Source organism: Cricetulus griseus, assembly GCF_003668045.3.
Source record: "Cricetulus griseus strain 17A/GY chromosome 1 unlocalized genomic scaffold, alternate assembly CriGri-PICRH-1.0 chr1_1, whole genome shotgun sequence".
Lineage (NCBI taxonomy): Eukaryota > Metazoa > Chordata > Mammalia > Rodentia > Cricetidae > Cricetulus > Cricetulus griseus.
This window is the reverse complement of record NW_023276807.1, coordinates 141,636,633-141,708,721: the sequence shown is the minus strand read 5'-3', so window position 1 is coordinate 141,708,721 and position 72,089 is coordinate 141,636,633. Positions and strand designations below refer to the sequence as shown.

At 45.1% G+C, this 72,089-nt stretch overlaps 1 protein-coding gene across 1 annotated transcript; it reads right to left on the bottom strand.

Annotated features, from left to right (window-relative positions):
- Positions 1-25,220: 25,220 nt before the first annotated feature.
- On the bottom strand, positions 25,221-63,703 carry Pdgfra (platelet derived growth factor receptor alpha). Its single transcript, NM_001260516.1, is given in 23 exon segments — positions 25,221-25,368; positions 27,690-27,931; positions 30,183-30,288; positions 30,394-30,493; positions 31,755-31,866; positions 33,759-33,881; positions 34,217-34,332; positions 36,718-36,884; positions 38,003-38,156; positions 38,378-38,488; positions 39,178-39,282; positions 41,322-41,454; positions 41,986-42,080; positions 42,804-42,997; positions 44,495-44,621; positions 46,106-46,221; positions 47,911-48,100; positions 48,193-48,364; positions 49,928-50,058; positions 50,952-51,212; positions 55,321-55,638; positions 56,930-56,990; positions 63,552-63,703. Coding segments are annotated over 22 exon segments (3,270 nt in total). The 5' UTR covers positions 56,979-56,990; positions 63,552-63,703.
- Between the last annotated feature and the right edge of the window lie 8,386 nt (positions 63,704-72,089).

Below are 72,089 nucleotides of genomic sequence, written 5' to 3'. Positions count from 1 at the left end.
CTGGTTACATTCACCTTGAGGAACCAGGACTCAGGTGGCACTCACCTTTAATTCCAGCTCTTGGGGGGTAGAGACAGGTGGGTCTCAGAGTTCAAAGCCAGCTTCATCTACATAGCTCCAAGGGCAGCCAGAGCTACACAATGAGACCCTATACAACTCTAGGATATCCTCAGTTGTGTTACCATCCACCATGTTCCCCTGGGTGTTTCTAGGCTAAAGAAACCGTTGTGGTGTGGTGTGGTGTGGTGTGGTGTGGTGTGGTGTGGTGTGGTGTGGGGCGGGGCAGTCCTTGCCTTCCTAGTAGGCCTAGGAAATGGTAGGATTGAAGGAAACAAGAGGTTGGGCCACAGGGCTCCATAGGCAGAGAGGCACAAAAGAGAGCAGGAAGGAAAAAATCCAGGAGGAAACACCATTTCATGAACTCGCCTCTGCTTCCAGCAGTGAAGTTGCAAGAGAACCACAAAGTGACAACTGCTGCTGTGTGTAAGGCCCTATGGCCCAGCTCCAAGCCACCTTCCTGAGATGCCACAGAAAACCAGCCTTTGCTCAATTCCTTTTCCTCTCAGCCCTCCCCTTCCCAGAGTCTAGTGTGGGGCTGGGAAGGGCCCTGTGGTTAACATCCTAGATTTCCTCCCACCGGTGCACAAGGCCTGTCGGCTTTTCCCAGCTTCCCCTAGGTCTCTTCATTCATCTGTCCTTTGGTTCAGTTGTTCCCAGCATTGGTTGTGCAATACAAGAATCTGGAAGTGTTTGTTTTGTTTTAAATCCAAAGCCCAAGCCTCATCTTGCTAAGTAAAGTCAGAATCATGGATGTGAAACTCAGGCATCCATATCTTATTTCTTGAGTGACTCCTACCTAGATTTGGAGCCACCTGTTCCTCTGGAAATGGGGTTGCTCCAGAAGCAGATTTCTCTTCACCCTTTACTTTTAGGCAAAAATGTTCTATCCCTAGTACCTGCATTCCTGCTTTGGGGTGTCTTGATCACTGCATCGCTTGTTTTTTGTCAGAGAATTCTGCAGACCCAGCATGCTCCAGGCTCTTTCTACTTCCTGGGTCTGTGAATTCTCATCCACAGGTAACTGTGGCTGACAACTGCACAGCACTGACTTCTAGGAGGCCAACCATTCACAATCGCAGTCTCAACCAAGCTTGCCAACTCCTGAATTCTTTTTACCACCTTCAGAGTCACCATCTTGGCACCATTAACCCCTGATACCTTCCCCCCAGATATGAGAAAAGACAGTGACAGAAAGCACAATAGGAGTTCCCTGGAGGGAAAAAGACTGGTGCATAAGGGAGAGGGGGGCTGAAGCGTATAGAGCTTCCTCTAAGGGTCATGAGCATGTTCTAAAGTTGATGATAAAAATGAATGCACTTAAAACCATGGAGTTTTGTGCTATAAGTGAGAGGATCGAATGGCACTTAAATGGTTTCTCAGTATAGGTCTTTTTCAGTCAAGTGTAAGGTGAAGACTTGGTCATTGGGATTGTCTTCCACCTGCCATGCTGTGCTTGTCATAATGACTCTAAGTACTCTAAGGCATTATGAGGTTCCACAGATGCCACCTTCTGAAGCTGACACCCCATGCCTCAGCTCACAGCAGAGATCGGAGTTGTGAGTACAGAAATCCTAATCCCTGCCTCTCTCACCTCCCTATAGTGACTATAACCCCAGTGTGGCTGTCAGTTTACAATCAAAATAAACACACATCTCAAGAAATGCCACTAATTCAGACTTCCAACAAAGGCATCTGGCTTGCTTCATCAACTTAACCTGCACTGGAGATACCTGGGAAGAGGGAACCTCTGCTGAGGGATTGCCTCCACAGAGGGCATGTCTTCGTGGCGTTTTATTGATCAATGATGGAGGCCCATCCCACTGTAAGTGGTTCCACTCATGGGCATTTGGACCTGGCCAGTTAAGAAAATAGACTGAGCAAGCCATGGAGAACAAGCCAGGAAGCAGCATTCCTCCGTGGACGCAGCTTCAGTTCCTGCCTCCAGGTTCCTGCCTTGAGCTCCTGCCCTGGCTTCCCTTGGTGAGGGACTGATACCAGGAAATGTACCTGGAAATAAGCCCTTTCTTCCCCCTGGTTGCTTTTAGTCATGATGTTTCTACAGCAACAGGGAAAGCAACCAGGACGGCACCAACGTGAGTGCTAAGAGTTAGAACCACAGACATGGAAGACAGAATGGAGGTTCACCTTCATCTGGGTTAGGGGTCTCCCTACAGCTCCTACCAGGCATGGAGATTTCTTCTGTTCTCCAGTCTCCTGTGGATCTTCTCCCAGGGTGTCTCACCCATTCCTATTCTCTTCTCTCCTAACAATCTCTTCCTCCTACTTCAGAGAGTTTGAAGTTGTTGTTTCAGGGTGATGAAAAACCGGATCTGTTATTTCCTGCTTTCTCCAAATGCATAATAATAATAATAATAATAATAATAATAATAATAATAATAAAAGTGCTTGTCCCTCCAAGCTTTGAGAATACATATGACTTTGTTTTTTCCCTCAAGTCATTACCCCATCAGGTCAATGAATGGCTTTTCCCAGTATGTCTGCTGAAGCAAGCGATTGAATCTCTGACCAATTAGACCCTGGTTTCTCTTTAATCCTAAAACTAAAATCCCCATCTCCCTGAGGGAATGTTTGGGGGGTCACTTCAGAAGTGATGTAAAAAAAGCAGATGGGAAGAAGCATAGTGCCATTTACAGGTGTCAAAACGGGCTGCCTGATACTCTCTCATTCAAGAGATTGATGATTCTGGTTTAAACACATCCAACTCTGCATCTCAGTGCTCCTCCTGTGAGAAGAAATCACAAGATTTGGCTCTTCTACAAACCACCATCTTCTTTCTCCGTCCTATCCCCTCCATGTGGTTGGGTGATCATCCTCTCATAGCACCTCCAATCCATTCCCAGTTGGGGCAGGGGTGGGGGATGGTCACATGTCCCCTAGGTTCTGAAGCAGAGCCTAAAATAAGCCTCTAAATTCTTTACAATCAATTGATTTTTTATTGAAAATTGGGACTGGTGCAATAGCTCAGGGGGTACAGTTGCATGCTGCCAACGCCACTGCCCTGAATTTGATTCCCAGGACCCGTACCGTGGAAGGAAAGAAATAACTCCTCTCTCTCTCTCTCTCTCTCTCTCTCTCTCTCACACACACACACACACACACACACACACACACTATCATACACTCAAACACACACAAAAATACATAAAATAAAAGTAATTAATTTCTTGAAAATCCATGCATATATCCCATTCTCTTCCAAAACTGATCAATTTTTTAAATATAACTTTTAGATTACCAATAAAAATGACTTAGCTGATTCTTTCAGTCTTCAAATAAAATTGGCCCTCTGGAGTAAAGCACTCTTTAAATCCTGTAGCTTCTCAGATGCCTCAACTTACCGCAAGTATGTTCCCCTAGCAATGGGGACTTGTTTTTCAAATAGCAGAAGATTATTTGACAATGCTGAATCTGTATTTCCAGCCACTATAGCACTCAGACTATCAAGGAGCTGAGATAATACTCATTAAAGAAATTAATTTGGGAGGATAAAAAGAGCAAATCACTGAGAGAAAGGTCAAAGACCTATTCAGAAAACAAGAAAATTATTTTTCTTCTAGCTCAGATCTCCAGATATTCACACACGTTATTTGCATCTTTGTAGCAGGCAATAGGGATGATATTGGGGGTTGTGGTGTACCCTCTAGTGATCTTTGATCTGGTATCATGCTAGGATATCTAAAGCAGAAGCCATTTCTGGGGGCCAGGCAAGAGGGGGGGGTGTTAGTGATCACAGAATCCCTTACAACTATAGCTAAGGTAGTCTTTCCTACAGAGCAGGAAGGCTACATGTCTAACTATAGAAGGGAAGGAACAGCCTCGGCTTCCATAAAGATTATAAGAAGAAAAGAGGAGAAAGGTGATTTAAAAAAAAAAAAAAAAAGGAGGAACTTTAGGAAGTTTCCATGCCTCATCTTGGGACCCTTACACCAAAGAGGGACATGGTGTTTGTTTCCTACACCAAAAAACAAATCACCCCAAATTTAGTGGTTTAAAATACACACCTCAGTTATCTCACGGTTTCTAGAGGCTGAAGTCCAGCATGTTCCGGCTGGGTCCTCAGCCCAGGATCTCTCAGCGCAGAATCCAAGTGTCAACTGGATGCATTTCTGCTGGAGGGTCAGAGAGGCCGAGGTTCACTGTCAAGCTCTAGCTGTTACTTAAACTCCTTTTTTTGCAGTAGGTTGTAGGACTGAATTCTTACCTTGCACACTATCACCCACATACTTATAGACAAAATAACCTCAACGGGCCGCCTCACATGTACAGGGCTTCCGACTTCTCTGTACCTGACCTTGGACGTGGTCTTGTGTACCTGGGTTTGGCCCACAGAAGTCATTGCCCTCTCGTAAAGGCAATGACTTGAGAGTTTAAGCACACCTCTATAGCCCTTCACCACAGCAGCTGGCGTTTGGTTAACTACGTGAGAAAGTGTAACAACCTCACTTCTGGGACTTCTGTTCTTGTTTTGCTTGCACAGGACGGGCATAAGGCCCCCATGCCATGATAAAAGTTGAGGGTGAGGGCAGGAGAGATGGCTCAGAGGTTAAGAGCACCGACTGCTCTTCCAGAGGTCCTGAGTTCAATTCCCAGCAACCACATGGTGGCTCACAACCATCCGTTATGAGATCTGGTGCTCTCTTCTGATGTGCAGATATACATGGAAGCAGAATGTTGTATACATAATAAATAAATAAGTAAATAAATAAATATAAATAAATAAATAAATAAATAAATAAATAAATAAATAAATAAAAAGTTGAGGGCGCCTATTGGCTAGTCTGGCTTTAATTGGCATTCTGGGGGAATGTCACCCAGCCTTGGGGAAAGCTCAGGTTTGCCACAACTGATTCTAGGTGAACAAGAGGTAACAAGCATTGTTCTGCTAGTGAATGAGGAGCCCAGGCCTGTCCATACAGCGTAGTACTCAGCCATGGAGACGACCTGTAGGGCGTGGGGCAGACTGTGAGAGCAAAGGCCCTGGAACAAAGCCACCAACCCCCGGTGCAGGGGCGGGGGTTGACAGCTCCTGCCTCCTCACGAGAGCTGTGAAGCATCCAGAATTTTCTTCCAGAATCCAAAGACTTGGGCTCTTCTTCCCTTGTGAAACTTACATCTTCCCCATGACCCCAGAACCCTGCAAGCGAAGAACTGAGGAGGTGACTATAGCGTCAGAAAACCCAGGCAATGTCTCCTGGAGACCCATGCTGAACCCAAATTTGCTTTTCCAAGGGGTGGGCACATTCCAGGGCTTTGGGGTTTTAAGTTCAAAATATCCTGATGAGCTGATTTCTTTCAAGATTAGGTGTTACTATGTCCTTCAGGGTGACTGTAAGTTCTCTACCTTCCTTCTCATCTCTGGTCATCTTTGCCCATGTGCACCATCATGCCAAACTCTAAGTTGAACTAAGATTTAAATGTAATTTTGCCATGATATGGGACACACACACACACACACACACACACACACACACACACACACACACACGAACACGCACACGCACACAAGCCCCCCAGCTGGGAAGATCTTCTCAGCATGGAACAATACCCACCTGCACTGTCTTCACTCACCTGGTTTGCACCATGAGGACATCCACAATCCTGAGTCACACCTCACTGAGCACTTCAGCCATATTTCCTAGCTTCATCCTTGAAGAAGCAGCCTTATGATCTAGACAAGAAGGAGTAAGTCTTCTCTCTCTCTCTCTCTCTCTCTCTCTCTCTCTCTCTCTCTCTCTCTCTCTCACACACACACACACACACACACACACACACACACACACACACACACGACTCTAAAAACCTCATCTAAAAGCATGCCACTCAGGGTATATCACGGGGCCAGCACTGGAAGCAGATCTTCTGATTCGAAGTAGTTAATATTTGATGAATCTTCAGAATCTAAGAATCTCCACCAATTTATCTTTCTCGGCGCTTTATTTAACATCATTATTAGATTCAACTCTGTTCATCAACAGTGAGGACCATTCACAGAGTACCCCCTGGCTAGAAGGCTGTGTTCAAGACCCCAAGCCAACCTGATCCCCTGGTTCCTGGCAAAGCAAAGCCTCCTGCAGTGGGCGCTCACCTGCCTTCCACTGGGTGACAATAGGAACGCCAGAACAAAGAGCAGGTTGACCAAGGACTAACTTGGTGTGATGCTTCCCTCTTGTGGTCAATGTGCAACTACGGAGCAAAGGACAAATGCTCCATAGGTCCCCAGTGTCTGGGATCCCTCACCTGTTCAGGTGGGGGGGGGGCTTGACGCTAGGTGGACTCAATCAGCTACCACCACCCCTGGCCCCCACCCAAGCTCACAGATCTCACAGGAGGAATCTTGCTTTTTCATTCATCTTCTGCTCTCCTGCAGGTAAGACAGGAAGAGAACAGGTTTGCTCATGAGACGTCTATGTGTTCAAAGAGGAAGCCCACAGAATGCAGTCTGTGACAGCAATTTAGTACTGCTCATGGACTAACGCTGTAGGACAAAGCAGTGTTTGTCAAGAGATGCTGAGGGTGTCAACTGGCCATAAGCCATGGCTGATGACCCAGATGACCATAGAGGAGAACAGCTGGTGGTGATGTGCCAACCCCAGCATCACCAAAGCCACTCTCAGACCCCTCATAATTCTTACTCTGTATGTGGTGTAAGAGAGAGAGAGAGAGAGAGAGAGAGAGAGAGAGAGAGAGAGAGAGTGTGTGTGTAAGCAGTTTTAGGGAACTATTTTTTTATTTATCTTGTTTCACAAAGCTTTAGCCTAGAAGGCTAGGAGTAGCTCAAAAGTAGGAATCAGGCTTAGTATGCACAAGGCTCTGGGTCCAACCTCCAGCACCAAACCCAAGTATAATTGCTCATGAGAGCCCTTTCCTGCTCTCTTGCTACATCCAAGCCCTTCATGTTCAATGCCCTGGGAACTATGACAGGCCACAAGCTCACACGGCCATCACCTACCCATTGTGGCCTAATTCAGGAGCCTAAAGAAGGATAAAGATAAGTATGTTTAACTTAGAACAGGAATGGATTGCATCAAGATCAAGCCAACAGGAGAGCCAGAGTATAGGAACAGGAAAACTGGTGGCAAAAGCAGGGAGGGTAAAGTGGAGGAACCTGGGACAGACAAGTTCCTGAATTGCTTTTCTTAACTCCAAGGAGGCAGCACAAATAGTAACTTTTTAAAAAATCACCTAAAAAATGTCTGAGCTGACTTGTCTCATACCCCATTTATATAATGTTTGCCCAGCAAAAGGCTGGGAGTGAAAATGACAATAAGGGCCAGAATTGGAGGTGTTCCTATCTGTCCCCTCTCTCTCTTCCATTGACCTTCCTAATGCTGGTCTACCTGCTTTCTAAAGCCCTATCTCAAGAAGCCCTGATTGTAACTCCAAAGGAGTGCCTAGGAAGTTGCTTCCATATGGACTTCTCTACCCTCCTCCTCCCTGCTTTGCCCATATAATAGTGGGAGATGAATAAAGAAGCAAGATTCTTCCTGTGAATTAAGGCAGAGTTATTTAACCCTGCTGATTTCAGCACCTGAGCCATGAATGAGGCCAAGGATGTCAACACATGTTTTGAGTTAAGGAGTAAATGATTGACAGACTGTGTCACTGAATGCACAGATGCGGAATGTCATCCCAGGCACTGGAGACACAGAGGGGCAAGGCAAAGGACTGGCCTCAAGAAACCCACAATCCAGCAAGCAATCAGGAGACAGATGAAAGACAAAGACAGTGAGCTGTGGGGATGTCCTATAATAAGTGTGGTTTAAGACTCCATGTATTTATCTTAAAGGGGGAAAATCAAGCAGTGTGATTCCTTAAACAAAGAGGTGGTGATCAGAAGGAAGAACATTCCAGGCAGAGAAGGCCATGTGCCATGGCCTAGGACAGCAAAGAACATACTACAGTAGCTGGGAGTGAAGAAAAGCAAGTGGCAAGGCCAGAATAAAGGGAGAGAGACACACAGTAGTGTGAGCAGGGCCATTTAACCCTGATTGAGTTGAACTTTCCCTACAGACAGTAAGAAGCCACCGCTGTCCTTAAGCTGTGAAGTGACAGAACTGACTGTGCCCTTTTTTAAAAATAACCATTTCTCTAGCTGATGTGTGGAAGATGTAGTAGAGAGGGAAGTGTGAAGCCAAGACCCTGCAGAGGCCATGGTAGCTCTCTGGGTGAGTAGGAAACTGATCTTAGTTTTGGCCATTGAGATGGAGGTAGAATCCAGGAGTGACTTGAAAACAGAACTTGGAGGGTGTAAGGAGCCAGGAGAAGATATCCGAGTAATGCCCAGGCCCAGACTTGAGAGATGGCTATGCACACTAGAATAGATCTCTGGGCTCATTGGTGAACTTCGGGGATCTGAAGGTGCTGCTAGGTCCCCTATTTGGCTCTGTGAGTCTCCAGTTCTGAAGAGGGCATCTTTAGAAACCATGAGCATGTAGAAGGTAAAGGAAGCCTAGCAACACCCAAAGAAGAGAGGTCTGGGGAATTCTACCTAACCACCAGTGAACAAACAATACAGTGCAGAACTCCGAAGCCTAAGCCGCTTGTGTTTTCTCATCTATTATCTGCATTCCTGTGGGTGTCAGGCAATGGAATTATCACACATAGTAGAGGCTGCTGGTTGTCTGACCCATATCCATCTCTCTTGTATCTACCTATGTTGGAAGGTGTCTCAACGTGCTCAGCTAGAAAACTGCACTTCCCAGCAGCCTTTGCAAATGAGGAAAAAGGAAGTTGTTTTTGAGAGACTTCTAAAAGAGAGCTTCTAAGGGAGCCAGAAGGCATATGCCCTATTGCTCTCCTCCCTGTCTTTATTACTTTCCTAGAACATGGGCCTGATGACAGGGACTCTGAGGGCCATCTTAAGGCACTGTTGATCTCCTCCCTGTGTTTATTACTTCCCTGGAACTTGGGCTGATACTCCAAAGGCCATCGTAAGGCACAACCTTGAGCATAGAAGCTGCTATCTAAGGCTGGAAAACAGATAGGAAGATGGTTTCTGCATCTCTGGTGCCTGGAAAACAACCATAGATCTCATTACAGCAGTGAGAGCTAATACATCTAATAGATTATTCATGTGACAATTAAACAAGACGGTGAATGCAACGATGAAAGAATTCTAGAATGAGACTGTGCTGGGATACACACAAAAAAAGAACACAACAGGTCAATCTAATGTGCAAAAGTACAAATTGGGGGAAATGTCCACATTCCTTTCAGTGTCTTGAGCTGGGGCTGCAACTACCAAAGTAGACACCCAGATGTCCCACCCCCTGGGTCTATTAGCAGCTGAGTATCTCTGAATCCCAAGGGAATGTTAATTCCACATATTGAAAAGAAATACAAAAATAGTGCCCATTGTGATTACAATCTCGCAACGATAATTGAGTGATCGCAGAACTTGGAAACACCATTCTCTCAGCTGCATGGAGTACACGTCCCTATTTAGTACAAAGTTCCTTCACAAAATTTTAGGGGAAGAATTCATACATAAATACGTGTGTTGCATATTTATCCATCTATGTGTATGTATGAATGTGTGTGTGTGTGTGTATGTATTATGTTATTGCAGTTCCTTTAGCCTACTAAGTCTTCTAGAATCTAGCTCCAGGTGTCCTGACCAAAGCATGTAGGATGACCTTCCCACCAGATCTCCTTCCCAAAGCTGCCCTGGAGGTTCTGGTCAACCTGGAAGAAGCAGCAGTTTCTAAAGTCTTTTTACTTATAGCCACATCCATTGGCAAAGGCATGGCATAAAGTTGTGCTCACTGCCAGGCAGTGGTTGGGCATGCCTTTAATCCCAGCTCGTGGGAGGCAGAGGTAGGTGGATCTATGTGAGTTCGAGGCCGGGCTGGTCTACAGAGTGAGTTCCAGGACAGCCAGGGCTGCTACTCAGAGAAACCCTGTGTCAAAGCACAAACAAACAAAGATGTGCTCACTGAGTCTGTGAGGTCCATGAGCCTGCCTGGGTCCTTTCCACCTACCTACAGCACTGCATTGATGACCTTCAAGGAGCTGAAGACCAGGAAAGTATTATCAGAACTTCTGCCAAACAACACAAAGGACTTTAAGGGACAATTGCAATAATGCATTAGAACCAAGCCAGATCTATTAAGTAAATATTAGCATAACAGGAGGAAAAACATCTACTTCCTACCAAGACAAAAGAAACAAGGATATGGCCGAAAGATAACGGTTTCAACCTTCTTGGAGTTTCTGTTGCTCTCTAGCAACCCCTTGTGGAACGTTCAACACTTTGCATCCTAGGACCTGCGAGGCTCCACACCCAGCTGTAGGTTTCACGTCTAAGCAAGCACCTAATACTCTAAATGCATTGTCCCTGTTCCAAGCACAAGAATATCATAGAATTTGCCAGCACTTCATGGTGATGAAGAAAAATTATCAATAAGCCCTTTCTCTGCACACCAGTAAAATTCAACTTTTGAGAACCAAGTGAATTAATACATCTATATTCTGTCATGAAGGACCTTTGATGTTCTGCTGAGAGGCATGTAGGAGGTAAAGGGACATAGGACATTAAAAAAAGAAGCATAACCAAGTCTACCACACACACACACACACACACAAATAAATCTTTCTAGAAACAGAGTCAAATTTGGTTGGGTGCGATTCAATATGATGGATTTGGTCTAAGAAGTCGAGACAGGCCACTGAAGTGTACTGGCTAGTTTATGTCAACTTGACACAAGCCAGAGTCATCAAGGAGGGGGGGAGCCTCACCTGAGAAAATGCCTCCATAGTATCAGGCTACAGGCAAGTCTGTAGGGCATTTTCTTAATTAGTGATTGATGAGGTCCCAGCCCATTGTGGGTGGTACCATCCCTGGGCAGGTGGTTCTGGATTTGAAAAGAAATCAAGCTGAGGAAGCCATGAAGAGCAAGTCAGTAAGCAGCACCCCTCCATGGCTTCTGCATCAGCTCCTGCCTCCAGGTCCCTGCCCTGCTTGAGTTCCTTTCCTGACTTCCTTTGATGATGAACTTTGATGTGAAACATTAGCTGAATAAACCCTTTCCTCTCCACCTTGCGTGGGTCATGGTGTTTCATCGAAGCAATAGTAATCCCAACTAAGACACCAAGGCAAGAATGTGAATCACAGAGAAAGAGAAGCACAACTTAGCGAGTCCCACTGGTGGTGCTGATGACTTCACAGTTTGGGTCAGCTCTCCATCTAAGGCACCTGAGCTGTTGGCAGTGTGGATAACTATGGCTGCTGTGGGCTTAAGAGGTCTGGAATAAGGCCTAGGTAGGAGATGAGAAGAGGAGGAGTTTGTGATGCTTTCACAGAAAGAGCTTTCATCTGGGCTCCTGTTCTGAACACATCTTTCCCAATTGTATGTTTGTCTGTTTGTTTTTAACACTATAGTGATCCATATACAACATCTACTTACCCCAGGGCTAAGCTAGCCACCCAAGTTGTTTTCATCTCCCCTGCCATCCTTCCCAAGGTACATGAGAAACAAGGTACACTACCAACCCTGAGACCAATCCCAACTACACAGCCACAGCTAGCTCATTTCCCTGATATTTGCAAAACGTGCATTGAATGTGAAAGGAAAACATCCCCCATAGGCTCATCACTTAGACACTTGGTCTAAGCTGGTAGCATTGCTTGAGAGGACTGTCCAATTTTGGTAAGTGGCACCTCCCTGGAGGAAGTGGGTCACTATGGGAGAGGCTTGAGGCTTTACAGTCTAACCTCACTTCCTGTCTAGTCTCTGTCTCCTGACTGTGCAGTGTGACCAGCCACCTCAGCTCCTGCCACTATGCCCACCTCAGCTCTTGCCATTATGCCTTCCTGTATTTGATTCCCAGAACCACAAATAACATAGCAATAAAATAGAATTACTTTGAGTGATGTCATAAAGCTGATGTAAAATGCAATACAGGGGGCCTGGAGAGATGGCTCAATGGTTAAGAATACATACTGCTCTTAACTTCAAGGGCAACTCACAGGTTCCTGGAACCCCAGCCCTTCTGGCCCTCACAGGTACCTGCAATCACACGAACATACCCACACACATACATACAATTAAAAATAAAAAAATAATATTTTTGACCCATGATCTCACTATGTAGCTCTAGCTGACTGGTGCTCACTATGTAACCCAGGCTAGCTCACTATGTAGAGCAGAGATTCATCTACATTGACATCCCAAACACTGGGATTAACAGCATAAATAACCATCACACCCAGCATAAATCTTTTTTCTTTCTTTCTTTCTTTTTTTTTAGTGTTATAACAGTAGTGGTGGGTTGATATGATCAAAAAATATTGTATAACTGTACGAGGTTTTCAATGAACAAATAAAATAGTATTTTGAACATGATGAAAGTCTGCACATAATAAGCATATTCCCTGTTGTCATTAGTCATCTGATCAGTTGCTGACTTTTCCAGAAAAAACTGGCTTCTTAGAAGCATAGTACAGTCAAGGAGCCATGTTCATGGAATGTGGTCCCAGATGGACAGCATCATACTGTAACCCATCATCTGTTCTGTTTTGTAGCTATAGAGCTACAAGGAGCTAGTCTGGCTTGGTTCTACCTACTGCAAAACTCTACACTCAAAAAAGAGAAGAAAATCTAAACTCTACATTCAAAAAAGAAAAGCCAGTCAAAAAGGACTCCCCTGGCACATAAAACCCAAACAAAACAAAAATATGAAGCACATTCAATTTATAGTGATACTAGTTAGAATGTTTCAAGACTAACCAGGACTTGACTGTTCAGCCACTGTTTACATTCAGTTGCTGGTTTATAAAAACTCCCCACCAACTCTCAACTACTATTGTTCTCAGCACAGCGATTAGGAAACAAAACAGAATAAATGTTTTGGAAAGGAAGGTAATACAGGACTAGAAAAAAATAAGAGAAGCAAAAGCAAAATGGTCTTTTCTGGCTACAACGTGGTATTGTTACTGGAAAAATGTGGAGTTTCCACAGAAAGCCCCCAGATGGTTGAAAGATGCTGAGAGGAAACGCCTGTCAGTCAAAGTACATGATCATGACAGTGACTGAACAGGACATGAGGCAATTCTAGATTTCCCAGAGCATTTTCTGTTAACTCTACTTGGTCCCAAAAGGTGACAGATCACAGCAGAATGCCAGCTAGGGTGAAGCTGCTAAGGCTCATGGGTCCAAAACTGAAGGACCACAACTGCCGATTCTGATGGTGCCCCGGGGCCCCTCCCGCAGCACAGCTGCAAGGATGAAGAGCCTCCACTCTAAAGTCACTGGTTCAGGGCATCTTGAGCAAGTGGCCGGCCCTCAGCTGTAGCATAACCTAAACACAGAGCGCTGTGTGCAGTACTCCACGCTGAAGCACGCCTCTTTGCACAGACTGGCTCCTTTGCCAAGTTGCTCCCATCAAAACCCACAAGAAGCTCCGACTCTGAAGAGGAATTGAAGCTGAACAGTGTCTGCTTATTTGGAATCAGCAGCATAGCAAGTTTGCCATCTCGGTGAATCAAGAGGATTCCAGAAACTTCACCCCAAGTTCTACAAACTCAGAGGCCTAATGCAAACAGCCCACCACTCAGGACCACCTGTGCCCTTCATTGCAGAAGTGCTGGGGATTGCAAACTGCCGCCATGTTCTTTTCCTTCTTCTCCATCACCTCAATCACCCCAGACTTGGATAAGAGACCAATAAAAACCCTTAGGTAAGTGGTTCTCAACCTTTGGGTGGAACAAATTCATCAATAAACCCTTATCTCCAAAAATATTTACAGAGCAATATTTTGCCCAATATTACAGAGTAGGCACGCGCGCGCGCGCACACACACACACACACACACACTCACACACACACACACACACACACACACACACACACACACACACACACACACACACACACACGAACAATAGTAGCAAAATTACAGAAGTAGCAATGAAATGATTTTATGGTTGGGGGTGGAGGGTCCGCCACAACACAAGGAGCGGTATTAAAAGGTCACAGCATTAGGAAGGTTGAGAACCATTGCTGTAGGTGGTTGTTATCAATTTCAGAATCGGGTGGGTGAGCTTTTCAACTTTCTGTGTGTTTGAAGCTTTTCATAATAGAGCGTGGGGACGGGGGAAGAACTTCATTGTTAAATATGGTGGTAGACTGAGAAAAGAAATATGGGAGAGGGTTGTTGGGATGTTTGGGGGGAATTGGAGGAGGAGAATCAAAGGGGATAAGAGTTGATACAATCATTAATACATTGCATTCATGCACAAGCTTCTCAAAGAGTAATGCATGTACTATGGAACTTGAGCCCAGAAATCATGCATATGCTTTACCAAACAAAATTCAATTTCTGCTGCTTGGAAATTTGAAGTTTCTGCTTTGCAACATTTTATTAGGTGGGAAAGTCATGAAAACAATATCAAGAAAATATAAGTGAGGCTGGAGATTTGGCTCAACGGTTAAGAGTAATTTTATTAGAGGACCAGAGTTGGGACCACAGTGCCCACATCAGGAGACTCACAAATATGCCTGTAACTTCAGTCCCACAGGCTCCAAGGCACCCTTCATGGGTCCCTATGGGCGCGCGCTCGAGCACACACACACACACACACACACACACACACACACACACACACACACACACACACACACGTGAACAAAATAAAATACTTAAACAGTGAGCCGATCAACTCACACCTCTCTCTCTCTCATCTCTCTCTCTCTCTCTCTCTCTCTCTCTCTGTGTGTGTGTGTGTGTGTGTGTGTGTGTGTGTGTGTGTGTACATATTTGAGTGCTTTGTTATTCGGGCTGAAAAATTATGTTGAGATAAGGCTCTCAAGGATGCAGACTAGGATGCTTTACTACCTAATGTAAGATCTCTCTGATAGATCACTCTGTACCTATAGACATACCTATAACCAGATCACTGTCTACTTTCAGATTGCACCCCATTCTGCCTGTGTTCTGATCAATACCCTAGAATTTCACAGAGGATCATGCATCTTTGGGCTCCATGTTGAGCCATCACCATTCTCTTTGAAATGGGGTCAGCAATAGGATGACTTCAAATGTCAAACAGCTTTTCAACCTCAGTGCCACTTTTGGTTCCCAGCAGTGACAGGTATGGCCTCTGTTTTCCAAGAGATGCTCTCTACCTGTGTGTTCCCACTATGAAGTATTCACACATATACTTCACAGGGAGGACAAGCAATGGATCCCAACTTAGATGTTCTGTTGGTTTCTTGTCTAGCTTCAACACCCAATTCTAAAACTTTTCTTCCATGTTCCCCTAGCTTAGAGAAAGGCTATTGTCTTTATATGGTGATAATACTTTGAATTGTTTATTGTATTGTATTTAATCGAGATTTGTAAGATGTTGCTAAAATAGGACTGGAGAGATGGCCCAGAGGTTAAGAACACTGACTGCTCTTCCAGAGGTCCTGAGTTCAATTCCCAGCAACCACATGGTGGCTCACAACCATCCGTTATGAGATCTGGTGCCCTCTTCTGGTGTGCTGATATACATGGAAGCAGAATGTTGTATACATAATAAATAAATAAAATCTTTAAAAAAAAAAAAGAGTACTGCCTGCTCTTCCAACTGTCCTGAGTTCAATTCCCAGCAACCTCATGGTGGCTCAGAACCATCTGTAATGAGATCTGGTGCCCTCTTCTGACATGCAGGCAGAACACTGTATACATAATAAATAAATCTAAAAAAAAAATGTTGCTAAAATAATGATTTAGAGAGAAATTTGTACAATTAAATCCCTATATTGGAAGAAATTATAATCTCAAATAAATAAAGCTCTACCTTAAGAAGCTGGAAGAGAAAAAGAACAAACTTAACTGGAAATGGGCAGAAGAAGTTATTAATAAAGAATAGAAATCTATTAAATAGAAAAGGGACAAATGACTGAGAGTAGAAAAACAATAAAATCAAAAGCTGAAATTATCAATAAAATTAATCAACCTCAAGTCACAGCTATCAACTGAAAACTGAGACAGCAAGTCAGGGATGAAGGCTTGCACCTGTAATTGCAGTACATGAGGGGCTAAAGCAGGAGGATTGCCATGAGTTCAAGGCTAGCCTGGTCTATAAATCAAGATCCTGTCTCAAAAAAAAAAAAAAAGCACAGCCCACAATGATCAATACCATAAATGGGCACTCGATATCATAATGAGGATAATGCTGCAGACTGTGCAATAGTAAAGAATAAAAGAATGTTATCGGGAATTCAATGCTCATTAATCTAATAATTTACAAGACAAGGACAATTTTTTGAGAAAACATAATTTACCTAATCTTCCTCGAGAATCTCCTGAATACCCCAATATGTATTTTATGCCTTAGCAGTATAAAATCCTTCCAAGCCTAAGTAGGTTCCGAGGAGAATTAGATCAGATATTTAAGCCGAGTGTGGTGGCACATGCCAGGAGTGCCAGCACACGGTAAGTGGGCTGAGGAAGGAGGACTGCTGTGAGTTCGAGGCCAACATGGGCTGCATAAAGAGACAATACAAGAATGGTAACTGTGGTGAGATGGCTCAGTGGGCAAATATTCCTGCTGCTAAGCCAGATGACCTAAATTCAATCCCCCAGGACCCACAAAGTGGAAGGAGAGAACAGATTTCTAAATATGACCCTGTGACCTCCACACGCATATTGTGGTGTACTCATGTACATACATACACACACACACACACACACAGAGAGAGAGAGAGAGAGAGAGAGAATAAATAAATAAATAAATAAATAAATAAATAAATAAAATGTTATTTTAGAAAAGACACAAGACCAGGCATAGTGACACACACCTTTAATCCCAGAGGCAGGTGGATTTCTGTGAGTTCGAGGCCAGCCTGATCTACATAGTGAGTTCCAGAAGATCCATAGATTCACAGTGAGACCCTGTCTTGGGAAAAAAAAGACAAAAAATAAACAAACAAATGAATAGGGGGAGGTGCTGGAAAGATGGCTCAGCAGTTAAGGGCACTTGCTGTTCTTGCAGAGGACCTGCTTTTAGTCCCCAGTAGCACACAATGACCCACAACCACCTATAACTCAAATTCCAGGGGATCTGACACTCTCTTCTGGCCTTCACAGGTTCTTGCACATATGTGCTACACAAAAACTCACCCAGGCTTACACACACACACACATACACAAATAAATAAATTTAATTAATTAATTAAATCTTTAAAAGGCAAAGAAAACCATATTATCTCAGTATGTGCAAACAAAAGCTCTTCATGCATTTTAATATCCATTTCCAGATGAAAATTCTCACCTAATTAGAAGAGAAAGAAACTTCCTTAACCCATTAAAGGCTATCTGTGAAACTCTTTTGTTAGCATTACATCAAATAGGGAGAGCTTGATTACCTTCCTATAACATCCAGAACCAGGCAAGGACATGTGTGACTTTCACCATTTCCATTTATCTTGTGCTAGAGTTCTCTGCCAGTGCAATAATATAAACAGAAGGGGAAAAAAAGCACCCATATAGCCAGGCATTGGTGTCACACGCCTTTAATCCCAGCACTCAGGAAGCAGAGGCAGGCAGATCCCTATGAGTTTGAGGCCAGCCTGGTCTACAAAGCAAGTGCCAGGAGAGCTGAGGCTGTTACATAAAGAAACCCTGTCTCGAAAAAACAAACAAAAAAGATGTTGCAGCACTACTTACAAGATCCAGGAAATGGATCAAACCAAATATCCACCAACAGATGGATGGATAAAGAAAATGTGGCACACAAAAACAATGAGAGCATGACATTAGAGAGGAAGTGGATGCTACTGGAAATCATTATGTTATATGAAATAAACCAGATCCAGAAAGACAAATACCAGGTTTTCATCTACATGCAGAACCAACATTTCAAGTGATATGCATTTGGGGGTGCAAGGTGTCAGAATATAAGGTCAGTTAACTGAAAGTGAAAAACTTCAAATACCATTAGCCAGATGTGATGGTATAGGCCTGTAATCACAGCACTTTGGAAACTGAGGCAGGAAAACTGAGTTCAAGTTCAGCCTGAGCCACTTAGTGAGTTCCAGATCAACCTAGGCAACATAGTGAAACCCTGACTCACAAACAAAAGGAAAAGTTCATGAAAATATGAAATATTTGTAAATTAACTATATACAGAGATACATTAAAACTTGCAGCATATTGTCTGCCCTCTGCAACTGTGGGCTCTCCATACCCACAGATCTAACCAACCATGGATGGAGAACATTTAGAGAAAAACAAAGTCCAGAAACATGCCAAAAATAAAATAGATTTGTTGAGCAACACTCTGAATCCAGGTAAAGAAGCAATGTATAGGCATACCCCATGGTAGCCTTCCGTCCCTTCACAGACCACTCCCCCACCTCCTTACCCCCGTCTCTTTAGCACAGGTTGAGCATGGCTCCTCTTGCTCTGGTTAAGTTGTAGTTATACTAAACATGCATAGACTTCTATGTTGTCACTATTATTCTTTAATCATAAAGTCTGACAACTATTTGCATAGGGCTTGCATTGCAACGGGTGCCGTACATACACTAGCTGTGACCTTAGGTGTCCATGAGGTCCTGCATGTAGATATTGTACCACCTTACATGAGGCACTGAACAGTGCAGACTTTCACTTTTGCATGGGGGCCTGGTGCTAAGCTCCATGACTACTGAGGGATGCCGGCACTAAGAAATCCAAGCCCAGCATGGTGGCACACACCTTTAATCCCAGCACTGAGGCAGGTGGATCTCTGTGAGTTCCAGGCCAGCCTGCTCTACAAATCAAATTCCCAGACAGATGGGGCTATCACACAGAGAAACCCTGTCTCAAAAGAAAGGTAGGAAGAAAGGGAGGGAGGGAAGAAGGCAGGGAGAGAGGGAGGGAGGGAAAAGGATAGATAGATAGATAAGATAGATAGATAGATAGACAGACAGACAGACAGACAGACAGATCAACCCAGGGCTTGGGCTAAAGAAATGACTCATCAGTTAAGAGTGTGTTCTGAGCCGGGCGTTTGTGGCGCACGCCTTTAATCCCAGCGCTTGGGAGGCAGAGGCAGGTGGATCTCTGTGAGTTCGAAGCCAGCCTGGTCTCCCAAGCGAGTGCCAGGATAGGCTCCAAAGCTACACAGAGAAACCCTATCTCGAAAAAGCAAAAGAGTGTGTTCTGCTTTTGCAGAGGACCAAGTTCAATTTCCACCACACACACTGAATGATTCAAAATGACATCTAACCTGAGCTCCAGGCACAATGAAGAGCTTACAATAGCTTCTAACCTCAGCTTCAGTGAATCCAAGGCCTCTGACCTCTGCAGGTCCCTACAGTCATGTGCACATACCTACAAACACACACACACACACACACACACACACACACACACACACACACACACACACACACCTAAAAGTAAAAGTGACTTTTTAAAATCCCAGTCTTTACAACCAGCTTGGGAGCAAATCCATCAGCCTCTGTCCCAGGGGAACACACTGACCTTGTACCTCAAACAAGATCTGTCCTGTGCTGTGGGGAAGCACTATGAGCTCGATGAAGCAGTCTTATACTTTGTAATAACTGCTGAATCCCAGGGCCTGAACTAATGACCAGCTCAGTACGATTGAAAACTATAGGAATGGGTTTGGAAAGAGACATGCAGGCTGCCATGGAAGTGTCTGGAATCACAGCAAAGACAGGATCAGAAGGAGCTACCCCAATCCAAGCTCCCAGCCCTCAGCATGTCGTCTGCCTGAATCCCCTCCAAGCAGAAAACCCTCAGCTTCATCAAGACCATTCAGGGAGTGGCACTTTGTGTTCTACTCTTAAGCTTTTCATTACTCCGAGGAAGGCCTGTGGCCTCCAATCATAATTTTCTGCCCCGCTCTTCTGTGTGAGATATTGGTCCCCTCGGCTCCTAAGTTGACTAGAATGAAGTCTTTCCAGCTGCCTCATTTAAGCTTACACATTTTAGAGATCAACTCCACAAAGAGAAGTCTGTCTTATAATAAATATTCTTGGAGGGAATTAATTTTAAAAATGGCTTCCTGTGGCTGGCCCATTGTGTCATGCTCTCATGCGTTTTTCTCTACTTGAAAAAGCAAACTCAGCCTTTTGAGGGAGGAAGAAAGGAGGCGTAATCATCCCAGGCTCATGAAGGATGCATCCAGTCTGAAAATGGCTTTGTGTACACCTGATTCTACCAGGAGTCCCATGGGAGAGCCAGCTAAACACAACGAAGATTGACAGCATAACCAGCACAGACCCCCAACAGCTTTCCTTTGTTTCAGAGAGCTCCATCATAGTCAGGCGCCCAACTTGGGTAGACCAACCATTCTACAAGCCAAGCTCCACGCAGAAAAACCTGGTTCTGATTCTGTTTGGAGCAGTAGGCGTGAAATGTGATGAAATTCAAAATAGACAGGATACACACGCTCTAGAGGGAAGTCATTAATACCCATGAACAATGATAAAGCAAATGCCATCTGCCAGGCTAATGTGGCAAACCTTTTAAAAATTCCAATTAGACTATAAACCAGGATGGGGGGAACAGATACATTCCCCTGCCACGTGAGACCATGTGTCCATGATATCTCCATCACTTTGTATGTAAACTACAGTGTAGATGATGGAAACATTACTGGCGTACGAATCTATTTGGGAAATGACGTTCATTATTCTTCAGGACACAGGTGCTATTTGTGTAACCAGGTGGGGCAAGATGACATAAACTGCTAATTAAGAACACATACGTATTTTCACACACATTTTAACGCTGGATGAAACAATTGTCTCTATTATAAACACTGCTGCCATGATGCTGTTGGGTTTAGCCTTTATGCATATTTGGAGTTAAAGATAATGAAACATTTCTGTTGCTATTATCCCAAGGGAAATTGCCTAGCTTATGATGGATTCTGATATGGCCGGCCATTTTCCGGAGTTGCTTTTCATGAAGTACACCACTGTTAAAATCACAATGCCCATTATTAGGGCTGGTGTGTTTCAGCCTGAAAAGAAAGGCTTTGATTACAAACACATAGAATAGTTCTGCGCTTGCAGCACTTATCCATTGCTTGTCTTTGAAAATACCAAAGAAGCCAGGCAAGCTACTTCTGTATGCTGATATTCTCAGTGTCTCTTGCTTTCTCCTTGGCTCATCATGCAAATGATAGTGTGGTTTACGTATTTGGAATTTCTGCCCCTAGTGCTATCATATTACTCAGTTATGTGGCTTTCTCAGACGACATTAGTCTTGCAGTATCTTGGTTTCTACGTTTATGAGATGTCTTCCCTGTCATTGTAGCATTTTTTAAGTTATTGTAAGACTCAAAAACATAAAAAAAAATCATTTTGGAGGGTTTTTTAAAATCCCTAATAAAAAAAAAAATCACTAGACCAGATAAAGTAGACAGAATTGTCTGTGTTACGTTAAAGGATGGAATTGTGTAGCTGTTGTTCAGACAGAAGTGTTTTTATTCCCAGGCATCTCTCTCCTTCCTGGGCAGAGCCAAGGTGGAGCTAACACCCAATGAACAGCCATGCTCTGAAGGATCAGGCTTGGATATATAGACTGTCTGAATTTGGACAATAGGGGGTTATTTTGAAACAGGGACCTGTTTTCCAATTATTAACATTATAATTTCCATTAATTAATTGCATTGATTTATATGATGAGATACCAGATAACTGACAAACTGCGAAGAACATAAATCTACATATAACTTTCACAGAGACGGCTGAAGCATAGCATAGGTGATGAGGCGTGGATCAGGGTCATCTTTTTAGCAAACATTGTACATTCTGAGAGGCTACAGTAAAGATGGGGAGTCTGCTCATGTGTGGTGCCAACTAGTATATGGGAGATCTTGACCTTCCATTCAATTGCCCTGTAAACATAAAACTGCTTTACTAACTAGTCTACTCAGAAAAAAGAAAAAAGAAGAAAAAACGGAAAAGAAGCCACTCATCATGCTACATGGCTAGGATACTAACACTTTGGGGGCTGAAGCAGAAGGATCACAAAGGTAAATGCCAACCTGAGCTTTATTACAAAATCCTGCTGAGTTATAGGAAGGGAGTTGAGTGGGATTCTAGTCAAACTAAAAAGCAAAACAAAAGAAGTAGTAGACCCTCATAACTTTAAATCATATATAATAAATCATTTATTGAAATATAAAGATCTCCATTTACAGTTTTTTAAACAAAACATGAACAGGGGTATTTGGAAGCCATCTTGCATCGGCAGACCCTCCCTACGGAGTTAGTTGCTCTCACGCATTCACCACACCACCATTTTGGGAACATGTAAGTATTTTTTCTCTTTATTACTTCTAAAATATAAATTTTGGACATTCAAAAGTGCAACAGTTAATGTGCCTGTGGGGAATATCACAGTTAAAAAAATATAAACAAAGGCAGTGATACAGCTTGTCATATATGTTTTGGCAGTATTCTCCAAGTCTACATAGCAACACATATATACATATTGATGTATAACATCATTTTATCTTACATCCCTCTTCACAAATATAGGACCATTTTGTACAGGTTGGCAGACCACATTATAAGGGCATCACTGATCATTTAAAAAGCCACAAATTGTGTTCCTCGGGCCAGCTTTGATTGTCATCATAAAAAAAGAAAGCAGGAATGATTGGCAAATTTTCTTCTGGAGACTCTGCAGGAGGCCAAAAAGGAAATAAATCGGGGATACACTCAAAACACTGTTTAAAAATAAAAAATGTATTCTTGCTGAGTGTGGCAGTGCATGCTTGTAATTCCAGCATTTAGGAGGCAGAGACAAATGGATCTCTGAGAGTAAAAAAGCTAACCTGGTCTACATAGTGAGCTCCAGGACAGCCAGGGCTACATAGAGAGTCCCCAGTCTTAAAAAAAAAAAAAAAAATGTATTCCCATTTAGTCTCAGAGGAGAGTACTGCTAAGGACACAAACTGTTCATCCAACCTCATGGTGTCATGCAAGGCCCAAAGCAACATCAAAGTAAAAAACAACAAAAAAACAAGGCTGTGTGAATGGGTGACAAACAGAATGTTTGAGCTGTAATTCTAGAAACACGAATGTGTTTCAAGTCTAATTGGCCCTAAAGAATCTAGTCAGGTTTTTGTTTTTTAATTGGCCAATCTGGCTCAGTCTTCACACTTACTGTGAAAAGGGAAAGTTGGGGTTTGCATTGAGATTATACCGGTAGGGAGTCAAGTACCCAGCTATTGCTTCTGTGGCTTCCAAAGCATCACCTGCTGGAAGCATATACAGTGATTGCAGTAATCACAGCCCATGTTTCATTCATACCGAGTCAGCAATTAGGCATATTGCAGAGAATGCCAATGAACTCAGGATAACCAGTTTGACAGTTTGGATGGCTGTAATATCTTCCCACCTAAACCCCCCCAAATCAGGAAAACTTTTTCATCTTCTCCACCAAGCAGAGAGCTGACACACAGAGTTACCTCATCTGTGGACATGCTTGGAGGTGGACAAGCTCAGGTCCCCCACCCAGTGGGAAGTGGTACCCACATTGTTTAGAACTGGAAGATGTGCCCAAACCAAGATTTTGCTTTCTCAGCCTCAGCTAAGCCTGCAAACTTAAATTAAGAATAGGAATTGCTAGACACATGGCATCAGATGTTATTGACATGAAGCCAAGGACTTAAATACAAGCCTTCCTGCCTTCCTGGACTTCTAGCCCAGTTCCAAATTTCAAAATTACCCCACCCACGGCAATGCTCTGTAACTCAGGCCAGTGTTTTCTGAACACTAGTTAACCAGAAGCACCAAAGTGTTTACTAAAATACCGATAGATTCCTGCTCTCCCCAGACCTAGTGATTCCAAATCTCTGGGGCAAAAACCCAAGCCTAGTGACTGTAGTTGCAGTTAACAGTGGGAACTAAAGAGCCAAACTAATGCCCACACAACCTTTATTCAATGGCACCATTGTGGTTTCAGGATCTCCAGCTTTTTCTCTTTAAGAGAGGAAATCGAGGAGCTAATGTTGAAGCATCCTTAAAGGTCACAGATTTTAAAAGTAGGGTTGGGTGGGATCCATCAAAGTCATCACTGGCCATGAAAGAAACTTCTGCCCATCTGAGTCCTTTTGTGGACTGTTCATTTCTACAAGGTCACAGCATGAGGAGTCACATTGGGCCCAGGCTTAAGCCTTTATACTGAGAACATTCAGGACATGGGGGTTCTGCTTTGTTTGCTTCTAATCCCATTACTTCAGAGGTGATTAACTGCTTTTAGTGCCATGGATTAGGGAGAACACTACTTAATACACAGCATCAAAAACTTCTGGACGATACTACTTATACTCTGCTCTCTAGTGTTTGCTAACTTTAATCCACTAAAGCTACTATATTTTACTGAGAAACATGTTACTTAATATAAATGTCAAAAACTGCCAAACTTGTCACCTACTTAGTAAGGGTTTTTGCTCTAATTGTGCTTTCTCTGTCGGGAAGTCGTGTTATGGGTTACATATTTAGCATTATTGTTAACAGTAGTAGTGTTATAAGAATACATTACAATATACAGAGATGATCTTGGGCTCCTAAAAGACCCAAATCTATTACTCAAGATTGGTTAGTTATCATCTTTTACCTCTTTAGCACTCATAAGACAGTAAGATAGAATGGTCCCAGTACCTTTCAAGGTTCAAAGTGGTTTTGCATGTACTTCATGAGAAAACTCAACAGCAGCTGGTACTGGATTCCAAGAGGGAAGTACATGGATGGATTGAGTGGTCTCTTCAGAAGTCCAGAGAGGAGAGTTAACAGGGATCTAAACACATCCTTGCTTAGAGTTATTTACATAATTACAATGCTGGAGCTGTGTTGTAGCACAAATTGTGAGTGTGGGAATCTCACCAATGCCCTAGAAACACAAAGCTCATCTTCTGTGGCCTGTTATTCTCTTGTCCATTCATTTCCAAACTTCACACACCGCTGAGATGCTACTGACGCACTGCAAGGGGGCAACTTGGACAAAGTTCAATCCAAGTATCCCATCCTTTCATAGAGGCTCCCTGAGACGCATGGCAGGGAACTTCTCTTTCCACATCACCCAAGTCCTCTTTTCAACCTTTGCATTGCAATGAAGTGGTTTTCTTAAAGGGATCCCAAGGAGGCTCCAGGAGTGTAAATAATCCCCAAACCTGCCAGTTACAGGAAGCTGTCCTCCACCAGGTCTGAGGAGTCTATGCCAATGTCATCCATCATGTCGATGTCCTCAATGGTCTCATCCTCTCTCTTGATGAAGGTGGAACTGCTGGAACCAGTCTCGATGGCACTCTCTTCTGAGGTCTGCGAGCTGATGGGATTGGAAAGCAAAGGCTAAGGTCATGAACAGACTGACTACGCGCTACACGGACTGAATTTCCAAGGTGGCTGCCCAAGGCAAAGGGACTCTTTGTACTGGTCCTTTCCTATTGAAACACATGCAGCCAAACATGGCAAGTTTGTCATTGAGCCAGCCAGCCACTCATCACCCATTGCTGCACAGGACCAAAACAAAACCAAGACACAGCCATCTTTATAACTCAACTTGCAAGGCTGGAGAGATGACTCAGAGGTTAAGAGCACTGACTGCTCTTCCAGAGGTCCTGAGTTCAATTCCCAGCAACCACATGGTGGCTCACAACCATCCGTTATGAGATCTGATGCCCTCTTCTGGTGTGCAGATATATATATATATATATCTGCAGACATATACATATATATAGAAGCAGAATGTTGTATACACAATAAATAAATAAATTCTAAAAAAAAATAAATAACTCAGCTTGCCTTCTTCCCTGACACAGGTGTTTTGTGGAAGTGGCTAACAAGATATAACAGTGTCTACTTTCCCTACACATCCTATCAGGGAAGAGAGTAAACAACAGCCAATCAAAAGGCACTGGGAAAGAAAACAAAGGGAGGATGGAGCCCCACATCTCCCTCACTCCCCTGCCATGCTCCTTCTCTTCTCACCCACCCAGCCCTCTGAGTCTGAAGACAAGAAAAAAGGTTTCCTTTTTGCACCTATAAAATGACATAGCAGAAGCCTCCCAACATGGCTGCCTAAACAAGACCTGAATAAAAACACCACCTATAGACATGTTAATGTGTAAGGAGAAAAACTCAACAGCCTCAACTCTAGACAAAGAATTACAGACAGCTAAAGAATATTGAGATCAGAGAAATGGTCTTCCCCAGAGAGGAGCACACCAGTTGGTTATCCAAATGGTCAGCCCTGAAAACATACACATGCATTATACAGACTGAGCAGGATGTATTTATATACTTAGGTGAATATAACTACACACAATTATAATCTCAAAAAATAAAATACATATAATAAGTTTTAAGAGATTTCTCTGAAACATAAATAAAATTAAACAGTGCTAAAACTGACATACGGCAATGGTTAACAATGTGCCTGCTGAGATGATTGAATATGATAGCAATCTAATAACCGTGAACATAAAAAAAGCCCAATAAATATTAACAGGTATTATTCAAACTGGTATCTGAATTTTAATAAAGCCTGAGTATTAAATGAAACCTGAGAACAGTTGTTAGTTTCCTTTTCTCTTTTCTTTCAGTACTGGGGGGTTGACTCTATGGCCTCAAACATACTCAATATGAATTCTACATCACCAACTCTAACCTTCTTTAACAATTAACTTTCTTACATGTGGTCTTATTCTTATGACATGAATGGCCGGTCTTATTCTTAGCAAGTGTATGCCAGAATACTAGGAGTGAAGTATCTTTTTGTTTCCTACTTAGCTTTGAGTGAAAAATAAGAGAGGGGGGTGGGGAGGGAGGGAGGGGAGAGAGGGAGAGGAAAAGAGAGAGAGAGAAAGAGAGAGAGTGTATGTGTGTGTAATGGTACATGTGACACCAAGCTGCATAAAGTAAACGAGAAAAAATGTGTCACCCTAATTGACAGGTGTAGTCTCACAATATTCTTGTGTAATAAACATTTTTTAAACAAAAGTTTTCAGGTATACAATCCCTAAGGTCACCAGCCTGCCCAAACTCTCCACTGTCTTCTACTCTCTGAATTCTTGGTGTCTTTTTTTGTATTCTGCCTTGTATCACTATCTGCCTTGTCCTTGTGTGTCTTTTCACCCAAAATTCATGATCATCTGCTAGTGGATGGGAGGACCATGGCTTCTTCCCCACTATAGGTGGCCGCCCTGTGCTTCACACAAAGAGAAGGTGAAGACAGTCCACCAGAGGAAGAAAGGACAGACAGACAGGGTGAGGCCTGTGAATCAGCAGTTTGAAGCTCCTCCTCTGGTAATTCTGAACTGTTCCCGAGGCTAAGGACTATTGATGGAGCATCCCAACCCTGTCTCTCTCAGTATTGTCCTCAGCTCCTGACTGCCTAAGACCTCAGAGGATGGGCTATCTGTAGTCATCACAGCTTTGGTGCCACAATGATCTAAGAACTCTGATCAGAAATTGTTCACCAGAGACGCACTCACTTGGGGGTGAAAAGACACCCCAGAATCATGTGGGACCCTGGAACTCTCCACCTTGTTGCCTGAGCAACAGTACACATCCCTGATGACTTCAGTCTCACATGAGCCCTCCCTTCTAGGCTAGCACAGAAGAAGGTGGGCAAATACCCCCAGTTACCTGTGTCTGTTCCTCTTGCCCAGGTCTTCCTCCTCTGGAACAGGGTCAATGTCTGGCAGGGGGATAATGTAGCCACTGTCTGCACTCAGTCTCTGTTCATCCAGGCCACCTTCCCAGTCCTTCAGCTTGTCATCTTCATTTTTGTAAGTGACACCAATGTACGAGTTCTCAGAGTCCACGCGCATTCGTGCCACGGCCGGATGGTCACTCTTTAGGAAGTCCAGGTGAATCTTTTCATAACTCTGAAAGGATTCATTTATTACATTTAAGCAAGTGTTACTGACAAACTGTAAGATGAATACAGACATTCAGAACACATGATTTACATGTATATATTTCTATAAGGACAACTGAGGGTGGTCATGTATTAACCATCACCAGAAATGTAAGACATGAAAGAGGAGCAAACCAGTGGCACAGGCCTCCTGATAAGACTGCAGACACAAAGGCTCACACAGGGCATGTAGAAACTGCCAGAAGCATCGTTCCCAGCATCCTCCCGATCCCTCAGTGCTGGGGAAGTCTGACTTCTGGTGTGAAAACTCCTCTTTTCCCTTTGTGTGAGGGTGTGAGGGGGTAATTTTTGTTGGTTATAACAATGGGTTGCACTTTGTTTTCACTCATTCTTCTCCCTCAATAACCTGTTTTATGCTCGTTTTCCCTCTGGCTGATTCCCTTCCTTCCTCCAGATAGGTCTTTCTGCTTTTATATCATGTATATTTCATTACTCTCTACCCCCGCCCTGCCACCACCAAAGGCAGAGGAAGGAGGATTTCTGTGAGTTCTACCTAACAAGTACCCTGTCAGCCAGAGATACAAAGAGAGACCCTGTCTCAAAAACAAACAGATAAATAAAATGAAGAAAGGAAGGAAGGAATAAAGCTTTTGTGAGGCAAAGAAGACAATCACAAAAATGAAGAGAAAACCTAAAGAATGGGCGAAAAGCTCTGCCAAATACACATCAATCAATGGATTAGTATGTAGGATATATAAAGAACTTCAAAACTTAAATACCCCCCAAAAATCATCCAATCACTAAGTGGACTAATAAACAGAATATTTAGCTTTCAAAAGAATAAATACAAACAGCCAATAAATACTTGGAAAAGTATTTAATATCTTCAGCCATCAGAGAAAAGTAAAGCCACTCAACCTAGTCAGAGTGGTTATCATCAAGAAAGTAAATGAAAACAAATACTGACTTGTTGTATTGATGGAAGTTAGTATGGAGATCTCTCAAAAAACAAACCAAGCAGGGAGGTGATGGCACACACCTTTAATCTGAGAACTAAAGAGACAGAGGCAGGCGTATCTCTGAGTTGGAGACCGGCCTGGTCTACAGAGTGAGTTCCAAGACAGCCAGGGCTACACAGAGAAACCCTGTTTCAAAAAACAAACAAAACAAAAGCCAAACAAACAAACAAACAAACACCAAAAGTAAGTTGGGCATAGTGACTCACACCTTTAATCCCAGGATTCTAGAGGCAGAAGTGATGGATCTCTGTGAGTTTGAGTCCAGACTGGTCTACATAGTGACTTCCAAGACAGCCAGAGATACACAGAGAGACCCGGTCTCAAAAGACAAAAAGCAAGCAAACTAAAACTAAAAGCAGAATTACCCTATGACCTAGCTATACACCTCTAGCATACATAAATCAACACATCACAGAGAGTCTTGCTATTCGTGTATAGCGTGGACCATCCACAACAGACAGAAATGGAAAGCCCCTACTTTCAGCAGCAGTTCTTCCTCTTCCACCAACAGAGAATCTTCCGCTACCTGCTCCCTGCATCACTGATGAGAGGTGCAACATGTGCTAAAGCAATCAAGACTGGCACACTGAACTTTCAGCTCCGGGGCAAGCTACTCATGTTGCTGCCTCTCAAGAAGAAAGAGAAATGGGTCAGTCTGCAGCGCCTAGTCTGAGATGTGATTCATTACACTCGAGTGCCTGGCTCCCTTCTCAAGGCCTCGGCAGAAAATTGCTCCATTCATTTGAAGCTCCTGCGTGGGTCCATGAAATTACATTTGTTCCTTTGAACAATGCTTTTTGTGCTGCGGAAAACCAGCTGGAGTCACAGATAACAGCTGGGATTGTCCCTTCCAGTCAGCTGGTAAAAGCCAGTTTCGAATGAATTTAAGGACGTCCAAATGAGCAGCAATTTAATGGCCTCAGATGTCCTGAGAGTTCTAGCTGCACTGCAGCTTCAGATACTCAAATGTCTGGAGAATGAAGTGCCTACAGGTGTCGAGCATGTAAGATGAAAAGGAGCCCTATGGGAAGTGAGGGTGTCTTCATTCATCATTGCTACCCGGGTCCTGTAGAGCACTCTACCCATACAGCCATGGTCACAGGATCACACAATCTGTGTCCTCCTTTGAAAGTGTTCCCTTCAAACAGTGCTGAACAGCACTGCTTGCTGGCATAACTGCCAGCTATTCTCTCCTCCTTGTCCACATCCTCCCACCCACCGTCACGGGCTCAAACTGACCTTTTTATATTGTCCAGGCAGCAGATTCTCTACTATCTCACTCAGGTGGTAGAAGGAGGGTCTCTTTTCAGGTTCACTGTTCCAGCACTGCACCATAATCTCATAGCTGCAAAGGCAGAACTCAGAGTGAGCATGGCAGTATGTTTGTATGTCAGCCACCCCACAGACCCTGGAGCGTGGGCACCAGCCTACAGGTGGGGAGGGAACTTACACTTCACTGGTGGCATGATCAGGCTTGGCCATCCGGTATCCACTCTTGATCTTATTGTAGAAAGTAGAATCAACCATCATGCCAGGGTAGGGTGTGCCACCTAAGAGCCAAAAAAGATGACTGATGACTAAGGGCTTCTACTTGTACCACACTCCTTTCATCCTGAAGCCCTGATGTCCCCATTCTTCCAAAGAACTTGTAGGTTGGCATCTCCTAGACTATGGAGGACTGCTCTGACTTGACAGAGGAGTGTTGCTTGATCAAGTCCAAGCATCTTTGGTAAAAGTATACAACTTTAGAAAAAAATCACTACTGAATTTAATAGTGTTTCTAACTATTAGATCTATATTTACATAGTCAAAAGGCGAGGAGGTATTCTAAGTCACTAAAGTTAAGAATGTCATTTTTTTTCTTGTCTGTTTGTTTGTATGTTTGTTTATTTTGAGACAGGATTTCTCTATGTAACAGCCCTGGCTGTCCTGGAATTCACTCTGTAGACCAGGCTGCCCTCATAGAGATCCACCTGCCTCTACCTCCCGAGTACTGAGATTAAAGGCATGCCCCACCACACCCAGCACAAGAATGCCATTTTCATCACAAATGTTCAAACAATTACAGCCCGATTCAAAGCTGGGACCTGAAATGTAGATAAGCCACTGTTTTAAGGGAGTACCCGTCTTCAGGAATGGAGCTCGGGGAGGAATAGCGGTGCACTGAGCACACAGTCAAGGCCAGGTCAAGTTTGACTTCCTGTCTGAAGCTTCTACTCCAAGACTCCTTTCTCCTTCCCATGAGCCCACATTACAGCTTACAGGGTTTACCTATAACTGTGTAGCCCATATGTCCCCAAAGGTCACAGTCATCTCTCATCATTCGCTTACAACCCTCCCCTGGCAGCAGGCGCCTGACTTGTCCAGACCCTGGTGACAAGTGATCAATGTGAAGGAGGTTTATCTCCTCAAGATGGGGAGCTACACCCGCTTCCTGGCCTCATCACCTTTCACCTGGGCCTCATTCACCATGGAGTAAAGGAAAGGAAACTATCAGTGAACTATCTAGCCAGGAGTCCAAAATGAAAAGGCAGATGTCATCAGAAGCCCTTTCTGTGGGGGTAAATCACTGTGACACAACCCAGGAGAGAAAAAGGGCAGTGGCCAGGGGTGAAGAAACATCCCCCAAAGATTGCTCTGGGTCTTACTCAGCCTACATCAGACATGATAAGGGCAGACTTGTGGAGTGAAACAGGTGCAGTGTGAATGGTTGACACTGCGTGTGTCATCCCAGATGCTGGCATCCCAGACCCAAGGCAGACACATAACCCTTCAGAATAAGCCAAACTAGCAGAACAGTTAAGCCCATACCAAGGGAAAAGATTTCCCAGAGCAAAATGCCGTAAGACCAGACGTCACTCAGTGTGGTATAGAGGTTGTCAAAGATGCTCTCAGGAGCCATCCACTTCACGGGCAGGAAAGTCTGTGGAGAAGGAGAGAGGAAATTAACTCACAGGCTACCCTCTGATGTCTGCAGAAGAAGAAACAGAAAAGGCTTCCCCGGGCTGTGAGTAATGCCTTAAAGATCCTGCCTGCATCATGTTTCTCATGAGTCTATTCTTCACTGGCAACTAGGAATGTTGTGTATGTATATGTAGGCATGCAGGTGCTTGGGGGGTGTGTGTGTGTGTGTGTGTGTGTGTGTGTGTGTGTGTGTGTGTGTGTGTGTGTAGGCCAAAGGCCTCCTGTTCTTCAGGATACAGTCTACCCATAGGTTTGTTTGTAAGACGACCTCACACCAGCCTGGGACTCACCAATTCAGCTAGGCTGCCTAGCTGAATTTCCACCTCCCCAGCACTGGGATTACAAGCACCAGCCCTTAAGTCTGACTTTTTACATGAATTCTGGAGATCAAACTCAGGTATGGCTGCTTCCACAGCAAGCACTTCACTAACTGTATCATCTCCCTAGTCCACTGTATAGATTCTTAATAATAATAACAAACAAGGAATATCAATGTCCCTTCTTATCTCTTCTGAAGGAATAATACCCTAAAAACATTTAACTTTCAATTTACCAACAGTGCGACCTTTGACCACACCAGTCCCCCTGTTTTCAGGTAACCCTAAGAACAAAACTAAAAACAGATAGCTACCTGTATACAAATGACAACTTCCAAACTCTAAGACATAAGTGGTTATTTTCCACCATCAAAAACACAGAGATGTGTCTCTTTTGCAAAGCTGGTCCAAACTTCAGGTGAAATAGTAAGTCTAGACAGATACATAACGAAGCATCCTTCAGACTAGCATCCTTTAGCACACCCAAAATTCTAAGAAAACAGCAGCAACCATTCATAACCTTAGGTGAGAAATCATTTTCACCCAAGTTTACCAACTTGTTCAAGGTGCCTGGGAAGGGCCACAGCTATGGTCATGGGCATGAGTCATGAGTCTGAGGCACAGACATGGACAGAGGCCACTGTCCTGCCTAAGCAGACTCTTTGGCCTGTGAGCTGTCTTACACCAGTGGAATAAAGTGACATATAATCATACCTCCCGGTGTCAGATGTGTCCTAAAGTACTCATGTGCTTACAGGTTGAAGGGATGGAGAAGGTGGGTCAAGTAGATAATGAAACTATCTTTAAAGAAACCGAACCCTCCTATTAACTCCAGCAGTCTTAATCTTCTAAAGCGTAAACTTGCCTCTTGGAAAGCTAATAAGAACTTCGGCACTAAAGATCTCCCTGGAAATGCATGTTTGCATACGCATACATACTTGACTTATTGGGAGTTAACACTTACTGGGTGTGTCTAACTGGTTCTTTGTTTTTAATTTTACATGAATGGGCATTTTGCCTTCAATGTCTGCACACCACATGCATGCCTAGAGCACATGAAAGCCAAAAAAAAGGCATCAGATCCCCAGATCTGCAGTTATTATAGGCAGTTGTGAGCTGTCATGTGAGGTCTGGGAATTGAACCCAGATCCTCAGGAGGAACAGCAAGTGTTCTTCTTAACCAATGAGCCATCTCTCCAGCTCCTGCTGGGTGCTCCTACATGTCAAGTACTGTCTATAGCACTTTACATGAATTACCTAAATTATTCCCTGGTAGCAATTTAGGAAATGGGTAATGCTCCTGAGAAATTAAGGCATGAGATAGACAATAAACTTGGCCAAATACCAGCCCTGTTACGGGGTGGAGCTGATACCAGGGTGTCTGTTAAGCCAAAGCTTTCCCTAATAAGACCTCTGGGGCCAACTAATGAACCTTGTGAACCTATTTCAAAACTATGACTCCTGAATTAAGAAACACAACAACTTCAGAGGTTAAAGGGGTTGGGGACAAACAGTGAGGGTGGAGGGAACGTACACTGCCTTTTGACACGTAGTTGGAATCGTGCATGATGTCTCTGGCCAGGCCAAAGTCACAGATCTTTACAATTTTCCCTTGTGCCAGAAGTACGTTGCGGGCAGCCAGGTCCCGGTGGACGCACTATATGGGAAAGAAAGAAACCGCTTGAGAATGGCTCTTGCTGAGGCCAAGTAGCAGCACTCCTGCAAGATGGCCCACTCCATGGTGGCATTTGTAGGGTGCCCTGGCAAGAAAAACTTGCCTCCCTCCCAATCCTGACTCCTCCCGAGGAATGAAGGATACTGAAGGAAGGTAAACACCCAGTGATGTCAGACTTCCAGCCAGTTTGGGGAGACTAGGAAGAGGTAGTATTTACTCCTTACTACTCTTAGCTCTTCATCCCAGCATTTCTTTCCATGTCCCCTCCCTCTGAATCCATGGCTGGGTCTGAAGAGGTCTCTGTGACTTGAACTTACATTTTTGGAAGCCAAAAATTCCATTCCTCGGGCAACTTGATAGGTGAAGCTCAATAAATCCAGCAAAGTAAGACCCTCGGAGTCATCATCAGAAAGGAGGTTTTTGTCTCCTGAGTCTGTGGGAAAGGAATCAAATGTGTTGGTGTTGGCTAAAAACATGGGGCCCCCAGCACCCTGACACCCCCTGGTCTGGCAGCTTGCAGAAGTTTGTCCAAAGATTTCCTCCAAAAGCTTTTCCCATAGTTTCTAGACTTCACAGGATGCAGAAACTATGCAAAGGAGGCTGTGGGTGTGGCTCAGTGGCAGAGAATTTGCCCAGCATGCATGAAGCACGCATTTCAACCCCCAGCACTGTAAAAAATAGAAAGAAGAAATAATAGCTCTTCCTTCCAAAAGAAATATATACAGGTTGAGCATTCCTGACCCAAAATCATGAATCTAAAATGCTTCAAACATCCAAAACTTATTTAGCACCAATGTGATGGCAAAAGTAGAAATTCCCATGCCAGACTTCATGTGACAGATCACAGTCAAAACACAAGCACACTAAAAAAAAATATTGTATAAAATAACTGTCAGCTATGTGTCTGAGGTGTGTATGAAACAGATATGAATTTCTATTTAGATTTGGCTCCCAACCCCTAAGATATCTCATTATGTATATGTAAATATTCCCAAATCTGAAAAAAAAAAAATTCAAAACACATTCTGTTCCAAGCACTTCAGAAAAGAGATACCCAGCCTGCATGCACAAACACATACCTGGGGGGCAGACAGTCACATGCATAATGATTAGTCAAACCAATCTCCTCCACAGATTCTTACACACAGACGTCTGTTTGCCCTTGAATTTCATTTTGCCCCTAGTCACAATCACCACAGCCATCTTGTAGATTCACACACACACACACACACACACACACACACAGAGAGAGAGAGAGAGAGAGAGAGAGAGAGAGAGAGAGAGAGAGAGAGAGAGAGAGAAATCGTCTGTGGCAAACTTGAGGTTTGCTTTATTTCCTTTTTACTTTGTGTATACTTTGCCAGCCAAATCAAATAACCAAACAGACCAGGCGGCCATCTTAAAGGATGGTGCCCACGACGAGGCACCGAGCTCCCCTTGTAACTTGTCCACTTTCCCCTATTCATCCCATCTGGAAGGGCCCCAGATATTTCGAGGAAAGCAATCTAGGCCAGCAGTTCACAGTCCTTCTTGACGATTTTCAGGCCAGTGATGAGCGGCTTCAGCCATTCATATTTTTTCCAGCCAGCTACGGGTAGGCCAGAAAACCGTGGTCTGCCTGCCAGCAGGACCCAGGCCGAGCATGACTCAGGCCCACCAGCTCTGCCCGGGAAGCAATGTAAACTATTTTTAACCATATGCGAGTGGAAAGGAAGCACTGCTTCCAATAGCTCTCATCATGTAAACTTTAAGACATGTTTGGAAGTTTACCCATTTGGCAATGGGAAGTAAATGGAACTGCAGATATGGAAAACACTGCTGCATATTGGCTTTTACAAAACAAGCACTTATTTTCTCGGGGACTGTACCTTCAGTGTAAGAACCCTGAAAGCATTCAGAGCTCATTAGAGATTTTTTTAATTTCAAAACAATCTCCATGACAGCTGAACAGTTTTGCAGCAGCTGATGAGCAGCTCCAACCCACAAAAGCGGCATCACAAAACATCAGGCTCATGTAGACACTGCTCACTTTGAGTGAGTGGTTAAGCGAGACCCCTAGAGTGGCCACCCCAGAGCAGGCATGGGGTGGTCCATCTGGCGTGGCATCACCACGTGGCACCCTGGAGTTGACAAACGAATTTATCCCCACCACATACGCTTCTGTTTTCAAAGCAGAAGGGACCGCTTTCAAACAACAGTCAGTAGAAATACTTGTCAGAAAATGTAACCTCAAACTCACTACTCTCCAGTTACCAACACAAATTGTATGTTAGGAAAGCTAAAAGCAAGGATTATCGCACACACATAAAAAGAAAAAAAAAAAGAAAAAAAAAACATGAAGAAACATTGTAAGATTGCCAACTTTCAGTTTGGCCATGGGGGGAAAAAACAAAAAACATCAATTATCACCACTTTCATTTTTTAACAAAAGACATGTTAACAAGAAAAGATCATTATAACAAGATGAATTATTTATTTAAAGCAACTACATTTCAAGTTTAAAAAATGGATTACATATCTGTCTTCGTTCTTTATTTTTATCTTCACAATACTATATACTCTTTTTTTTTTTCAGTGCTAGAGAATGAACTGTGTACACACCAGACAAGCAATATACCATTGAGCTATATCACTAATCCTGTTGTTATTCTGCTCACTCACAGACTACAAATCTACAAAAGACATCTAGGCCCAGCTGAACAGACCTGCACTTAGGGATCACACGTCTGACAGATGTACCCCTCATCCCAGTTCCCCTTCCTCTGAGTGTCACATCAAACCACAGAGAGATCACATTTGCCAGAAAGAGCACTTTTACCTAGCATAGATTTCTTCTTATAGGAAGCTGGCCGATCATACAGCGATCTCTGGATGTCAGAGTATTTAGAGACTTCTTTCCTTTCGAGCATGGGGACATACTGTGTGGTATCAGCTTGCTTCATGTCCATGTAGTCACCATTGTTTTCAAAAGATAAAATCACATAACTGCAAAAAAAAGAAAAGAAAAAGAAATTTCACCCTGAGTGGCCTCTAATTCAGTCACTCAGTAGACGACACGCTAATGTGGGTACCTACAGAGTGCCATTAACTGAGAGAGGTGTCAGGGTCTCAGGGATGAGCATACACAATCACCATGTGCACACAGTGCATGGGGTGGTCCAGGCAGACAGATGAACATTAATCAGTCACAAATGCCCGAGGCATCTCAAGCCCAGGCGCACTGGGAAGGAAGGATGATTTTGATGACGTGGCAGGAATATGCCCATCTGGGAGGAAGCAAACACTTCTCTAAAGAGTCTGTAAAATCAATACTGTTTACATGGAAGGGAAACACTATAGGGTAAGCTGGGCTCCACAAATGGTAGCTGCCATGATTCTTCATGTTTTACTTCTCTGTCCTCAGTGTAAGTAGCAGAGACATCCCCCAAGAGCTACAGGGAAGTCGAGGTCTACATTCCCATAAACACACAAAATGCTCTGGTTCTGGTACACTGCAGGGTTGAAAAGTTCATGACAGTAAGGACAATTCAGCGTTGTCCTCTGTTGATTCAGTAGCCATGTGGCCATGCAGCTCAGACAGACAATTCCTTTGACTCAATAAACAGAGCATCCATTTGGGGTCCATTAAGTAACTTAATAGCAAGGGAGGTCCTTGGACTTTCTGATCCTATAGAACCTCACATACATAGGCTTTACAGCCTTGGAAGTTTTAGCAGTGGAGATAAGTGAGTATCACTGGCCCAAGTTCAGCAAGGACCAACAGCTCAAGCCTGGAGATCCTCTAAAAGCTCCTTGCAATGCACAAATCTAGATATCCCTGGCCAGAGCTGCATTTATGTGTCCTGAGGAATCACATACAAAATAGAGAAACACTTTCAGGAGGACCTCAGCCCCCACTATCACTCAAACCTATCAGTATAGCCATCCCATGTAATGACCTAGTCCCGAACACCTGCAGCTATGAATCCATCCATGCTGACATGGATGGCTAGGTAGGCTCTAAGCCTTGTGGCCTCTGTTGCTGGCCAAGAATCTGTCAGAACAGGCTTTTTTGCCTTTTATGATGCTGTGACAAGGACACAGTGGGCTCCCTTCTTACTTACCTCCTTGTACTGTCGTCGGCAGGATTCAATCCAAAGATGTCCAGCTCTTTCTTTGGCTTCTCTGGGTGCCGGCTCATGAAGCTATCTCGATTCTTATGCAAATAGTTGACCAAATCACCATAGAAGCAGTACTCAGTAATGATGTAAATGGGACCTGTAGGGACCAAATGCAGTCAAGTATAAAAAACGAGGAGCAAAAAGAAGCCTTAACACTCAGAACCAATGAACTTTCAAAGAGTCTAGACAACCAGTGGGCTCCATTTATGAGCTTTATACTCATGTTTGGGGTGCAGAGACGGGAATGTGTGCCTGAGGCTGGGTTAACACAGCCATGAGTGTTCCCAGCACACCCCCACTCCGGGTCAGGGAGCCTACCTGACTTGGTGCAGGCTCCCAGCAAGTTCACGATGTTCAAGTGTGGTCCCAAGTGGGTCATTATCTTCAGCTCAGACATGAGAGCTTGCTTTTCACTGGATCTTGCTGTAGCTGTTGGAGTAAAGGAGATTGCAGTTCAACTGTACTACCTACTCCTGGTTCTCAGACAAACACATCTAACATTGTGACTCAGTGATATTTCTTTACCAAGGGTCTCAAAGAAGAGTCCTAGATGGTCCTTAGTCTAGACTCTAATGAGTGTGTGTGTGTGTGCGCGCGCTCTTGCTGGTACAAATACGCACAGAAGCCAGAGATTGATATCAGGATATCTTTTTCAACTATTTCCCAATCTTATATTTTGAGACAGGGTCTCTCACTAAATTGAGCACTTGTCAGGTTGACTAACCTAGCTGGCCAGTTAGCTTCCAAAATCTACCTGTCTCCTCCTGCCTCCCTACAGTGTTAGTTTATGGCAGCATACCACCACTTCCAGCTTCCTATATGGATGCTGAGAGATCAGAACTCAAATCCTCATGTTGGCACAGAAAGCACTTTACCCCTTGAGCCATTTCCCAGCCCCATAGTCCCTAGTCTTTATGTTAAAAAAAAGTCACTAGAAATGAATCATCTGATTTTTAACAATGAGTGACAAAAGCAAGAGAAACCTAATGAGAGAGAAAAAACAAAAACCTAAATCCACATAAGATTTAGAATCTGAAGAATCACAACATGATATTAAATTTACTGCCAAGTCACTTGATATTTGCAAGTTCAAAGCACCCCTGGGAAGACATACTTACGTTTAAGCATCTTTACTGCCACCTTCATAACAGGCTGGGACCGGCTTAATCCATAGGCTGTGCCTTCAACCACTTTCCCAAATGCACCAGATCCTAAGATCCGACCTGTGGGCAAACAGAGCCATCAACGCTAGCCCCAGGTCCCCCACTTTACTAGCGGAGGCCAGTGTACAAGGGTTTACAGCTGGGTGGGTGTTTTTCCTGAATATTGAGTAAGCCTAATTATTCCTCCAAGTCATCATGTCAAAAAAGAATTGAGCCCACAGGGAAGGAAATTAGTGTAATTGCTTTTGTCAAATAACATTTGCAATGGAAAGGAAAACACAGACAAGAGAAAGGCAAGCTTAGCCATCCCTGGTGTGAACATGGGTTCCCGCCAGGCCCTGGGCTCCTGTGCACTCGCCTCCATGGCTTCCACCCAAACCCCCTGGTTCTCCATCCTTCTGCTTCTCTCATGCAGACAGAGGCAAACTTTGCACTAACAAATCCTTAACCACTGGAAATCCTCAGTATTCCAAATGCTACTGTTTCTGAGGAACACCCAAACAAAAACTTGGACTCATCGTCTTTGTCATGAAGGAAGAAGGTCCCTGGACCAGAGGCTGTGTGTGCCAGCCCAGCCCTTCTTTGTGTAGAGAGACCAATAATAATAATAATAAATAAAATAAAAATAAAAAATCAAAGCTGCTGTCTGCACTCTTAAAGAGACCATGGTCTGGGTGGGGGTGGGGGAAACTTTCAGGAAGCCAGTCTGACCATGGACGGCCCAGGCAGAAAAAGACACCACAAGTGGACATACCCTTTCTTCCAGTCTGTGCCTCTGGCATCCATTCCTGGAAAGGTTTTGTTCTTCCAACAAGTTGGGCTTGCCCAAGGGGCCAAGAACAAAGTGATAAACAGCAGGGGTTTTGCCTGTCCCAGCCCCAGGGTTATTACTTTTAACTTCTCTAAGCACTGTACCCCTTGGGGAAGCATGGTGGGAAATACAATAAAGAAGCATAGGTACAAGTGAAGCCGCCTCCCTTGCTGACAGTTTGATGACTGTTTAAGATCTCAGCTTGGCTGTGCTTTGGAATGAGACAGACAGATAATACAAAACCACATTTGAATTTGGAGAGCCCCTTGATTGTGACATAACCTGTAGGTCTAAATTCATTTTGCCTCGGTCTGGTTTTTATTTATTTAGAATGTGACTACAAAACTCATCGGGACTTCATTTTTTTGGTTCCAACCCAGGATTGAAATCTTTGAAATGTTTGACAAACTGTCTTGATTTTTATGTTTCACTCTAAACTAAGTGTGTGTGTGTGTGTGTGTGTGTGTGTGTGTGTGTGTGTGTGTGTGTGTGTAGACAGGAGAGAGTTGATTCAGGGTTCTTGAGACCGGATCTCATGTAGCTCAGACTGGTTTCAAACTCTGTATGTAGCTGAGAATGGCCTTGAACTCCCAATCCTCCTGCCTCACTGGGATTACAGTCGTGCACCACAACACTAGCATGTGCCTTTATATTCTACATTACATATATATAAAGAAAAATATGCAGATTATATCATACTGAGTTATCTTACTTCTCAGCTAGTCCTTTTTAATCACAGAAGTTCACTTCATTTTCCATCTTTGGAAAATCATTCCACTGATACAATTAAGAGTTCCTTTCCTTTTGGTATTTTGATACAAGGTCTCATGTAGCCCAGGCTAGCCTGCAACACACTACATACCTCAGATGATACTGAACTCATGATTTTTCTGCCTCCACCGTCCTATAGGTATTCACTACCTATAGGTCTAACTCTCTATAGATATATATAATCACGCCCAGTTAATTCTACCCTTTTTCAGTTCTGGGAATAGAATCTGGGGCCTCACATAGGCTAGACAGCTTCTGAACCTTGACTCCCCCTTCTCAGGCCTAATGAGCTTTATGTTCAAGATGTCTATGTAGCCCAGGCTCACCTTGAACTCACAGTCCTCCTCCTTCAGCCTCCTTAGTGCTGACCTGAAGAGTGTGAGCCGCCACACCCAGCTCTGTGAGCAAATTTCCTACCAGACAGAGTTCAAGTCCCTAATTCTTCTCCAGGCCTATAATTAGCAAAGCTGGGTGGGTAATACTGGAGGCCTGGGAGGTTTGCCCTACAGGAACTTACCAAGCACTAGTCCATCCCTCGGGAATTCCCATCTGGAGTCGTAAGGCAGCTGCATTGGATCCACATAAATATATTCGTGTCCATCGGGGCTGATAGACTCAATGACCCTCCAGCGAATTTCATAGCGTGGCTTCTGTAAAGACCAGGGCAGGTAACTGGTGAATTATCAGTCTTAAGGCACCCAAGCTTCACTGCAGAATCAAAGTGACTAGACCTGGGAAGGTCTAAATTGGTTCACCACACATGTACCTAACACAGTCCACCATACATGTATGTAACATAGTCCACCACACAAGTATCTAACACAGTCATCCACCACACATATATATAACATGGTCATTCACCACACATGTATCTAACACAATTATCCATCACACATGTATGTAACATAGTCCACCACACATGTATCTAACAGTCATCCATCACACATGTGTCTAACACAGTCATCCATCACACATGTATCTAACATAGTCCACAGTCATCCATCACACATGTATCTAACATAGTCCACCACACATGTATCTATACACATTTATGTAGCATGATTGTTCACCACATATGTATCTAACATACTCCACCACACCATGTAAATTACCAAGCCCCTTCTCTGGACCAAACACTGAAAGAGGCAGCTGTTCTTGTTCTAATGGCTCCAAAGACTCACCTGCTTCCAAATGACAACCAGGACAATGAGAGAAACGATGACAATCACCAACAGTACCAACACTGCAGCCGCCACCGTGAGTTCAGAACGCAGGGCTGCGGGGCAAAAGAGAGACATGGTGGAGAAGTTCCTCAGTTATTCGAGGGCAGAGAACAGAAAGGAAGTGGCTGAGCCTGAGTACAACTGTCTTAGTGCTGTCAGGGAAGTGTCCAAGCTCCCTAGCTCACTTTAGGGGTGGCCAATACCATCTCTCAAACACTTGTACCCCTGAATGAAGTGTAATTCTCACCTGGGACAAAACACTTTTTCCAAAGATGCTCCAAGGATCCCCTTTTGGGCAATTTGAATAGAGACAACAAAGGCTGGGAATGAGTTGGTAGCAACTTCATTTGCAGAAACAACCACCTCATAAGCATTACGGTGAAGTGAAATGTGGCATTGTGCCTTTTGTTCCTGTCTTTGGGCCCCATTCCTTCCTTTGTTTCTTTGGAAGACTTCAACCCAACTCAGCTGTTCTAAGGAGCAAGAGACAAAAGATTCTTCCTCCTCATTTTTCACTCCAACACCTATGATCAAACTAAAGAGGCTTAGTAGCTATACTATATTTGACAAACAAAAATGTCCAGAGCTTCTTCGAATGTGGCTGGGTCTGTGGATGCAAATGAAAGCAAGACCTGTGCTTCAAGTGCAGACAGGGCTGAATTCCTGTCTTGGGACCTTCATTACTATGTGACCCCTGTCTGGGATTCCACATCCCACCTGAGGAAGACAGGGCTTGGCTGGTGACCTGGAGTTGTCCTGCCTACTGAGAAACTCACTAGGAGCCACCAGCTTCAGCTCTCGGTTCCCAGTGCCAAGGTCATTCTTTGCCAGGCATCGAACTGCAATGGTCTCTTCCACTTTGGCAAAGGACACTCGTCCCTCTACAGTACTCCTGCCTCGGCGATGGAACTCTGTGATGATATTTGAGACGTTGCTGGCCAAAGTTGTCCATGAAGTGTCATTATTACATCTAGAGAGAACATGACAAAATTGGAGGTCTAATTACCACGGCTCACAAAGACCAGGAACCTTTCCACATTTCTGACCTTGCACACATTTGGGGGTTGCCATAGGTGAGTTTTCTCATTTTATCACGCATATTTACTCACATAAAAATTCATTTGCACCTGCTCAAGAGGAGTAATCTCATACTGATAACTAAGTTTGTGAAGGAGGCAGATAAACTCAACAAAACACAACTACCAATCCAAAATCTTGAACCTGGGAGCGAACTGTGAAGACAGCATCAGACGTGTTTAATAATTCCAATTTCTCACTCCTTCAAAAACACTCTCCCTCCTCATCACTTCTAAGGAGTCCCTAAGGCTGCAGTAGCCTTCTGGATTAAGTTATTAGATCCAGAGATTCCAGCACCTAAGTTGCCCCACAGTCCTGGGTGAGGGGGAAGCAGAAAGCTCATCCTTCAGCAGAGACACACTAGAAGCATTCTGAACACAGCTAGTTGCCATGGGGATAAATGTGAACACACAGTTCATGGCCCATTTAAGAGGGTGGAGGAGGGACTAGAGAGAAGCTCAGCACTGAAGAGTGCATACTGCTCTTATAGAGGACCCAAGTTCGGTTCCAAGCACCCACATTGGGAAGCTCACAACTCCAGCTTCAGGGAATCCAAGGCCCACCTCTGGCCTCCAAAGAACAAAGGGCTGTGAGCAGTCATACAGCACTGTTTTCACTTCTGATGGTATGCCAGTCTAGCCACTAAGATAAAGTTTACCAAATCAGAAAAGTGAGCTTGCCAGCAGTGGTGGTGCACCCCTGTAACCCCAAAACTTGGGAGGGCAAAGCAAGAGAATTTTAAGTTTGATGTCAAACTGGGCTGTATAGTGAGACCTTGTCTCATAAAAAGACTGAGCTAAAAATATAGGCTGGTGCAGTTAAAATTCTTGAATGACAGTGCTTCTTAAAATCCTTCTTGTCTTGACACCGGAGACAGTTTTAAAAGAGAAATAGAAAAACAAGGGGGCCAAGCGTTGTTGGCACTCGCCTTTAATCCCAGCACTTGGGAGGCAGAGGCAGGCGGATCTCTGTGAGTTCGAGGCCAGCCTGGTCTCCAGAGCGAGTGCCAGGATAGGCTCCAAAGCCACACAGAGAAACCCTGTCTCAAAAAAAAAAAAAAGAAAAGAAAGAAAAAAGAAAAGAAAAGAAAAGAAAAAAGAAAAACAATGGGGAATAAAAGGGAAAAGTAAAGGCCCTTTTGAAGACACACATACATACATGCATGTGTGCACAAGCACATACATGCACACACGCACACACGCACACTCCACAAGATGTGCACCCACTTTCAGAACCCTATGGTAGTTTGTGAGTAATATGACCCTTGGGCCAAGGAAGAATCACAAATACGAAAAGTGTCAACCAAAGAAATCAAATGCACTTGAGGTGCTTTATGTCATGAAAGAAACATTCTGACCACACAAGAATAGGGAACATCTGGTTTCCATACTTCTTAATATCCTTGCAGATCATCCACTCGATGTCCGGAAGTGGTGTGCCTTCAGCTGTGCATCTCACAGTCTGTCCCCCGCCAGAACCATGGTGGTCATCCACAAGCTCCAGGATGGATGCAGGAACTGCAAAAAGAAGGGGGAAGTCAGAGCTGTACCATTCTTGTCCCTGGCCGTGGAGGGACATGCCTCCAAAGAACATTCTCATGAGTTCAGAAATGGTCCTCAAGGCACCAGTTGTATTAGACAGAAAGAAACACTCTAGCTGGAACAGACCCACTCAGTTAATAGCTACTTCAGTGTCAGTGTCTGGGGGCTTTGTGCCTGGATGGTTTAGATCTGGACTGGGCAGACAGAGAAGTGCCTGTAGTCCTTCAGCTTGGAAGGCAAGGAGGACACTCCAATTTTCTTTGCATTTGGGGTTTGACTAATGGATTTGATGAAAGCATAGAGTCAAACAGCCTTCACCCAAATGCATCCGAGGAACATCACTAGTTTTTAAAGAACCTTTTGCCAATTTGTAGTGAAATAAGCTAGAGACAAGCAAGTGTTTTGCCAGCACGTAGGTATGTGCACTGCATGCACGTCTGGTGCCAACGAAGGCCACAACAGGATATTGGACCCCCTGGAACTGAAGTTAGAGATGGTTGTAAGCCACCATGTGGGTACTGGGACCCGAACCTCAGTCCTCTGCAAGAGCAGCCAGTGTTCTTTGCCTATAGGCCATCTCTCTAGCCCCTTGATTTGTTTTTAAAACATGGGATTCCATCACAAAGTAATAATAGTAAGTTGGAAAATATGCATCTTTAATTTACTTTTACATACTTTAAAGTAAATAATAATTTAAAATAGATAAATATTTTAAAATAAATATTTAAAAAACTAAATAATACATACTTTAAGTAATAACTTCAACTCAATAAAACTAAATAAATATTTAATATAAATATTAAAAACTAAACTAAATAAAAATTTTAACTAAATAATACATACTTTCATTTAAAATTTTTCTCAGAACAAACTTTTCTCCAAAAGTGTTTTAGATTCAGACCTTTTCAAAAGTTGGGTCCTAATGACAGGACTTAGAGAAGGACTTAGCCTAAGTAAGTAATTCATTTATACACACCCTGCACACATAGCCGGGTGGCAATTTTACACAATATATTTATATGCCTGAGTATTTTCTGACCTATCACAAGATCTTCCACTTGTGACATCTTGTGAACACTCAAAAAGTTTCAGACTTTAATTGACGTGTGGAATATGTGGCATATGTCTGGAATCTTAGCACTCAGGAGGTTGAGGCAGGAGTATTACTATTTCAATGCTAGCCTGGGCTACATATTTAGACCCTATCTTGCCTCTTTCCTTGATTAAAAAAAAAAAAAGTCTCAGATTTTGGAGCATTTCAGACTTTTGAGTTAGAGATGCTCAAACCAGATGTGAATTTGTAGGAGCTACAGCATGACCCCTGACATGTGCCGTGTCTAGTCCCTGCCTCTACCCTAAGGTCTTGCTTTTCCTCCAAGGCTATGAAGAGAAGATCCAAGCTGTCTTTGGAGGACAGTCAGTCACTGAGAAAGCATGACCTTTACATGACTTTTACATACCTAGAGTTGACAGCTCAAACGTGTAACTCTTCACGTCATCGTCATTTTGAACTATAATGGTATAATGGCCACTGTCTTCTTCCTTGGCCCGGATCAGCTTTAATTTGCTTTGATATCTTAAGAGAAGAGAATTTTATTTCAATTAGCAGTAGCCAAATAAACAGCAATTACAGTCTTTGATTGAAATTTTATTTCTGAAAAAAAAAAGTCTCACACCGGGCGTTGGTGGCACATGCCTTTAATCCTAGCACTGGGGCGGCAGAGGCAGGTGGATCTCTGTGAGTTCAAGGCCAGCCTGGTCTCCAGAGTGCCAGAATAGGCTCCAAAGCTACACAGAGAAACCCTGTCTCGAAAAAAAAAAAAAAAAAAGAAAGAAAGAAAGAAAAAAGAAAAAAAGTCTCTTTTCCTTGTTAATTAAGTCAATGTTTTTTTCTAGAATTCTTGATTTAGCCTCCACACACTGAAAAGATTCACTCATAGACACAATAGAAAAAGCAAGTATTTTTGAGATAAGCCATCTCCAGGAGCTAGCAACTCTGGCAAGGCCTTATTTCTGAGTGAAAATAAACAAAGCCTTTTACAATGAAAACACTTAAAATGGCTCAGTTGGTAAAACTGCTTGTTGCTCAAGTCTGATGGAGTGAATTCAATCCCCAGAACCCACGTAAAAGGTCAGATGCAGAGATTCCCATCTACAACCCAGCATTCCCGTGTGAGACGGGAGGACACAGGAGAATTTGCCCCAAAGGCCTGAGACAGCTAGCCTGGAATATTCAGCACAGAGGCAGAAACAAGAGAACTTTCAGCCAGGCATTGATGGTGCACACCTTTAAGCCCAGCACTCGGGAGGCAGAGCCAGGCGGATCTCTGTGAGTTTGAGGCCAGCTGAATCTACAGAGCGAGTGCCATGATAGGCTCCAAAGCTACACAGAGAAACCCTGTCTCAAAAAACCAAAAAACAGCGAGAGAGAGAGAGAGAGAGAGAGAGAGAGAGAGAGAGAGAGAGAGAGAACCTTCAATGCAGCACAAGGCAACAATGGACTCCCCAAAACTGTCCTCTGATTAGAGGTGTCTTACATGACATGTGTGTGTGTGTGTGTGTGTGTGTGTGTGTGTGTGTGTGTGTGTGTGTGTGTGTGTGCGCGCTAAGCAAACAAAAACTGTGCCTGTCTCCTGGATTCTACTCACAACTCACAGCTGTAAGACAAAATGGAGGGGCACCATGGTAGAGTGCTTGCCTTGCATGCAAGACACACAAGAAACCCAGGGTTGATAGACAGCACCAGGAGCAAGGGAAAGCCACGCTACTTAGATGGGAGAACCTGCCAGTCACCCAAGGCCAGGATCTCAATGACTCACTGTTCAAACTTAATCAGACTCCCCTTTTATTTTCAGCAAAATCCTGGATGGGGGCAGATGCACTCCAAGTGATGGCATTTTGTTACAGGTGGGTCTACATGTAAATTACCTCACAAGTGGAATTGGTTCCCTTGTCTGTTGAAATAGGATGACCATCATGAAGTCTATTGAGCCCAAGCACATCCAATTCCCCCACCTTTCCTTCACTTTTAGCTAGATCCAGTATGCTGCCTTTCATTGGAGGACAACTTTTTGGTCCTTTCCATTTTGCCTTAAATACCTATCGATATATTGCAACGTTATCACAAAAGTGTATCGAAGGTGTGATTAAGATGGGACTGTAAGCTTACATCTAGTAGGCTGTTTGGTCTGGGTGCTCAGACATGCACTAACATCTTTCTAAGAAGACACGTGTGACAAAAGAGACTTTTGAAGGCCTCCCTTACCTTGTTTCCTGGCTCTTCTGCACATCAGTGGTGATCTCAGTGAGATTCTCAATCAGAGTCAAGTTGTCCTTCAGCCAGGATATCTTGGGAGTAGGGTAGGCCTGCACCTCCACCACAAACTCTCGGACCTGATGCAAGTTGACAGCTTCCAGCTGGCCAAAGGTGGGTTTGATCTCAACAAAACCTTTCTCTGCACAAGCAAGAGTTTCCGTTACATAATAATCACTGCATACAGATCCCAAGTACCATGAGTGACTGACATTTAAGAAAACAGTATGGTACCGTGGACGGAAATGGTGACTTTCTTCATTTCTTTGACCTCCTTAGTGGCCTGGCGGGCAGCACATTCATAATCTCCACTGTCTTTCACTGTAGCCTTGGGGACTGTCAAAGTGTACACCAATTTGATGGATGGGAGTTTGATCTCCTCCAGCATGGTGACGCCTTTGTTTCTCTGCACACAAGAAAACTGAGGTTTGAAAAGCTCCTTCCAGAGTGACCCTAAAAAGACTTGTGGATGTAGGTGGACTCAGTTCTAAGTGATGTGCACTCCGTGGGAGGCTTGGCTATCGGGAGGGTGAGCATACGTGGGAGCAGGGGTTATGTAGAAAATCGATGTACTTTGCAATTTTGCTGTGAGCCTAAAGCTGCTCTAAAACATAAAACCTGAAGAATAGAAATAGAAAATAAGAATGTAGAGGAGGAGGAGCCAACAAGGCCCCACTCCTCCCAGGGGACTTGGAAGCAGTTAGTGGTTTGCTAGGAGAGACATTTTCTTCAATGACGTAGCCACTGGTAAGTGACCCAAACTCCTGTCAGTAGCCGGCTGCCCACCCTTCTAGAAACAACTCTGCTTAAGAATTATCTGCCTCTCATAAATGAAAAAGAAGTTTCATGTTTTAAGTATTAAAAGCAATCTAGAATGAAGGGGGGAATTATCAAACCACCTTCTAGTGCAAGGAGTATAGGAACATACTAGACAATGAGTGTTTCCCAATGCATGGAGTAGGTAATGTCTAATTTAAGAGCATTCAACTTGCTGGGCAAGATGGCTCAGTGAGTGAGGGCACTCGTTATGCAAGCTTAGAAACCTGAGTTCAACCCCTGGGATCCATTTAAAGGTGGAAGGAGAGAACTGACTCCAAAAAAAGTAGCCCTCTGGCCTACACATCCATGCAGTGACAAGGATGCTCCTCACACATGCACCAATAATGAATAAAGATATAAAAGAACAGTCAGGAGGCAAGTAGAGCCAGCAAAACCATGGGAGAGAAATAGCCAGCAGAAAGCAAATGTGTCCAATGACAAAAAGACCAGGATACAGAAATTTACAACTCACAAGTAAGGAGAAAAGAAAAGTACATGTACAATACATATAATTGACACATGAACTTGTTCCCCATATAGAATTCTATGTGTTTATTTTGTTCCCCATGAGGTCCCATCTACAGCATTAAACACCATTTCAGCATTAGATTCCCTATTCCTCCCACACATCTCTTATATACTCACTATAGCCATCAGGTGAATGAGACTTTATACAGATTCCAGTTAGATGGAAGGAATAAGTTCTTGTATGCTATTGTACAACTTGATGGCTATAGACCATAATAACATAAATGCCTAACAACACTATCAGATGCCTCAAAACCCCAAAGCATGTGAGTCAAGACAATAAAGATACATGACTACCTCCACAATGAAGAACTATTCAAAATCCAGGCATTTGTTACTTTTCTAATGTTTTAATTGTTGTGTGATAGTCACAGAGCATTCCTATTTGTTTCTGACTTCTCAAAAGGAGTCTTAATGGATTGTGAACACCCTGGTCCCTTATGGTCATCTCAAACCCTCCCCAATTGAAAACAAGTAAAGGCCCTGGAGTTAAATGTACTCATTATGCAGATGGGAAGCTGAAGCCTGGAGAAGCTCGGGAATGTGAGAAACAACACTGACATGTGGGCATTTCAAGTCCTGCTGTGTTGGCCCCATCCACTCCATATCTGGGGGTACTCACCACTTCTCCAGGGTAAGTCCACTGAAGGTCAACCACCTCATTGTTGAAGACAGCACAGGTGACCACAATCGTTTCCCCTGACTTATACACAGTCTGGCGGGCTTCCATCTCCAGATTCAGTTCTGACGTTGCTATAATGAAATGACAAAGGAAATCCAGTATAGTTAAGATCTCAAAGTAAGCCTATAGCTGAATCAGGTACATTTAAAATGATAAAAAAAAAATCATGTGCAAACTAGTATGATCAAGACAAAAGCTGGAAAATCTAGGAAGCCTTGCCTTTTAGTTGAATCCTTGGGGTGTAGTTATAATAGAGAATAATAGCAGTAGTAAAAATTAATCTCCTTTAAGCAGAACACCATGTGCCTGGGCATTTGGGTTAACTATGGTTTGCGCTCTTTCCAGTCACTTTAAGGCTCTGAGCTCCTGGACTGCCACTTCTCCGCTCTGCCCCTCCGTTATTCTTAGTGCCTCCCCAAAGCCCAGAACAAAATAAAATTGTGACAAGAAGCAAGTGACATTTTCTTGCTTCTGACCCATGTCTATGGAAAGTCCTCCCTAAAATCTTCCACTCCAAGCCCCAATGTGTGATAGACTTCACCAATCTGACTAACCCCTCGATTCAAAGGGAAGAAGGTTAGCCTCTTTAACTATAGTCTTCCTTCAAAACTGAAATCACTTAATTCTTAAGTTACTGAAATTAATCTAGGCCTCCAACCCCCTGGGGTGTATGTTTGTTTCTTAGGGCTGTGTAGTCAAGAATGTGAACCAGATAGTAAGAGGCTTATGCAAGAAAGAATTCCTTGCGGTATTTTCCATGGAGCCTGCAATCTTACACGTATAAGCAAGTTCAGCCTGTGGTGGTTTCTAAGCCAGTATTATTACAGCTACAGAGGTCAGCCACATTGTATAGTGAAAGAAGAATTTTAAATTCCTAAACCAGAGCCAGATCTCCTCTGCCAGTGACTACAATCAATTTAAAAAGCCTCTAGCCTGTTGCTCTCATTCAAAGAGGTGGAAGTACCTTTCAAAGCATAAACGTTAAATTCGCCGGTCTTGAATGTCCTCCCTCTGACGGTGGCCTCACAGATATATGGCCCCACACTGAAGGTCCCGTTGAAACCCTGCCTGCTGTCGTAAGAGGCCAGCACCAGCCTACCATTATTGTGCAAGGTTACTTGAGTTTCTGGATCTGTGGTGCGACAAGGTATGATGGCAGAATCATCCTCTTCCACGATGACTAAAGAATCCGTCATCCCTAATGGCACAAAGGCCATGTCTGGGTCTGTGATATTAAGGAGAGAAAGAAGAATCTATCATTTTTTGACACGCATACAGAAAAGGTATCCCATTGGCATTATCATCATTGTTATTGTATTATTATTATTATTATTATTATTATTATTATTATTATTATTTGTGTTGGTGGTGCTAAGGATACAACTCAGAGGCTCACACATGCTAGACAAGTTCTCTGCCACTGAATCACAACCCCAGCCTGGCATTATTCTTGCTAGGTATGAATGCTACCTCTGCACATATATTCGAGAGTCACACCACCTCCATTAGTTACTTTGACAAGCAGAAAGTAGCTTTAAAATCAAATGATAACAGCTAAAGAACAATAATCATTAGAAATACCATCTAGGAAGACAAATTAAAAATTTGAAAATTTTATATATTTATATGTTGCATTCTTGTTGTGTTTCCTTTTGTTTGAGATAGGTCAGGCTTCCCAGTCTGGACTGGAATCTGTTAAATGACCCAGGGTGACCTTACTGACCTTGCACTCACAATCAGTCCTCCCGGCTCAACTTTTCTGGTGTTAGATTATAAGTGTCTACTACCTTGTCCAGCTGTAATTCTTATCTAATGAGCTGCTCTTAGAAACCCCTACTGCCGGCCGGGCGTTGGTGGCACACGCCTTTAATCTCAACACTCCAGAGGCAGAGGCAGATGGATCTCTGTGAGTTCGAGGCCAGCCTGGTCTCCAGAGCCAGTGCCAGGATAGGCTCCAAGGCTACACAGAGAAACCCTATCTCGAAAAACCAAAAAAAAAAAAAGAAAGAAAGAAAGAAAAGAAAGAGAAAGAAAGAAAAGAAAAGAAACCCCTACTGCCTATAGCTGGTATCATTGACAAGTAGCACAGATATCTGTCAAAAATAATCTCTCAAGAAGAAAAAAAAAAAAAAAAGGCCCAGGCTGTGATGTAGGGGCAGGCAGAGTATGCACTTAGCTATCCGAAGACCATGGGCTTCATCCCCAGCACGGGTAATCCTACAGCCCGAACCCTTCTTTGCAAAGTCTCTAGTTAAACTGCTGGTGAGAAGTACTAAGTGTCAAGCACCAGCTGCAGAAATGGCCCAGCTTTATAACTGCCCAGGAGAAGGTCCCATAGGAGAACAACGCAGGAGCCACTTGGGTGGTGTTTGTACTGGAGGTGGGAACTGAAGAAAGAAAAAAAAAAAAAAAAAAAAAAAAAAAAAAAAAAAAAAAAAACAATTCGGACTAGTTTAAGCAGACTGAAACCTCAGGGGCCACTTTTAACAAGCCCACAGTCCATTATGTTTATAGCATGCAGAAAGCCCTCCAGGATTTAAAAAGAAAAAAAAGACACTGAAGGGACCTATGTGTTCTTATTATCATTATTAACACTACTAGTTTCATCATCATCATAAATATGTGACATTACAAATATATAGCTGCTCTTTTCACAACAAAGTTTTCCATTGTTAGAAAAGACATTTCAGGCCGGGCAGTGGTGGCACAGGCCTTTAATCCCAGCAGAGGGAGGCAGAGGAAGGTGGACCTCTGTGAGTTCGAGACCAGCCTGGTCTACAAGACATAGTTCCAGAACAAAGAAGAAGAGGAAGGAGGAGGAAGGAGGAGGAGGAGGAGGAAAAGGAGGAAAAGAAGAAGAAGAAGAAGAAGAAGAAGAAGAAGAAGAAGAAGAAGAAGAAGAAGAAGAAGAAGAAGAAGAAGAAGAAGAAGAAGAAGAAGAAGAAGAAGAAGAAGAAGAAGAAGAAGAAGAAGAAGAAGAAGAAGAAGAAGAAGAGACAATTTCACATTTCAGGGCTGGAGAGATGACTTAGCAGGTACAATGCTTGCCATGAAAACATGAGGAACAGAGTTCAGATCCCCAGCACCCATGGACATGCAGTAAAAGCAGCCTGGCTACAATGCCAAAGCTCTTTACACTCTTCAGCAATGCACTGAAATTCCCATCATTGCAATTTGTGTTCAGAGTTCCAAACTCTTGAACCCTGTCAACAAAGAGTTCAAACAAAAGCTATGCCTTAATTTCAAGTTCGGATAGATCAACTAATGTCCCTAATGCTTCAGCTGGGTTTTCGTTCCCAATACTAACCTTCCCTATCAGTAAGTACTACGCATATGACGTAAAGGTAAACCAGGGTCCTTCTTTATGCAGTTTCCATGGAGACAACATCACATACACGTACTGACAGTTACAGGTTGGCAAAGGCTCATAGCAAAGGCAAAGTGGATGGTAGATCAAATACATCTCAGGCTGTCAGCTAAGCCTGGGTTCTGGAGAAAGCACATCCCTCCAACCACAGAGGCTTAACTGTCTAAAGCCCTAGCCCGGTGGCCCCATAACCTAAGGTCATACTCCCTGGCCATGCTCCCTACCACTGATGGAGGGGAACATAGGTCCATGGGCAAGGACACCCACCCTCCCAGCACTATAGTACCTAGTTAGAGTCAAGCAGGACCATGCAGGACTCTCCCACTCTTTTCCTAGGCCTTGCCCCTTGTAAAAACCCTTGCGTAACTTTCATCTTGGCATCTGTTCCTCAGCAGACACAAGATTATATCATTAACATGGAAATTCCCCTAAATGTTAATGACAAAGACAAAAAGAATTCCTTCCAATTCATCTAAAGTAAATATACATTTGTATTAGATGTGAAACTGGGTGGCTATTTGGAAACTACACTACTGAACTGTAAATACCCAAGGCAAGGTTTGCTTGTTGATTCTGTCTCCTACAACAGGCATGTAAGTGCTTTTTCACTTGACTGAATAAAATAGAATGACTACATTTGATTTTTGGTTTTGGCACCATACCAATAAAAGACATGCCTTGGTAAAAGCTATCTTCAAAACTAATAAAGCTCTGACATGTTGTCAGTAAATACTTCTCTCTGGGTGGGATCTACCACCTCCCACATGATAAGGAAGTGTTCTGCCACTGAGTTATATCCCCAGCCACAAATCTTTCTTTTTTTAAAATAACATTCATTTGTGCATATGAGTGTTTGGGCTAGACGTATACAGGTGTAACACATGTGCAGTGCTGGCAGAGGCCAGGAGAGGGCGCTAATCTGGAGTGGGAGTAACAGATTGATGCATCCATGTGAGCACTAGGTGCCAAACCTGGGTCCCCCGAAAGACTAGGGAATGCTCCCTACACCTGCACTATCTCCCCGAGCCTCCCATGAGTTTTTCTTAATTTGAAAGTGCAAAAGATCTTTACTTAATCTTGTATATTTTGTTGATCATAAAGTGGGTAGACTCAGATACTTAAAAGATTAAGGAGGAATGATTGAGGCAGTTTGTGTATGTCCGGGGCAACATAGCAAGAACTTGTCTCAAAAGCAACAACAAAAAAACCGAGTATGGTAACGCATGCTTATAACTCTTGAGACTCAGGAAGTGAGGTGAGGAGGTGAGAATGATGAATCAGGGCCAGTTTGGGCTACAAAGACGATCCTATCTTTGAAAAAAGAAAGAAAGAAAGAAAGAAAGAAAGAAAGAAAGAAAGAAAGAAAGAAAGAAAGAAAGAAAGAAAAAAGCAAGCTAAGCATGGTAGCACATGCCTTTAATTCTAGCACTCAGGAGGCCGAAGCCAAAGAGTTGTGAGTTGGCGGCCAGACTGGACTACATAGCAAGTTCTAAGACAGCCAAAACTACAAAGCAAAAGTCACAAAAACCAAAATCAGACAGACAAACAGAGCTAAGGAGATGACTCAGTAAGAGCATTTGCTGTATCAGTATAAGGACCTGAGTTCAAATCCCAAACACGCATGTGAAAATCTATACCTTCAGCAATGTGGAAGGTGGAGACAGGAGGATAACTTGGGTTTGCTGGCTGCCAACCTAGCTCCGACCTCAGTGAGAGAGTGAATAAGATAAAATGAGAGATCAAGACATTAGTGTCCACCTCTGGGTTATGAGCAAAAGGTGGGGAGAGGAGGAGGAAGGCAAGAACAGAGAGAAGAAGGGAGGGATGAAGGAAGGAAAAATTGTTTTCTATGTTTCAATTTCTCTGCAATAAACATGTATGAATTTTACGTGTTCTGTGGACCTTAACACAGTGAATCAGAGACAGGACAGGAAGTAGCTTTGTCTAGGATAGCTCTGCACCTCACCTGGCACATAGATGTAAATGTGCCTGCCTTCAATCTCACTCTCTTCCGTCTGAGTGTGGTTGTAATAGCAAGTGTACCATCCGGTGTGGGCCGCTGAGGCGTTGACGACTTCCAGCACTGTCACAAAGAGGCCACTGTTGTTCTCCTCATTTCTGATTTCCACATTGGGGTCGTCTTCTTCAGACATGGGGTGCTGCCAGCTCACTTCACTCTCCCCAAAGCAGCTCAGAGAAAAGGACGAATTCAGCTGCACAACCTTCTCATTCTCGTTCGGAAGGATGGAGGGTAATAAGAGCTGGCAGGAGACGAGGCTCAGCCCTGTACAAAGACGCAGGCATTGAATGGGGTGAGCCAGAAAGGAGGGTTTCTCCAGAACACTGAGAGCGGCCACAGTAGCAGCTCACATGAACAACGACCGTTTCTACGTGAAGCTCCATCCCTCTGGAGGCCCATGAAAAGCCCCCCATTATGACAGCCGCTGCATCTGCTGAGAGTAGCAAGTGTTCCAACGGCCTCAACAGACCCACCAAGCCCCCCAGATTCACCCCTCCAAACACTCAAATGGATAAAGGATGTCTGATTCCAATTCCATATTTCACACTTTTATGTGTGACCATAAAATATCCCAGTGCGGTCGGGGCTCAAGCACATATGGGTTCTTTATCGTGCATATGCCCTGCAGAAGTTTTCCTTGGTTAAAAAAGAAAAAAAAAAAAAAAAAGTGGGCATGAGATGTGAGAAGAGGAACAGGGAGATAGAGCGAACAAAGCACAGAGTGAGCAGATCTGGGCTCACTCAAGAATCACTCGTCTTTCCTCACTGAGGCCCTCTGGCACGCCATCTCTCCTTGATGATTTCCAAAGCCAAAGCAGGAAGGCATGGGTTTAAATTCACAAATAAGAAATAAAACTAGGGGAGGGGGAATTGAAATTCATCTCCAAGCTTCAAGTTTCAGCCTAGCTTCCCTTGTCTGTAGCATGAAAGGAGACACATTATGACTTAATTGTTAAATAATGGTCTCTAGTTTCCCTTGGTGCCTAACTTTAGAGTCATATTGCAACACACAGACCTGTGGATGAAATCTAACGGGTGTCAGGCAAGCTCTCCACCACTGCGTATTATCTCCCTAGCTCTCTTCACTTTTCTTTTTTTTAAAGGGGGTCTCATTATGTAGTCCTAGCTGGCCTTGAATTTGTGATCTTCCTGCTACAGCTTCCCAAGTAGCTGGGATTACAGGCCTGAGCCACCAAGCCTGGTGAACGATTGCCTGAGTCTTTATTCTATCAAATATGCTCTAATTGATCCCATTGTTTCTTTGATGCAAACCCATCCCAGGGAGAGCAAGAGTAGTAGTAGGCAAATATAGAAAGCATTTCATTGCCAAAATTATTCCTAAACCTCAGAGTCCTGACGGGAAGCACTTGTTTTGAAATGGAGTTAGTGCCATTCAGCGAAGGGCACCAGAAGTTGCCGGTCACCCTACAGAACTGTGGGTTTCTTCTCACCCCCATTCGGCCTCTGTGCAGGTGAAGAGGCCCCCGGATCACAGAGAATAAACATTAAGTTCCCTGGGACTGTGAGTTGAGAGGGCAGAGATGCATATACGTACCCGTGAGGAGACAGCTGAGGACCAGGAAGGCCTGGTGGGAGGTCCCCATAGCCCCTGAGAACTGCAAAAGACAAAAGCCAACATAAACGCCATTAGCCAAATGGAAAACCACCGTAAAGCCAGGTTCTCTGCAATGGGAGCCTTAATGGTACCATTTCAGTGGAAGCATGCCCCAGCTTCAGGATAACAGTTAATACAGTGAGACAACTAAGAAGAAAGTATCAAAGAGCCCGGCAGAGCCGCAAAGTCATGCCAGGGTCTGTAGACTGTGTCCCCAAAAAAGAGAGAGAAAGAATAAATAAATGATGTGGGCTTTCTCAGCATCTAAGCAGGGAAGTCTCTGCTTCACACTGGCTGTCACTTGCTTCATGTCACGGTCATCAGTAGTCTGACTCTTCCAACATTCAAAAATGTTCCTTGGTCTGGATCAAATAATTGGACAATAAAATGTGATTTCAATGGAGACTAACCAACATAGCTTAGAGGTGGCCTCTATGACATGGAGGCTCTACAGTCTGTTCTTGTGGAACCTGGACAGACAGTCAGGCTACAAAAGCTCAGGAAGCCCAGGACAGGCACATGCATGAGGGCCACTACAGAGAAAGGGAGAGAGGCCCAGCATGGTTGGGGTACATACACCTTTAATTCCATCCCTGGGGAGATGTGAGTGTCAAGGTAAGAACGTAGATTCTGTGCAGACCAAGTTCCAGGGAAGAGAAACACTCCTTCCTAGAAATCTCTACACAGGGCCATGGACAGAGCAAGGGACCCCCATCTGTCCTCTCACAGTTTCTTGCTTTGAGGCACAAAATTTAGCAATTGATCCAAAAACACACCCAGGGGCAGATCCAGGAGTAAGTGAATTTGTGCACATATGTGTACATACATGTTCATGCATGTACCTGTGTGTACAGGTGCCTGTGGAAGCCAGAAGCTGACATCAGATATCTTCCTTGATCGTGCTACACTGTTTTTTTGAAGCAAGATCTCTGGCTGAATCTGGAGCTCACCAACTTTGGTAGACTAGCAGACCAACAATTCCCAGGGATCTGGGAGAGGTCAGCCTTTTGGTGCCCACTCTTTCCAAATACAATCTGCCCCTGACCCTTCTCTTTCTCTGCAAGCCACAATTAGAAAACCTAATTGCAGGGTTGTGGACCAAATGCACTTTGAAAGATGCTGTCTGGCCTAATGGCCTCTCAGGATCTTGGCAGGTGCTGGAGGATGTAGGGTTTCCAAACTGCTGTGGCAACAGCCACAGGGAGCCCCAGAGCCAGGCTGGTTGCCTGATTTACCACAATTAGCAGTGAGGGCCCCGTGTGTTTGTACACACAAATATCAACCTCCCACCGATAATCCACTTGGCCAGCTTCAAAGCAACTCCCAGCGCCAGCTTGACGGCTGGGGGTTTTATCACATTCACATCCTGTAGCTCTCCAGCGAGGCTCACCAGCCATGGATCTTTCCAGCCATGCTAAGCTCAAGAGAACTCAGTGCACCAACGGAGCAAGATCTGAGAATGTTCTGCCCCAGCCAGGCTCCAGCAGATTTCCTCCTGTGTGTCCAGATACGGTGAGCTTGCTGCCAGGGTTGTGATTTACTGGCATACAAAGTGGGCAATGAAAACAGGGCCTCTGAGAGAGTGATAATGGTGGAATAGTGAGCATCCACATGTGTTTGCTGAAGATTTCAAACTTCCGTCTCTGATAACAGCCGTTCCCTGGCTGGGAAAGCCTCGAGCATTTATGAAGTTGCATGCCGTTACTCTTCTGCAACCCAGACAATCTAGCCATGGATAATTGTAGCATGACAGTGAGAAACAGACCAATGAGGGAGAAAGAGACTCCCCATGCTTGCTGCCCACTGAAGATCTCAGGGAGTCTTGGTTTCATTGGCCCTCTCTTACCCTGCAAGTGCTACTCCTTCATTGCTCCCAGCCTGGAACATCCACAGGTCAGACATACAGACATAAGTAACTGTGTTACAAAATCTGAGGCTTATAGCACAGTAGTCAGTTCAGTGGGGAATCAACACATTTGAGGGAAGAACAGCATATTTTGGGGTGGAGGTTTGGGTTTTGTTTTGTTGTTGTCTTGTTTTTGAAACAGGGTTTCTCTGTGTAGCTCTGGCTTTACTGAAACCCTGTTGACCAGGCTGGCTTTGAACTCAGAGATCCATCTGCCTCTGCCTCCTGAGTACTGGAATTAAAGCAGATTAACATATATATGAACAGATGAGATAGATGGTCCAGTTCGTGAAGACACTTGCTCTCAAGTCTGATGATCTGAGTTAGACAAGACCCAAATGGTGGAGAGAGAGAGACAGAGACAGAGACAGAGACAGAGACAGGGAGGGAGGGAGGGAGGGAGGGGGAGGGAGGAAGAGAGAGGGGGGAGAGGGAGAGTAAACCTCCATAAATTGTCCTCTGACCTCCACATGTGCTGTGGCACACACAAATAATAAATACATAAATGTATTTTTAAATTAAATCACTTATTGGTCAGGCATAGTGATATAGAGAATGAGGATCCAGAGTTCAAGGCTAGCCTGGACTATAAAAGATTTTATCATAAATAAATAAATAAATAAATAAATAGATAGATATGTTTCTTTCTCCCATGTCATTACATGTTGGACTTCAGTCTCCAGCCTCCATATTCACAGCTCAAAAGTATATCAGTTGGAGAAACAAGCAGAACATGAGATTGCATTGTGAGATCTCCGGCAGGGGCCAGGTTCTTCTCCATCCTGTTATTCTCATTCCTTCTCAGAAGACACTATGCACATCGTATCAGACCAGCTTCTGATCACAACCCTGACACTCCATCTGAACTTCAGTCTTATCTCTAGGTGGAAACCATCCATCACTGGCTTGCCTGTTTGCCTCCCTGTGTCCTGAAAGGACCAAGGTACATAGCTTCATTTAAAGTGCATGGATGCTCACTTTGACTCTCTTTCTGCAGACTCCTAAGATGCTGTTAGATGGTGCCAGTCATGCCCTTTGGCTCCTCCTTACTGGAGGCCCCACAACTGTGTCTTCTGCCCAGTGGGGAAGCAGATGTGAACCTCTAGCTGGTATCACTGTGACAATTCTGTAACATTAACTAATGCATACAATCCTAAAATACAGAAGCAGCCACTCTCTGGCCAACCCTTTTTCCCTCTCTCCCTTTCTAGTTCTTTCATATACATCCTGTTGACATTGAACTCAAGACCCTCCTGCTGCAGGCCAGTACCATCGCACTCATCCTACTGCAAACAAAAGTGAAAACTACTGAAGGTGACCAGAGACCACAGGGTAACTTGGAAAGCAAACAGGATGCAAGCGATTCAAAAGCATCTCTTCCAGAAGAGGCTGGAGCCAACTTCCCTGACACCAAGGGTACATGGTTGGATTCCACTGCACAACCACTGGACACTGAAATCCGCCATGCCCTGTCCCAATTAAAGACCACTGGAGACTGACACTCAGCCCCAAAGCCATCGAAGACCTTCAGGATTCAGACTTCCTTCCAGCTTTCCTAAGTTAATTCTAGCTATGAAAATAACACATCTTCTTGTTTTGTTTTTCCTCAATGTCTTTATTCAGTCTCATCACTTGAGCTCAGGCAGCTTAAGTATGGGTCTACAACAGCCCAAAGCATATTCTCAGGACCTGCACCCTTCCAGGGCCTAGAATGTTTTTGATCTGCCAGAGCCCATTCTTGGATATTCCAATAAGAGACAGGGGTTGGGACAATTTTACACACAAGCATTTTAAGGGATAGCCTGAGTCTATATGTCTTTCTGGTCTCCATGTACTAGATATGTAACTATGAGAGAATAAAGAAACACTTCCTTCAGACCATCACTAAATGAACAGAACAACAGGTCATTGACTTGAAGTCACCAAGTCCACATATTAGGTTTAGAGAAAATAAAAACCCTGCTACCTCCCTTACAGGTCTGCTCTATAAACACCGTTCATTATGTAAGTATAAAAGATTAAATGATTAGCCAGGCAGTGGTAGTGCACACCTTTAATCCCAGAACTCAGCAGACAGAGGCAGGCAGGCGGATCTCTGTGAGTTCGAGGCCAGCCTGGTCTCCAGAGCAAGTGCCAAGATAGGCTCCAAAGCTACCCAGAAAAACCCTGTCTCGAAAAACCAAAACCAAACCAAACCAAAACAAAACAAAACAGATTAAAAATTAGGGCTTGGTGTCCAACAGTACTACAGTGCTACAGTGCTCATCTAGCATTTGAAGGGGATGAATTTTATCTCCAGATCCAACCCCCCCCCCACACACACACAAATTAAGTTGGAAACTATACAAATGTCTGAAAAATAAAATCAGTTCGTCCAGTAATCATTGCAGAGTCATAGGAAAGAAAAATTAGCAAAATCATCTTCGTGCTTATCAAGGAGGGGGGCTGAAAAAATGATTAGTGTTCTGGGTTCAATTCCCAGCACTCATGTGGCAGCTCACATCCAGGAACCTGACACCTGACACTCTCTTCTGATCTCAAAAAGCACCAAGCACATGGTTCATATACATACATACAGGAAAAACGCCCAAACACCGAAAAATAAAATGTAAAAATTTTAAAGTGAAGGGGGAAAAAAAACAACAACTTCCCTACTGCCAATTTGGAGTTTGCCAAACCCGTTCAGAGGTATATGCAGTTCTCCAGAATGGACAGCAGATGGCAGTGTTGATTTAAGAACCAGCATCCTGACGTTCACTGAACTGCAGACGCCATTGAAACCAATTCGGACTTAAAATGTCCCAACTTTTACAACCTCTTAGGTTGCACTTTTAGATTTCATGATGACTTGCAGTTAAACTCTGAGGAGTGGAGGCAGAAATAACAAAAGTACCGTCTAAATTGCCTAAATTTGGTTGGGGACCCCAGGAGAATTCGGTGAGGTACAAACATAATCGCCAGCATCACCATCAGCATTATTATCACCATTGCCCAGAGAGGGACGAAGAGGCAACCGCGCCGTGGAGACAGGAAGACTGCGCTGCTGGCCAGGCCGCAAAGATTTAGCAAAACTAGCCACTGGGTTTAGAGGAAACAACACTCTTTGCCTTTCCACCAGTCAAGGCATGAAGGCCACCTGGACCGTGCCAAGAGAAGCCACGATGTCTTTCCCTGGTACCCTATTGTCACTGCTCACAAACCCAGTCCCGAGGGGTCCCTGAAGCTTGTCTGGTTGGAAACAACCAATCCCAGTCCTCAGTAACGCAGGGTCGTAAAAACAAACAGCAACAGGCCGGGAAGCTTGCTCCAGCCTGGACGCACAAGCAGGCGACTGTCCAAGATAGTACTGGGTCCGAAATTCACCCCACCCCCTCCCACCTACCTTCTGCTAAACTGTAATGCCCCAACTTTTCAGATAAAACCAGACCCTCAACCCACCCTCGTCCACCCAACGCCTCTGCATCCACACAGTGCCCTCAGGGAGACTCAAGAACGACCCAGGTAAACCCAAACTCTGAGGCACCGGGCTGCCACCTCAAAGCTCCGGGGACCGCGGCTCCCACCGCCCGAGGCTGGTGGGACAAGGGTCGCTCTGCGGGAGCCACTAGAGGGCGCGGCAGCCTTGCTGATCTTACCCGCTGGCTCCGCCGCCTACAGCTCAGGATCCTGGTCCCCAACAGCGCAGCGCTCAGCGCGCCTAGTTCTCCCGGTGGTTCCGCGCTGGCAGGCTCCAGATCGCGACACACACACACACCGAACACCCTGGCCCCCTTTGCCTTCCTCGAGCACGAACACACACCACACACACACACACACACACACACAACACACACACACACACACACACACACACACACACACACACACACACACACACACACACACACACACACACACACACACACACACACACACACACACACACACACACCGAACACCCTGGCTCCCTTTGCCTTCCTCGAGCTCCCCCGCCGCAAGATCGCCACCAGATACGAGGCGACGCGATCTGCCCCGGGATCCCAAGTCCCTGGTCCTCCGAGCTCAGGGCTCAGGAGGCCGCCGCGCCCCAGGCTCTGTACTCAGCGTTTGCATTGTTTTCAACTGCGACCTGGGAGGACGCTGGGCAGGGAGGAGGGAGAAGAGTCCCAGGTTTAGGGTTACAGACGAGCAACAGCGCCTCCTATAGGCCAGAATCAGCGTCGCCCGCAGCCGCCTGCGCTGAAGGCTGGACCAAGCCTTCTGTTGGATTTGGTCTTGAGTGCCCACCTTGCCCCTTTGTTGCCCTGTCCCTGGGCACCCCCGCTCCTACCTCTAGCTTCTCTTCCTTCCGGGAGGGAGGGAATTGAAATAGAAGGCCGGGAAGGGAACTCCCCAAGTCCGAGACTTTCCTTTATCCCCTCCTACCATCTAACAATCCCAACTCGTATTTCGTGCTTCAGTTTAAAACAAAAGAAAAAGACATTAAACTACAGGAGGGCGGGGAAGCATGCACCAGTAGGGCTGGGATCAGAATGCGGTCCGGAAAAGCTGCTTGCCCCGAATCTGCACTCATTCCACGCCGAGTACAATCACACAAGAGCCCCTCCACCACTCCTCCCCAAGGCTGATGCCTGCGATCAACCCAACATTCGGGGCCCGACTGTCGCTAAGCCTCACCTTTGAGTCACCTATCCAGCTTGTCAGCCCTTCGTCTAGAATTGCCACTTTCCCGTCAGCTACCTTTAACCCAAACGCAGCACACTGAAGGCCAGAGGGGGTCCCACCCTTCGAGGTCGGCAGGCCGAAAGCTAGTCACCACGTCCCCAGGTCGCGCGCAGCCTAGGTCCTGTCCCCAGGAGGCAGAAATCCCGCCCGCCTCGGCGCCTGACGCGTTTGCAGCTGGAAGCCCAGCCCGAAGCCCCTCCCCCTGCATCTCTCCCTAGCGGGCGCCTGGGGAAAAAAGTCGAAGCTCCTGAGCCCAGAACTGGGAAACCGAGTTCTGATTCTAATCCCTGCGGGTCTCCAGACTAGAGCAAAAGCAGGGAACAGAGACTAGAACTAGTGGTGGAGTTGGGCTACGTTTGGTACCCTTTCTCCGGCGAGCTAAGTAAGTCCAGCTGTACGGAGACAATCCAAAATCAGGAACTTTGCAAGAGTTGTGAAGCAGGGACTGACCACGGCGACAAATTGAAGAAGCACAGACACACACACACACACACACACACACTGGGGAATCGAAGGAGTCCGGATCAAAAGGAGTAAGGAAGGGACGAGGCTGAGGGGGAGGAGGAGAAGGGAAGCCTGGGTCCGGGAAAACCAGACCACAAGAGAGGTTATGTAAAAGCCACCCCCAGTACGACAGCAGAAGTGCGCACTCCGAGGAGCGCCCCCTCCCCCCGCCCCGCCGCCGCCGCCGTCGCCTCGCGCCTCTTTCTGCAACTTTGGGTGTTCTGTCTGATGATGTGCAGCGGAGGACCATAGTGTGGGTTTACACTAGAGGCCTCCTCCAAGCTCCAAAGAGCTGCCTAAGTCTGATCCGAAGCCATCCAGGAGAAGCAAGGAAGTCCAAAACATTGAGCAATTCCGCCACGAAGCCAAAAAAACCGTTTCCCACACCGCCCGGCCTGGGGTTTTTCTGGGTAGCTCCGTCCGACGCTGGGCAGCCCAGACATAAGGGCAACCCACACCCTCTCCCCAGCTTAGGTTCCCCACACACAACCTTGGAGAACGGAGTGACAATCTTCTTCCGGGCACTTTCCTTACATCCTGGGGTCCTAGCAGGGAGCGCTTAGTGCGTTTGGGTCCTGCACATTGAGGCAAGACCGACCCATAGTAGACCAACAGGCCAGCACTTCCTTTCTGGCCAAGACCGGTCGCCAAGTCACTAGCAACTCCTGCACACCTGGCCGCGAAGCTCTGGCTTGGCCCTGTGCTGACTGGGGCCGAGCCATAATGCCTTGCTCTGTAGACTGGCCCACACCCTTTCCAAACAGAAAGAATCGCCGACCCCACCGACGAGGTTTCAAAGCCAAGTGGATGTCGCCCGCTTCCCCGGCACTGCCAGAGTTTGGGGGGAAATTAATCTCACGTGTGCGAAATGATTTCCACCGCGATGAACGGTGAAGGAGGGAGGGCTGCTCGGAGACCGCTCCTAAACCTTGCAGGGTAGTGAGTGTTGGAAGCAAAGAAAGGGGACAGGAGACACCAGAGAGGTTGTGCTCAGGCTGCCAGTGCCTAGCAAGCATCATCCCAGGGCAGAGAGGCACCCAGGCTACGGTACCCGGTACCCGTAGGCAGGAGGCAAGGGTGGTTGGCCTCTCGCCTTGCTGCTTACCTGCACCCACGGCTGTCCTTTCAGAGTTGTCCCTAACTTCTTCACAAGAAGATCAGCTGCTAGCCGGAGATCTCCCCTCTAGGCTGCCTGCGGCCAGGACTAAGCAATGGCCAGGACTAAGCAACAGCCAGGCCCCCCGGCCCTGCAGAGAAGACTCCACCGAAGACGCCAGCGAGCAGAGTGGGGGTGGGGACTACAGAGCACAATGAGGGCCCCTCGGAGTGCAGTTCGAAATTCCTCAAATCCCAGTTGCTGGAATGCGAGGCCAGGACGACTTCTTCACTCGGGGCCAAATGTGTTTGTCATTATTCCAGATCGTTCGTCCGCGCCGCCGCCAGCGTCGCCGGGGTGAGAGGCGCTCGATCCCAGCGCACTGCAGATCCCGCCCGCGGCTTCTAGCACCCCTCCGGAACCCTGGGAGCCGTCACCCTTCGCCCGCGAGCCCCTCTGCTGGTCCCGCTGCCGCCACCGCCGCGCACAAGTCTGGCCGCAGCTCTCTCCAGCAGCACCGCCGTCCAGTAATTACGAGGGATATGCTGGCGCCGTGTGTACCCGGCCGGCATCCGAGGTCCGTCCTCCTCCAGCCGAGCCCTTCACACCTCCCTTTCTCCTAGTCCTTTCCCGCGCCCCACTCGGCGCCCCTCTCTCCCACACCTCTCCTAGCGCCCCCCACCCCCGCAGCTCCGCTCCACACCACCCGCTACACCGCAGTCCCGCCAAACCACGGGCGACAAATGAAAATAGTCATTAAAAACCTGTCCTCTTCCAGGACCCACTGCCAAGAGGCCAAACACCGCTGCTTCCACCCCCAATGTTACTTGGTGTTCGTCCCAGTATGCATGAATGCCACCCCCACCCTGGAGAAAAACCTCAAAAATGCAAGCCTAACAATTTCTTTGGGAAGCTATAGGATTGTTAGAAAACATTGCTTTTAAAAATAGGTCTGGATTTTTTTTTTTTTTTGTCCTTGAACTAACTCTATGGGTATCCCAATCCCAGAGAAGTTTATTCAAAAAAAAAAAACTTTCTGAACACACAACTTTGTTTTTGTTTTTTCTTTTTCCCTCACTGCCCAAAATTTGAAGTTACTTCGCTTCTTTCAGCCCCAAGATATGATCAGGGGCTTCCTTTAGAAACAAAAGTCACTTTTTCCTCTCCCTTACCTTCTCCTTCTATGTCAATTCGCAAGGTAAATCCTATTCACGGAGTAAAAAGTAAGACCCAATCCTCCAATTCTCTCTTGCAGCTCGTCTGTTTGTTTCTCTCCCTCAAGCTCCAACAGTAATAGGCTCAAAACCCGCATTTTGTAATTGATTCAATGTTATAGTCCATCCTCCTAAAACTAATCATTTGCTCAAAGTAAATAGCTGTCAGGAAATGAAGTCCCCCCCCCCTTGGCCTCTTCAAAATAAAAGTTTCCCTTCAACTCCTTGCTCTCTGAATCTCTCCCGCTCCAGACCTCTCCTGAGCTTCTTGCTCTTATGCAATCAGGGGGTCCAGTCCCAACCCCCAGACTTCAACAACAACTGGGGGGCGGGGAGAAGCAAACCAGATGGGGTGGGGGTGGCTGAAGAGGGAGGTGTTGACTTTCTGCCGGGAAAGAAGTTTCATGAAAATCCAAACAGCCCTCATTTCCAAAATGAGTTGGCTTCCCCAATTGGGGGGATATTTTCCTATGCTGCTATTGTTTTGTATTCTCCTCGAACAGAAAATGCACGTAAAATTCTTGCTAGTTTCCGAAACGAATATAAATCTAGAATGTAAACATTTCCCTTCTGTAGATACTCCGGGCCCAGCTAGAAATATGGCCCTGGGGAGAAGTGCTAACGCGGCTGCGTGGTTTTGAACTGGGGGTCTTAAGGGAAAGTGCTGTGTAGCTGCTAATCCTTTAATGGGATTAGGAAACGGTGGCGTCTAATACGAAGATGATGGGTTTTTGAAAGAGTGGAGTGTGAGATGGTGTGCAAATAACGGTTGCTCAGCGTACCTTCGGACTGTTCTCCGTAAGAACGACCTTTGTCCCCTTGGGAGCCACTTATCTGGCCCTGCCTTTGTCTTCGTGGTTATCTGGTCCTCACTTCTATCTTCATAGGAGAAAGCTCAGGTTAGGCGTGACTGCCCGCTGCATCTTGAGGGCAGAAGTATTTTGACCCTCCTAAACTCCATCCTATCCGAGTGAGTAGCATCCAACATACCTTACGAAAGCTTTCTCGGGAGGTTAAGCCACAAACCCGAGAACTCCAGTTACCCAGACAGCTGGACACAGCGATACTGCTGGTGAGGGAAAGGGGGCGCTGACACTCCAGAAACCAGACCTGGGTGAAGCGGGACTTCCCAGAGAGGGTGGGGGAAGGGAAGACCTTCGAATTGCGCTCTATTTTTTAATTCTCTTGGTGGGGGAGATGAGAGCAGTCCTTTAGTTCCCCCAATCCCCCTGCCCCATCTCACACATCAACATAAAAATGGACAGGGCGGCCAGGGGAACAACAAAACGTCTAGTAACCTCCTCCTTCACCAGGAGAGTGGACGACACCGGGCTGCAGTGATTCATTAAGAAGGTCTCCCCGAAATGCTGAGTGTTGTGCCTAAATGGGACAGGATTGTGGGGGTGTCGCGATCAGGAAGAGGATGCCTGGGGCTGGGCTGGGAGCCCCAATTCTCCTCCGCCCTTCTGCAGGCCTGCCTCTGGTGTGTCTTCAGCTCGGGTGACTGCCCCGCTCGCTATTACTTCCACATGTTCCTTCAGGAAATCATTGAAGGCGAAATGTATGAACAGCCCCTTGTTCGGAATGCTAGCAGGATACCGTAATGTTTGTAGATAATGAACGGGATGCTAAGGACGAGAGAGAGAGAGAGAGAGAGAGAGAGAGAGAGAGAGAGAGAGAGAGAGAGAGAGAGAGAGAGAGAGAGAGAGAGAGAGAGAGAGAGAGAGAAGAGACCCGGGGCTTTCAGCTATTGTTAAAGTCAAGTCGAGGTCTAGGTTTTTTAGCAGGTACCCAAGGAAAGCAGAAACTGAGGCTAGGATTCTGCAGAGGCGGGCCTCCTTTGCACTAGGGTCTCTCTCAAGCCGGGCCCCTGCGTTCTCCGCCCACAAATGGTAACTTCACAGTTCATTTCAGAACAGTTTTAAAGGAGTCCGAAAAGCGGGCCGGCTTGGGTATCCTGGGGCAGTAACTCCTCAGGCGTTTGAAGCAGAGAAACGGATGAGTATCGAGCACCCAGTTGCTCTTCTGGTAGTAATTACCTGCCTAATTTAAATGATGCCTTTGTTATGATCATTAACAAACATTTGCTAAAGGTTTCCATGTGTGACATTCCCTAAGGTTTAAAGGCCTGGAGAGCCAACTCAGGGGATAGCGCCCCAGTAGGGGGTGGCGCAGGCAAGCAAATGGTTGGGCGAAGATCTCTCTGAGTCGGGGACCTGAGAAGCATCTGCCTTCCCTGCGAAAGGAAAATAAACGCAGTGGTCTGAAGAAACCTCGGGGCAGGAGGCCTGCGAGCTCCAGCGGTTGATTTCTTAAACCAGGTCCTGCCCCCGCCCTCCCACTGCTCATAGGCGGGTTTGAATCGCATTTTCCACCCTCCACTCTCTGGAGCTGTAGGAGAGGACCAGTCTGTGCCCGTCACTCAGCCCAAGGTGTCAGGGGGAGGGGGCGAGCCCAGCTCTTGCCAAGTTGTTCTAAAATCCTTCTAGATTGCTCCCTCGACGCCCCAGGTCCTGGGTGGTCCCGGGGCCGAATAGGGCAAGAGCCACTGCCTAGCCGAGGTCTTCTCTCCCCTTCCTGGTGTCGTGAGGGGACCAGGTCACTCGGTGACTAACGAAATGGCTTTCTGTTTGGGATACTGTACCAAAAACCCAACTTGCACTCAGATTGTGGTTGTCAGCTCCCTGGGTCTTTTTCCTTAAGTTAAAGAGTGAGGTTTTTCCAGCAGTTGAGACCGGGGCGGGGGCGGGGGGGGGCAGCGAGGGTAGCTAGCTCCAGGCCAGGAACTTAGGGGAACCGGATGGGAAGGGCGGCAGTTCTCTCACCCTGGCCTTATGCCCCGTGGCCTGAGGGCGACCAGAAATAGGGTACAAGGGTGTAAAAGGATGCTGACTACTATAGATGATTTAACCTTCAAGAAAGGGTCCTGAGAACTTTTGACAACCACATCAAAATGGTCACTGACAGGAAACAAAATCTACCTTCCATCTCAGACCCAGAATGCTAGGGCTCCAAGCCCCGCACCCCTAGTCACCGCAGTCGCAGCGGTGCCTTTTGGGCCTTCCCCACTACTCGCCTGCCTTGCACACTAGCACTATCTTCTTGGAGAATTCGGGTCTTTCTGCTGAAGACCAGTTACAGCCATCAAAGCCGTCACCTGTGAAAATTCACATCTAAACAAACGTGTTAATTTCTTTCAGATCAAGTTGACCGGCAGGACGGAATGCGGGGTCTGGTTTGTTGTTTGAAAATATAGGGGCATTTGGTCTGTAGCAAAAGAAAACGCCTTTGACTGTCCCTTTAACTCCTGGCTGCATCGAGAGGAGGTTCCTCCCAGGGCTGGGGAGCCTGGAACAAGCTGGAGAGGCCGTAACCAGATGTGGAGTCCCTGCGGGGAGACGAACAGGGCTCCACCCCAACCCTAGAGCAACCACAGCCGAGAGGTAGCCCACTCTTGCAAGAAGAGGAAGAATGTTCTGAAGAATACAAAGGGCTGGTGTAACTAGTTCCCCACTCTTCAAGGCTTGTCGCCCACCTCGGCAGCGATGGCTGGCTCGCCCTAACTGTGCAGGGCCTCCTGGAATCTCCTGGGAGCAGTAGAAAGCAGTTCCCTGGGTCCATGGCCCGGGGCCCTCTCTCTAGGGCTCCTAATACAACGGCGGCGGGTGCTGACCCTAATCGAGGACAAGAGCACGTCTTGTGGCAGCCCAGCCCAAACGGGAAGCAGGCCGTACACCCCTCTGCTCTCTGAACAGCTATGGCTGGATGGGAGCGCGGGGAATCTGGCCTTCTGATCCCCTCTTCTTCTACAGGGTATCAGCCTCCTTCTAGGGATCCTGTGGTCCTACTCTCGTTCTCCTCGGGCCTTCGGCTTTCAGTTAACTTTTAATTTGAAAAGCCATATGAGAGGTGGGGGAGGGAAGGCGATTGGGAGGTCTGCTCTTTATTAGGGGCCTCTGCCGTCCAGCTTTCTAGCACACAGCTGTGGCTTGGGAGGAGGGCTGGCTCCTCTTAGGTCTGCCTTGTCCTCGGCAGAGTCCCGTGAGGTGCCCTGTCGTTTGTTTATTTGTTTGAGTTTGGGGTAGACAAAGCCTGTGAAGTGAAGAACCAGTGAACTGAGTCATTGCTCACTCATTAAATGGGATAACACTGCACAACCCACAGGATCTGGGGCGGGGGGGGGGGGGACACCCAAAGTAAGTAAATTCCAATGTATGTGCTCTAACAGTGGAGTTCTACCAAGCTCTGTGCCAAGTAGGAAGGTTCCGGCCCTGCCTTCCGAAGGCTGATGAAATGGAACAGTAGAGGCCTGCTGGAGCTGAATACCCCACACTTGGCAGCTGAAGGCCAAGTGGATGGTGGGACAAGGCTTCTCTGTGGAAAGGAACCTACTCTAGAAGGAATAGCAGTCTGAAAATAGAGGAACCTCAAGAGGGTTCAGCAGATGAGGCCTGGGGTGGCTGGAAATCACAATGGGGTGTACATGTACAATCCAGCACTCTGTAGATTAGGGAAGATCACTGGCTGCAAAGCAAGTATGAGGACAGCTTGTTCTACAGGAGACGATGGATGGATGGATAGATGGATGGATGGATGGATGGATGGATGTTAGACAGATGATAGATGGATGGATAGATTGTGGATGATAGACAGACACAGACAGATAGATGATAGATGAATGGACAGACAGATCAAAAAAGAATGCTGGCCTCTGCTGTGTTTCAGGGAGGCTAACTCAGAGCAGCAAAGAGGAAATGCCCCTGGCAGTAAGAACCCTCAGAGGGAAGTCAAAAGAACAGTCTTCACTGGGTGGCTGTAAACTGTGAGGGGAGAGGCAACCAGGCTTAGGTCACACCTAGTTCCTTTTACTCAGATGGGGAGGGGTCAGCCAGGAGCAACTTTGGGAAGGAAAATGATGAGGTCACTTTTCACAGGATGTATTTATGAAAGCTTAGGAAAAAGAATAAAGACAAGAAAATCTAGGGTAGGATTTTTGGACAATCCCAAAAAAACCTTCTTTTTCTAAGAAGACATAAAGGAAGAACTAGGAAACTTTATCTCCTGAATATTCAGGACACAGACCATGGGGGGTCATTTGAATGTTACTGGAGTCTCCACTTCCTAGCCAGACTCCTAGCCAGACTCAGGTGTGAGTGACCGTGACCAGACATTCTATGAAATATGAATGTGTTAGTTATTATATGACTGGGAAAATGAGATTGTGTCTCCTTTACACCTACTCTTAAATGGACATCCATGTCCATGTGATTTCAAATACCTACTGACCCATAGTAGGGTTTAACTAGATCTTTGTCCTGGTGTTCTAGCTTTCTGTCTGCCACACCCATCCCCTGGAGAGAGAGGCGAGGCTCACTTCTGGATTAGAAGAAGGATGTCTGATTCCAGGGACAAAGGTTGCATATTTTTCTCTAGTAGCCATGCTCCCTTTTCTCTTTCTCAGTAATAGTTCCTGAAGATTCACCTGTTTGTGTATTGCCTTGTTTCTTTCTTTCACAGTCTCTCTTCCAGTTAGATTTGGTCTTGAAGAGAGTTCCAGCCAATTAGATGTGAAGGACACACTTTTCTGGGATCTTTTTTCTGGGAAGAAAAATGCATGGGACTGAAGCTTTGCAAAGCATGGCCTGTAAGGTCACCTTGAGAATGGGAACCGTCCTC